A 70,444-nucleotide genomic window follows, 5' to 3' on the forward strand; every position below is an offset into this window, starting at 1 on the left:
CCAGAGAGAATCATTTCTGCTTTTTGCATTAGATTGTTTTCATCAGCAAGATTATCATCTTGATCTTTTAAGGTATATGACCTCAGTTACATCTGCAAAGCCCCTTTTGCCATGTTATATAACATATTAACTGGTTCCAGGGATTGGGGTATATGCATATTTTTAGGTATTCTCCCTATTGTAATTAGTGTGATGTGTGTAATTTTTTAAAAATATCTCAAGAGTCTTAATTTCCTCACTTGTAAAACGAGCGTACTAATACCTAACTCAAAAAGATGTTTTGAAAGTAAATCAGATAATTGCAAAGCACAGAATACCTCTCCTTCCTACTTCGTTTTTCCCTGGAGTGAATTTGAATTAATCTGACTTGTATATGTATTAGAGAGTGATGATGATGAAAGCATTTCTCCTGGAACTGAAATCAGGTGGTTCCTTCATATTGCTCACTATTTTCAGACAGTACAGAACCTAATGAAATGTGTAGTTAACACATGGGACAGAGCTAAATATCAAGTGACTCAGTTAAGCCTTTGGCAAGCAATGATTCAAAGTCAATCCAATATTGAATTTTATGACAAATGACTAAAGTATTGATATTTTGTTTTGCTGATTAAAGAGGGATCCAAATGTGCTAGAAACAAACCTGCAGAATAGTTTTTTTAAAAGTCAGTGATAAGATGGGCATTTGTTTATCTCCTACAGCATTACCCTAAAACTAAATTGATCCTCAGAACACAGCTGATAACGATCAAACATCACAGTTTCTTGCACTGTCAGAAAACGTGCTTTAGTAATAGGTCATTACAAAATTCTTACATATTCAAAATAAATATGCAGATTGAAAAAATTCCTAGAAGAATAAGAAACGGCATGAACTGGATTAAAAGAGAAAGCTACAATAAAATTTTTTTGAAAATACATATATTTCCAGGTTTTGTAAAATATTTCAACAATTATCATTGGAATAAATATAAATTATTTTTCAAAGTTTATGTATTGTCATGGAGGTTACATAATTTAAGTACATGCACATAATAAAAAAGTCACAGAAATAGCGTCCATATTCAGATAATCTTCCTTTTTATATAAAAATAGTTTATTTACTCAATTTATATGAAATATAGATGGATAATGTATTTCCATTTTGTAACAGTTAAAAATATTTGAAATTTTCACAAATTTTATGGTGTTTACAAGACAGCAAAAATGTTACACCGAAGTGTATGGGTTATAAAATTTGCAGTATGCTAAATTTGTGTAAACATTTAAATTACAAAGCAAGAATGGAAACTAGGAAACGTAATTTGGAATGCAAAAACTAGAAACCCCCTCATTGGATAAAGAATAGATCAGTGCACTCCTACCATTTAAAGCAAAGTTTTTAAAAGTAATTTTGAAAAGCAACTGCTATGGTTTGAATGTGTCCTCTCTAAAATTCATGTTTTGGAACTTAATCCCCAGTGCAATAGTGCTAAGAGCTGAGATTTTTTTGGAAGATGTTTAGCTCATGAGGGCTTTACCTTCATGAATAAATTAATCTCTTTATAATAACAGCCTTTGGAAGTCATCTTACTGTTTTTCATTCCCTTGCATGTAAGAACAACAACTTTTGTCCTATTTTTGCATTTCCACTGTCTGCCATGTGAGAATGCAGCAAGAAGGCCCTTTCAAAATACAAGGTCTTGATTTTCAACTTCCCAGACTCCAGCTCTATAAGAAAATAAATTTATGTTTTTTAAAATGACCTAGTCTTAGGTATTCTGTTATAGAAGCACAAAATGCACTAAGACAACGATTCAAAAGAAAAAATAAACTATAATTTTTTCTTCTGCAAAAGCATTAGTGCTAAAAGTTCAAGGAAGTGGAAAAGTAACTGTATCTAACGGCAGATGACAATTGTCAAGGGAGGAGATAAGGTAATACACTCAAACTCTTTGGATCTAAAGGATCTAGTTTCTTAAATTTTGGAAACAGGAACCTTATATTCTAATACCATTCTATAGAACATGAAAAGTGAACATTAATAATGTTTTTAATAAAAAGTTTATTAAAACATGATGAAGAGTGGAGATTTTTTTCTTATATTTAGTAATCAAGTCAAGAAGGACTATTTACTTATGCTTTATATATAAGAATATCATTATTGGTGAGAGAGTACATTTAAATTCATTGATCCTGAATCAGTGCTCTCTATAACCCAGTATGCAGTAGTTGCAAACAAAGATATCTATTGAACTGTAAGGAAGTATTTCAAAATACCTATTAAGTTAAATTCTGTAAACTAGATTATCCAAACCATGTACCCAGATGGGGCAATTAGGTAAGAATAGCGATATAAAATAATGCTCTTCTCTTTTTAAATGAATGGAGAATTACAGAACCTTAGCAAAATAGTGGCTGGATATGAAGGGCTGCTATGCAGATTCCATAATGCATAATTTCAGAATAATTAAAAAAATCTGGCAAGTACAAATGATTTTCATCAAAATTAGGAAACTTTGACAAAAGACTACTGGAAAAACTAAATTATTTAAACTATGTACAATTTTATTTGTAATGATGACAAACAGGGCTCAACAATCAAGTGGCACCGAAAGCTTGAAAATATCACTGTCCTATATGAGTTAAACCATGGGGCCTCAGAGAAGAAAAGGTACAGTTTCTGTTTGTTTTTTTTTTAAGGAAATAAAAGAGCATTACTATCAAAGCAGAAGCAAGAACTGAGAGAAAGCTGGTTGTTGGAAATAGTTCTTGGACATAGAGGTCCTGCAAAGAAAAATTAGCACTGAGACAAAGGATCTTTCAGCAATACAATTTTTACTTCCGTTACTTCTCACTAGCCATCTTGCTACAAGAATATAAAGAACAAAAGAACACACACAAATTTATTTCTTACCCCTTTGGGGTTGTCCTTACTGCTGTGTCTGGTCTCTGTTAGCTAGAGCCAGACCTCACAATTAAACTAAAATCCGATTGGCTAACAACTTAAAACTTTTTAAACAGGTAAAAGCAATAGAGGGCTAGGATATGCCTGTGAGCATGTCCTGCACAGATATCGTGGTTAAAGTACAAGGGCATATAGTGTACTATATGCCTAAAGCAAGGCATCTCTAACAGCTACCTAGGATAGTGCTTAACAATTATTATTATTTTTTTTTTTTGAGACAGAGTTTCGCTCTTGTTACCCAGGCTGGAGTGCAATGGGGCGATCTCGGCTCACCGCAACCTCCGCCTCCTGGGCTCAGGCAATTCTCCTGCCTCAGCCTCCTGAGTAGCTGGGATTACAGGCACGCATCACCATGCCCAGCTAATTTTTTTATTTTTTTTTTTGTAGTTTTTTTTAGTAGAGACGGGGTTTCACCGTGTTGACCAGGATGGTCTCGATCTCTTGACCTCGTGATCCACCCGCCTCGGCCTCCCAAAGTGCTGGGATTACAGGCGTGAGCCACCGCGCCCGGCCCCTTAACAATTATTAGCACACTTATGATTTAACAAGAAACTTTGAAAAGGAATTTTTCTACTTCCAATGCTGATTAATGATTAATGTTTGCCTTAGAATAAAACATTTTTCCAAAAGTTTTCTTTCATTATAACCTGAATTATGTTTTTAAATTCATATGTTATTTATTTTTACTTTTCTTTTCCTTCTTTTATTTATTTTACCCAAAAAGATATTGCTGAATCTTTGGGGTTACTAACAGTCTTAGTAATTTAGAATTGAAGAAATAAAATATTGGTTTAGCTAACGATAGACTTTATCAGTAACACAGAGATTCATTCAGTAACTGTAACATATGTAAAAGATAGATACACTGTGTGAATTCACTATACTCCAGAGAAAAAGACACCACAGAAAAAGAAAATAAAATATCTGATCCTCACATAGTAATTCCTCAGTAGTAGTTAATTATTTCAATTCTGGTTAATATATTCCTGCATTTTTCAACTCAAAGTGAATCTATTAACTGAATTCTAGTTAAATCTGGGAGCCAGGCAAGACTGAGTTTCTATACATGTTGGCTGAAGTCCTGAGCCTGGGCTATGGTAAATTCTCCAGACAACCAATATCTCCTGCAAACATTCTTTAGAAGAACTTTGTATGTTTCTTACAATAAAATTCCTACATTTTTAAAAATTTAATAAATAGAGCAAATGTCAAAAATCAATTTTCAAATACCAATCATCTTCGTGAACAAGGCAATTTATTCTTATGGGACAAGAAATTAAAAGAAAATCTATAGGCACTGGCAAAAACAGCAACAAAGAAAAAAACAAATCTGGAATTAATTTTTTTAAAAAAGATAGTATAAACACAAGAACACTAATTCTTAAAGTTAACCTGCAAGCATTGGAAATTCCACTAAACAGGCAAAACAGGTTTAAATGGTCATGGACATTACTTAAGAAGCTTCCAGGGGTCAAAAAAAATGAATTGAAGTAGAAAAAGAAAAACATAGGATGAGAACAGGCATTCTGCATGAGGAAAACAGTGGGAGCAAAGGAAAGACATGTCAGAGTCAAAAATAAATTCGTACTTGCTGGAGAACAATTTCAAATAACACATATTCTTTTAAGCCCTTATTTAAATATGATGAGAATAGTGGATGCAGTGAAAACAATATGCAAATATATTTTCTACTGAGATGAGGACTAATTAAAGGCATGTGTATGGAATCTCAAATGGAATACAGCTATGTGCTGTATAATTATGTTTCAGTCAAAGATGGACCACATATATAATGGTACACCCATAAAATTATAATGCAGCTGAAAAATTCCTATATTCTAGTGACATCATAGACATCCTAATGTTGGAGCACACTTCATTATTCACGTGTTTATGATGATGCTTGTGTAAACAAACCCACTGCACTGCCAGTCATATAAAAATAGAGCACATATACACTATAAAAAAGCCTCAGGCAAGTTCTTTAGAAGATATTTTAGAAGAAGGCATTGTTATCACAGGAGATGAAAGCTCTATACATGTTATTGCCCCTGAAAACCTTCCAGTGGGACAAGATGTTGAAGTAGGAAGACAGTGATGTTGATGACCCTGACCCTGTGTAGGCCTAGGCTTATGTGAATGTTTGTCTTAGTTTTAACAATAAAGTTTAATAAGTAAAAAATACATAAATAAAAATAAACAAAATGTTTATGGAATACAGATATAATGAAAGAAAATATTTTGTAGAGCTGTACAATAGAATGCCATGTGCTGTGTTTCAAGCTAAGCATTATTACAAAAGAGCCCAAAAGCTAGAAAATTAAAAAGTTTATATAGTAAAAAAATTACAGTAACCTAAGGTCAATTTATTATTGAAGAAAAAACTGTGTGCAAGTGTGTACAGTGTACGTTTTTTTTCTCAGACAGGGTCTTGCCTTCCCACCCAAGCTGGAGTGTAGTAGCATGACCACGGCTCACTGTCGCCTTGACCTCCTAGGTTCCAGTGATCCTCCCACTTAAGCTTCCTGAGTAGGTGGGAATACAGGTGTATGCATCCAGCTAATTTTTAAAAAATTTTCATAGAAACAAAGTCCCCCTATTTTGCCCAGCCTGGTCTCTAACTCCTGGGCTCAAGCCATCCTCTCACTTCTGTTTCCCAAATTGCTGGGATGACAGTTTTGCGCTGTCATGCCCTACCAGAAATATATTTTTTTATTTTTTATACAGTTATTATAGCCTAGGTTTACAGTGTTTATACAATCTATAGTAATGTACAGTAATGTACTAAGCCTGAATATTTACTCACCATTCACTCACTGACTTACTCAAAGTGACTTCTAATCCCACATATTTCATTTGTGGTAAGTGCCCTAAATAGGTGTACCATTTTTAAAAATCTTGTATACCACATTTTTACTGTATCTACAAAAACCATTGTGTTACAATTGCCTACAGTGTTGATACAGTAACATGCTGCACTGGTTTGTAGCCTAGAATCAAGCAGCTATATGATATAGCCAAGCTGTATAGTAGGTTTGCATAGGTATACTCTATGTTATTCAATACAATGGAGAAGTCACCAAACAACATATTTCTCAGAATGTATCCCCATCATTGAGTGATGCATGACTGTAAACAAATATTATTGGTAAATGTGTTTTATTCACCATAATTATTTCTTACTAAGTAAAATGTCCATAGAGAAAAGACTACCACCTAGCTTGAAAGGAGAGAAAATATTATTCCAAAATTGAGAATTACAGTGGGCTTTAACCAATTTTTTTCTCATTGTTTCCTGAGGAAAAAAAATGATTATGTATTTTTTAACATTATAGAGCTCTAAAATTTTTCTCTCATCTTTCATAAAAATATACAGATATTTTATGAAATTATGTATTTCAGAGTCACCTATCTCTGTGTGCCTCAAGTAATATTCATTCATAAATTATTTCCTGAGAATGAATATAGTTGTATGTGCCTTATTTTAAAATGTATTTAGTAGTAAATAAGGAAATTTCCTAGAGAGAATCATTCTCCCCAAAATTACATATATGCAAATGCTTAATAAATACTTTTTAAAAATACTCTTTAACAAAAAATTGTTTTAAATTTTTTAAAGAAAATAAGTGGTAAGCCCTTATTTTAAAAATGTCTGGAATGCACCACATGAGAAGAACATGATTAGAGAAATTTGAATATAGATGGTTATTTAAAGATTATTTCTTACTTAATGTAACAATTAAATAGCATAGTTGAAAGCTAGTCAGCCAACCTCTTTCTGAACATTCACAAAAATGGGAAGTTCACTGCTTTGCAAATAAGTTTCTGCATTCCATCAGTTTTACAGTTATTGTGTATTTATCTTTATAGTGTTTCTCTTGATTGCTTGCAATCCTTACAGTAATAAACAAATCATCTCCTTTTTAACAAATCTTCTCATCTAAAGATTGGCATTTGTTTTTCCTACCATTTCTCAAAGTAGTTGTTATACTATGTAAGCTTTTTAACTCTAGGCATAGTCTAATTTGTCAGCATTCTGTTTAAAAACATAGAACTGTCAGAAGGAAATGATTATAGCAATTCATTAAGAGAGGTTAAATTTCTTGTTCAGCTAATCTGCGTTAGGGAGCTCCTAAACACCAGATGACTCTCAAACTCAAGCATGGTCAGGGTTTTTATGGGATCAGAAATGTACCCATGTCCATGCATGTTTGGCTAAAAGTAACAATTTTTAATTTTAACTGAAATTCAAGGTTGGGTTTTGTTCCTGTTATCATGCCCCTTGCTTGAGGTCCCAACAACCATCAGATCAGTATTTTCTAAGAACTATTTTTGCGATGCTTGCAATTTTTCTGGCTAGTCAAAATGTATGGGACTGGAGAGGTAGATGGTAATTTTTTTTTTTTAAAAAGGAGCAAATATAGAAGTCAAAGAGGAATACAGGGACCCCTGTTATGTCTGTTTTAGTATTCTTATAGAAACAGTTGTTCCAGCTATGCTTTGATGAGTGAAAAATAAAGTGGACTTCACCCACATTTATTTTAGTCTTTTATTAGTGCCAAGGCTACATTTATTTTTTTGTATTACTTAAAATGTCATCTTATAGTTAGTTTGTAATAATCTGACATGTTTAAGTGTTATCTATAAAAATTGATAACACTTATGTTTCTGTATAGAAAATAGCTATATATTTTCTTTTGGGAAATATACAAAATTTTCCCAAATTGTTTATTGCCATACAAATATACCTATAGTCCTCATTCATTTTATGTTTCATTCACCCTAAGGGAAATAGCATTGACTGGCAGAGACTCCTGCTCAACACGAATTTCTTACCTAGACTACCGCCAACAACCAATTGATCTGTCCTTCAACCACATTCTTATGGCAAGATGAGCTTTTGATATTATATTTGCACTTTGATTTTTCTCCCTCCTACTTATCGTATTCTAGCAAGAAATTTATTTTAATGCATATTAACGATATTACATTTGCAGTTGTTAAAATCAATCTTGGAGTTTCTGCCTATTAACCTGGTCAAATAGAGGGTTTTGGTCATGATTCTTGAATGAATGTGTAGGCAGTCCAATCATCATATATTCTGGTGTTGCTGCTATCATTCTGATTTATGCTTGTTGGTTCAACCTAATTATGAATAGTGCCTCCTTTTATTTGCGAAAGAATCCCAATTTGAATAACAAGTTATATATTCACACATTGATAACTTGGAATAGGCAGTGACATTATCAAGTCAAATGCAGCAGGACAGAGCTGAGAGGTAGAGGAAGTTACATGAAAATCATTATGATAAATGTCAGATCTATATCTGGCCACTAAATCAGAAAAGACTGTTATACACCCTTTCAATTTGGTCCAAGTTTCTTAATATTAATTGCCATAGCTAATTCAATTATTCAACAAGCATCCCACATTATTAAAATCGCTCAGATGGCTGTGCTAAAATGTTTTACAGATCTGACCTAAGGCTTGTTCTAAGACAATTTGTTATGCCAGATAGAGAGCGGTGTTATTTCCCTTAGGTGTCTTTCCAGAAGTGAAAAAAGTCAGAATTATAAGAGATATATATAAGCAGATTTTAAAAAAGCAGCCATATAGTGGAAATGCTGCTCTCTGGAACATACACAGAGGCCAAATTTAATAAGAAATTCCTCTCAGAAGAAATCTAGAGCTCATGTAAGCTTCACTTCTGCTTCTTTTAGAATTACTGCTTTCAAGGTTACTGTTAACCTATTTTGCATCAACCAGCACAGAGGTGACCCAGTCTGTAAGGGATCTGAGGAACTTTATGCAGACGTTGCTAGAAAGTTCCTTACCTCATGCCTTACCTCGGTGTATGTTCAGAGCTTTCGCTCCCACTTCCAGGACTAACCTAAGACATTAAGGCACGAGAGGTTTGTGGGAACTTCTTTGGGTTCATATACGTAGAGCCTGGTACTCTAAGAAAACTAATTTCAGATATGAGAAGACTTCAAAGAGGTGCTTTAAGTTGGGAAGAAAAACAGAATATGTTACAGGGCTTTAGAAAGAGGAGGTTAAGCAAGATTCAGGAAGGGAGGAATTTTGCTTGTGGATGTACAGCTGTTTTTTGTTGTTGTTTTCTTTCTTTCTTTCTTTTATTTTTTGCAATTTGAGTTTTATCAAGTGGGGAAGAGAGAAGTAGCTAGAAATTAAAGTCATGTTCCAGAGGAGATGGGGAGAAAAGCTGTGGAGAACAAGGACATATGAGGGCCACAGTGAAAATTTGCAGCTTTTCAGTGTCTTATTCTTTAGTATCTCTTGCAATATGCTATTCTAAAAATAAAAAGTGAAGCAGATGAATAGCTCCAAGCTAGAAAGAAGGAGAGGCAGAGAGAACTTTTGAAAGATATAAAATCAGGGAGCCCTGGAACCAGCAAGGGCGAGGGGTGTGTTGAAAGTCAAAGAAGACGAGATTAAGTTGGCAGTGTGGCTGGAGACAGACTGGTGGGTGGCATGAAGACAGGAAATTGATTAAGGGTGTACTCTTATGGGTATTGGGGGAAAGTCACATTTCTCTATAAAACGTTAGGAAATCTTGACTTGTTCACTAATGTTTGTGAGGAAGGTTATGTGTGGAAAATAAATGAAATAGAGGTATTAAGTCCTTCAAGTTATGAGAACATGAAGAAGTTATGAAAGAGGAGGGATTTCCAAATAAGAAGATGGACACCTAGAAACAGGATGATTCTACATATTTATTTTTAATGAATTGGGCAGATTGTCATATTTGAGAGGACTCATGGAAAATAAGTTCAGTGGACAGTGTGCTTTCATATGTAAAATTGTATTAGATTTTTCTTGCTGCCATTAGAAATTAATACAAATTTATCAGCTTAAAGTGGCTCACACCTGTAATCCCAGCACTTTGGGAGTTCAAAGCAGGTGGATCACCTGAGGTCAGGAGTTCGAGGCCAGCCTGGCCAACATGGTGAAACCCTGCCTCTACTAAAAATACAAAAAATTAGCTGGGTGTGGTGGCATGCCTGTAGTCCCACCTACTCTGGAGGCTGGGGCATGAGAATTGCTTGAACTTGGGAGGCTGAGGCTTCAGTGAGCCAAGATCATGTCACTGCACTCCAGCCTGGAAGACAGAGGAAGATGCCGTCTTAAAAACAAACAAACAAACAAACAAAAACAGTATTCATTAATTATCACATAGTTCTTAAGGTCTGAAGTCCATTAAGCTTGTCTGGTACACTGCTCATGGTCTCAGCAAGCTAAAATCAATATATTGGCCTATTTAAACTCTTATCAGGAGGCTCTGAGGAAGAATCCACTTCCAGTCTTATACAAGTTGTTGACAGGGGCTAGCTCCATTTGCTTATATGGTCCAGTGCTTATTTCCTTGCTGAATATTGGATGGGTGTTGTTCTCTGCTTGTATAATAGATGCCAGCCTCAATTTTTGGCTCGTGGTCCTCTCTCTTCTTTTTCATAACCACAGTGTTGAATCGTGTCTTTGTCAAACATCTAATCTTTCTTACCATTTCTGCCTCGTTTCTTCTCATTTTTTTCTGTAGCACCTCCCCTTACTCCAACTGGAGAAATGCCTCTGCTTTTAAGAACTTGATTAGAGCAGGACCATCCAGATAATCCACGATAAATTTTTATTTTAGGTTTGTAATATTAATTACATCAGCAAAAATCTCTTTAGTAATGTATTGTAACATTTTCACAGGGTCCAATAATTAGAGTGTGAGCATCTTTGGAGGAGTCATTACTTATTCTACGGCAGTCTGCATATTTAATGTCCTTTATAACCCTTTATGCATTTATAAACACAATTCAAATATTCCCTCAAACAGAATCTGTAGAGAAAGCAAAATTTATTTTTGAAGAAACTCTACAGTGGAAAGGCTTATGTCAATTAGCATGTAGTAGCCCCAAAACATGGGAATTTTGTATTAGAAATTGAGCAAATTTGAGTAAAATATGTGATCTACATCTATGTGCTTGAACCACTGTGGTACTCAGAATTTCTTTCTAAATGTTTTTGAGTAGTCCGCTTCTCACTCTCCATGCTCACTCTTTTTAACCTTGGCCACTCTCTCATGTCCTTTACTATTTTTATTACTCTGGATTATTAGAAGGATGACTCTGCCCTCTAATTCGCAAGGAACAGAAATGTATGTGCTGTCCACAGAAAATCTAAACAATATGCATAAACATATTCATTGGTATTATAGTTTTGCAATTCTCCACCACAGGAAATGGCCAGACCTACTGAAGACATACTCAATAAGAAAAAGAACACAGGAACGAGTTGCCATAGCGTAGCACGAACTGCCTCGTGTGTTAGATCAGCACTACACAGCAGAACTTTCTGCAATAATGGAAATGTTCTATCTGTGCTATCCAAGCGGTAGCTACTATCCCCTCATAGCTACTGAGCATTTAAAATTCAGCTAGTGAAACTGAGGAACTGAATCTTTAATTGCATTTAATCTTAATCCAATTGAAATTAATTGGCCACATGTGGCTTGCAGCTAGAGGCTGCTGTACAGGAGACTGCGGTGTTAGGAGATGGAAGCTTCAGCCCATCCCATCCCCCTGCCTATTAGACTCTGAATTCCTCCAGCATGAAAGTTGTTTTACTCTGCTTGGATTTCATTGATAGCAAACTTCAGTGCTTTGCCGTAAAGAAGTTCTGAGAAGCTGTGCCAGCTCATGCCAGTTATTTTTTTAACTACATCCTTTGCTCTGTTTCCCAGTCTGCTAGTAAACTAGAAAGCAACCATAAGCAGAGTTGGAATCATCAATCTGCTTAGTTTTGGAATCAGAGCCACCATTTTTGGTCTGATCTGCTTTCTCAGACACAAATAAAATTGAAATATGGATTCATTACTATTTGGGAATATCTTTAGATTTAATTTATCTTAATTTGTTTAAATATTTACCATTTATAAAGCTTTCTAGATATAAAGTGTTCTTCTAAATTTCTTATAGAGCTGAGATATAAATTCCAGAAAAATACAGTTGATCACGGAAACATCAGCCAAGTCATAACTCTAGCCACCTAGCTATAAAGTTTGGCATACCACTTTTCTTCAAAAGGTTCCTTATTCTATGTGAAGTAATTCCATCTCTCTAAGAGATGTATGCATGATGCATCTCAGTGCATTATCTACCTCTAAGAATAAATCATAAAAATGTTATTCTCCACTTCTTTCTAGGACTGAGACACTTTTGATTATGATGCCATTCTATATGGGATCTGACAAACTTCAAATAATTTAATGAAGCAATAATCCCACTCTGGGAGTGTAGCACTCATAAGGAAAAAAAAATCAGTCATGCGTTAGTGTTATAGGCAATTTATATGAGCAAGCCTTACTAATATAAGTCATCTTAAATATGTATTATTTTACTTGGTTACTGTTATTCATACTCCAAAAATTATTATCCAGCTTTCATTTCTCTTCTCCTTTGAAAAAAAATTGAAATAACTGATCTGCCATGTGAGAAAACAAGAAGGTATGCTACAAATGTAGACAATGCTGGCGTGGTGCATGGCTTCAAATTTCCTGAGGGCACTACTTTCTTGATAAGATGAAAGGAACTTTTGTACTTCATCCCATGTTTGTTAGCTATCTGATTTCTCTCTCTCAATTATTTTATACCAAGTGTGTTAATGATCACAATGGGCATGATGGAAGCTCATCCTTGGGACTTCATGGTGAGAATATAAACCGTACAGGGTGCAGAGCTACTATAAGAAGAGAATGATTTTTTTTTAACCTAACCTGCCTAGCTTAAGAACATCCTATTGAATTGCCTCTGATCTAATTGGTACAAGGAAACAGAAGGCAAAAGGAATACAGAGAGAGGTATTGTTGAAGAGCAATAAGGAGAAGTGCATGGCAATAGATATATTCTGTTAATAATCTTTTATTTCATAATTTCTTTGTTACTTTTTTGTTAAAAAAAAAAAGAAAATGGCTATAGAAAACCCAAATGAAAGACATAGATTTCTGGTTTCAAGTTAATGGCACCAAATATTTTAGCATTTTGAACTTTATATCAAGAGAGTTTCTAATATTAAGGACCTTGGTAACATATTATTTGAAATCCAAAATAGAAGCAAAGATAAAAAGGTAGCCTAAATTGAAAGATGGGCTACCCATCTTAAGATTGTCAAAGAGATTTTCATTTGGTTAAATATGTGGTCAAACTTTTTTAGTCATGGGACTGAAACACCTAAGAAGCTCCATTGCTTACAGCACGGTGCAGACTTGCTAAAACCTTTACTTACTCACAAAAGAAGTGAACTAGAATTAGATGAGAGTTTATTTCCCTGAAGCTTTATGCTTTAATACTGACTTCAGTTGAATTAGTAGCAACATTGTAGTCCATCCGATATCCTGATATTATCAACTCTGAGTTTTAAAACTACAAAATGAAAATAAATGTATTAAGAGATCGAGACCATCCTGGTCAACATGGTGAAACCCCGCCTCTGCTAAAAATACACAAAATTAGCTGGGCATGGTGGCGCGTGCCTGTAGTCCCGGCTACTCGGGAGGCTGAGGCAAGAGAATTGCCTGAACCCAGGAGGCGGAGGTTGCGGTGAGCCGAGATCGCGCCATTGCACTCCAGCCTGGGCCACAAGAGCGAGACTCCGTCTCAATAAATAAATAAATAAATAAATAAATAAAAATTAATTTGAAGCATGGAACTGAGTTTGTAACTGTGATTTAGCTGCTACATGACAGACCACACTGTAAAACTGCTTCTTAAGAGATTTTAGATTTTAAACTAATTACCTTAAGTATCATTTCCTCAGAGAAGGACTTTGTTGACCACTGTTATTGGGTACCTCAATTTCTCATTCATTTTCTTTGTAAACCTATACTCATAATTATCTTATTATTGGTTTCTATCTTATAGATGGTTTCTATCTAACTCTGTATTTCAGTTTAAGTAACTCAAGAACCTGTCTGGCCTTTGAATCTTCAAATCTATTTAAACTAAACCTTAGCACCAAGTAGGCTCTAGATAAAGATGTGTTGGGAAGATGAATTATTACACATATATTAATTATTAATAAACATTAATTAATCATTATGTATAAATAATTAATTACATATAATAAATTAAGACGAACTACATTATATCTAAAATTCCTTTAAGTTCAAAATTATATGACTATAAAACAGTAACAAAAACTCTTACGGACTAATTTTAATGGTAACTAATTGTCAATTTTTGGGGTAGTTTTTCCTTATGTAAAATTTGTATTAACATGATAGTTGGATAGTAAAATACATATTCTTATTTTAAGTTAAATTTAATTATCAGTAAAGTTGAATCTTCTTTACATGTTTATAATCCAATTTTTATTTACATATATTATATGTTAAAATTCCTTCCCTATTAACTTTCACTTTCCTTGGTGTGCTCTAGTGATTTTATCCTTTAAATGATCCTAATATATTTTAACTATTACTCGTATGTCAGAGTTACATTTTTAGTTCTCTTTTTAATTATGTATTAAGCAATACATCAATATTTTTGTTTTTGTTTCAACCTTATACAAACCCACAATTTTTTATTTGATATTTTTAAAACCAAAATTCAGAATTTAGAATTTTCTCCAAATTAAGGAAAAAATAATTTTTAATCATACGTAATGAAACATCTACCTTCACCCAGCGTCATTTAACTAAACACATCAATTTCTGAAGTAAAAATTATGAGTGTTCATGCTAGGCTCTCCAAATGAGTTTTGGTGTCACATAAACAAATAACCACAGACTCCTGGTTTGCACACCTTTTGAAATTTGCAATTGTGGAAAAGCAGTTATGAACCTACATTACTTGTGAATTTCCAAATTGTAAATTTCTTAAGATAGTGCCATGTTACTGATGACTGTACAGTTTTAGGATTGATGATACAGAAAATATTTAGTTAGAACAATTTTTTGTGCAAAAGGTTTTAAAAAAGTGTATGCCCTCTACGTCCTTGTTCTTCTTAGCTTGCCCCATTATTTGTCTAATTCTTTATTTTCTTTATCTTAAATGTAAGATTTTTCCTGACCTATTGACTGGGATATAAAACAAAATCCTCTCTTCATTTAATTAATAACAATTTATCATTGTTTTGGCCAGGCACACTGACTTATGCCTGTAATCTCAGCAATTTGGGAGGCCAAAGCGAGTGGATTGCCTAAGCCCAGAAGTTTAAGATGAGCATGGACAACATGGCAAAATCCAGTCTCTAAAAAAATACAAAAATATTATCCAGTTGTGGTGGTGTGTGCCTGTAGTCCCAGCTACTTGGGAGGCAGAGGAGGGAGGATCTCCTGAGTCTAGGAAGGTGGACGCTGCAGTGAGCCATGACTGTGCCACTGTACTCCAGCATGGGTGACAGAGTGGGACCATGTCTCAAAATATATATATTTTTTAGTCAATGGCGATACAGATATAAACACAGCAGGGACATTTTCTACTTTGTAAGTCTAACATTGTAGAAAGGAGGAAGAAATAAATGTATAATATATAATGTCAAGTAGTGATCCGTACTCTGAGGAAACACAAATCAGAAAAAGGGAGAGAGAATGATGGAGGTGAATGCTGTTACAGAATCCACAGAGAAGGCCTCTGGGCAGATAAATTTAATCCTTGGAGGTATCAAGAAACAAGGTTGAAGTAAGCAAGAAAGAGTGGTAAAAAATGATTCCTCAGTTCCAGCCAAAGACCAGATCTTGCTAGGTATTATGACATATGTCTGTATCCTTTTATTTCATTCTTCTATATTTTTTAGTTGACCTCTGAAATCCTGCAAACCTGAATAAATAAAGCACATAAAAATATATGGTTCATATTTACACCTGTGTCAAGACATTGGTTGCTCAGTAAATGCTTTTTAATGAAATTGAATAAATACATTTCAAATAACAGCAAATAACAGAAAGGAATATTTTTTCTTTGCTATTACAGAAGTAAAAATAAGAATTGCCTTCAAAAAGAGACTACAAGTAGCAAGCCTGGTAGGTAAAACATGCACAATTGGATGGGGATGTTTAATAGAGAAAATATGGATTAATTCTATATAGTAAATTGAATAACTCCTATAGATTCTCAAAATAGATAGGAAAAAGAATAACATCAAACTAATAAAAAGGAGATGAGAACCAGAATAAGCTCTCACAATGAATGAAGTTATTTATTGAAATCAATTCAAGATTTGCCATTTAAACAAAACATCACAAACAGTGTTCTTTGAATTGAATGTAATAAAGAGCTGGAAATCCAGTTCTCTAAGTTTCAATTTTCAATGTGTCTATAAAAGCAATTGGAAACTTAGGTGAAATGAAACTAAATGAGGGATAATGAAGCTCTTTAATTCCAAGGGTAATTAATTAATAAGTTTATAATGATTTCTATTTTAGAATTATCTTGGCAATGAGTCCTATCTGCTGAAAGAATAACATCAAGGCAATAAATTGATAAATGAAATATTCCTTATGAATGGACTATGCATCATTCTACTATTAAGAATTGCAGGCAAAAGTGAATTTATCTTCTGTGTCCTATTCTTCAAAGTAAATTATTCATATTTCTATTGTTTTTTGAATGAGATGTTTGAATAACTTTAAATTCAGTATTTGAGGTTTCCAGAAGAATTACCTTAACAAACATCATAGCTATTAGGAAATCTGTCACATGAGAGTTTGTTCTATGTGTTTTTTGATGAGCTTCTAATACATTGTTTCTGCCTCTAGCCATTTCTAAATTTGAAACTACATATTGGGTGGACACTATTGAATTGTTTTGTAATTTAAGATAAATCACATAATCTCACCATATAAGACACATGTTGCATACTTTTTTAATTACATGGACTGGAAGAGACTATTTAAACCAGGGATTCCCAGTGTTTTTGGCACCAGGGTTTTGTGGAGGACTATTTTTCCATGGACCAGGGTTAGGGGGATGGGGTTTTGGAATGATTCAAGTATATCACATTTATTGTGCACTTTATTTATATTATTATTACATTGTAATATGTAATTAAAGTATTATACAACTCACCATGATGTAGAATCAATGGGATCTCTGAGCTTATTTTTCTGCAACTAGACAGCCCCAGCAGTGGGCGGGGGGTAATGGGAAACTGTGGCTGATAATTAGGCATTAGATTCTCATGAGGAGTGCACATCCTTGGTCCCTCACATGCACAGTTCACACTCCTATGAGAATCTAATGCTATGGCTGATCTGACAGGAGGTGAAGCTCAGGTGGTAAGGTGAGTGATGGGGAGCAGCTGTACATACAGCTGAAACTCCACTAGCTCACCTGCCACTCACCTGGTTCCTAACAGGCCACGGGCCAGTACTGGTCCTGGACTGGGGGTTGTGGACCTCTGACTTAAACTATACTTCCAATTCCAAGATTCCATTATTTTCTGAAATTTGAAGGAATCAACTATTTGAAAATCTGTTAATGTAAATCTTTCCTTTTTTTCCTGAGACGATGTTTCACTCCTGTTGTCCAGGCTGGAGTGCAATGATGAAATCTCAGCTCACTGCAACCTCTGCCTCCTGGGTTCAAGCAATTCTCCTGCCTCAGCCTCCCAAGTAGCTGGGATTTTAGGCATGCACCACCATGCTCAGCTGATTTTGTATTTTTAGTAGAGACAGGATTTCACCATGTTGGTCAGGCTGGTCTTGAACTCCTGCCTTCAGGTGAACTGCTCAACTTGGCCTCCCAAAGTGCTGGGATTACAGGTGTGAGCCACCACCCCAAGCCTCCAATTTTTAATGTATTAATGGTGCCAATCTTTTACTACATCTAAACACAAAAAGATAAATATTCTTCTCAATCTTATGTTAAAATGTTGCATAATTTTTATATAATGTAGTTGCACATATTTTCCAGTTTACCCAGTGTACACATTTTGAAACCAATAATTTAATCTTTTTTTTTTTAGATTTTTTTATAACAAAGAATTCTGAGTAATTGTCAGAGTTTGTAGTCTTTTATTTCAATCTTTTTGTAAACAAATCAAAGAAAAAGAATATGGAGAACATTTGGTTTATATAAACATGGCATATGTTCATATTTATATGTTAAAAAAGTCTACACTGAAGTCAGAGTTCTTTAATATCATGCCTTTAGCTGTTAAATTTAAATATTCTTCTGTAATTACATTCTTCAAAAATTAAACAAAGATTCTTTCTTATCTCCCTGGAATTATCCAATTCAAAGAATTCTAAAGTCTTATGGTCTTCTCAAAGTCTATCAAAGGACAAAACAAAAACCAACATAAAAAAAATCAACATTTCATGCTCACGAAAGCACTAGTAGAAAAAGGCTTACTAACACGCGTATTTCCAACCCTTCCCTTAAACCACATGAGATGAAAATTTAGGCAATCAATGTAAATTGGTTGTAGAGGAGGTGGAGATAACTAATCTTACATTTAAATAATGTTTTCCTTCTTCATTTTGTCTATGGTTTGGCTATGATTTATTTGTCCCCAGCAAAAGTCATGCTGAAATTTGATTTCTAGTGTGGTAGTGTTGAGAGGTGGGGCCTAGGGGGAGCAATTTGGGTTATGAAGCCATATTCCTCATAAATGGCTTGGTCCTGTTCTCACAATACTGAGTTCTCATTCTGTCAAGACTGGATTAGTTCTCAGAGGAAATGGATTCGTTTCTGCCTGAGTGAGTTTTTACAAAGCCAGGAAGCACCTTGGGGTTTGCCTGTCTTTGCACCTACATGACCATTTTCCCTTTGATCTCTTCTGCCATATTTTGACTTAACACGAGGCCCTCACAAGAAGCAGAGCAGAGGCACGTGTCGTGGGTCTCATACGTCTCTGCCTGCAGAACCATAAACTAAATAAACCTCTTTTCTTTATAATTTACCCTGTATAAGGTATTCTGTTATAGCAATATAAAACAGACTAATAGTCAATTATATGTTTAAATGAGGTTGTCATTGCTTCTACTATAATAATGTTAGATAAAATGTTTCTAAACTTCTCTATTTTACCTCATCATCCACTAATATTTAAGAATGGAACATTAATTTGAATAGCCAACTCTCATATTTTCCTTCTATTTTCTGACATTTCAAATTGTATTATCTCATTTATGTTCATCTACTATTTATAAACAATACAAAGTAAACTTTAAAAAAAAAAAAAAAAAACAAAGATTCATGGCCTGTTACTAATGAAATGAAAAATGTCCCTGAAAAACTAAGGTTAGTGGATAATTGTGCAAACTTTGTAATTTTTCTACATTTTCTGACAAACGCATTTTAGAATTTTAGAATTACACAGTGGTAAAACAAACACAATTACATGCTAAAAAGATACCTGTTACAACAAGCCAATAATCCCAGGAACCTTCAAAATTAAATGTACATAAATATTCATTTAAAGAAACTCTTGGGTGTTCTACATGTTTGTTTGGTGCTCTGAGCTTGTCTACCCTAGTTGGTAGCTACATATTCTTAGTATTCTTTAATGGCTGCCTTTAGATTACTATACTAACTCTCAATTTATCAGGTTCAAATATATTCTAGTTATCTATCACTACATAGAAAACTCTGCCAGACTTACTGGTTTAAAACACCAATGTTATTCTCAAAATGTTATCAATTTACTTATTGTTTCTGCTTGTCCCAGTGAAGCTCATTCATTCATGTAGTTCGCCTCAATCATCTGGTACATGGGCAGTGGTAGAAGGTTCAAGATGTCCCCACTTTCATATCTGAAGTCTTGGTGCTTGCTCTCTGCTTGGGTGTCTCTGTTTTACTCCATGTGACTTCTCATTCACCAGTAGGCTTGGAAGGATTTCTTTGCTTCATGGTTATCTCAAGACTTCCAAAGAGTGAGAAAGGAAGCAAAGCCTCTCAGCGATTGAGATCTGAAACTCGCTTAATGTAATTTCCATCACATTCTATTGACAAACGCAAATCCCAATTCCAGTTCAGATTAAAGAGGGTGGTAATAGACCCCATGTTTTAATGAGTGGAGCGTTTTAACATCACATTGCCAATGGGTGTGGACAAGCATAATTCATTGTGAGGAATTATAATTATCTATTCCAGTTAGTACTCAGCTCCCAATACAAAATATACTCACCTTCCTTTCAGGTCTGTAAAGTGTCAGTCAATGACAGCATCTGTTTTAGGCTCAGAGTTCTGGACCTCATTCTCTAAATCAGTTCCAGATGCAGATGAGGCCCACTGAATGTAGTTTCCAGGTGCAGCCCCTCAAATATACTTGTTAATTCAGTGACCTGTACACTAAACAGAAAAATTACCTGTTCTCACAACACAAAATAAAACGGTAAGACAAGAACAGCATAATTGCAATAGATACTACTATTCTTTGAAATGATCAGGGGAGTCGGGAAGATAACCCATAATAGTTACCAATCCATTGCCATCCTCAGACTCTTGGGACCAGGAAGAGTTCCTCAGTTAGAGCCTGATTCTACCCCATAGACGTAGTTCCTTAATCTGTGATTCTTTGGGGTTCTTGGATTTTCCCTCTGGGTTCGCTGAACTCTCAGTAATCCTTCCTGTTTCCTAAGAAATGGCTCATATTTGTGTGGTTTCAGGTTGCTTCTTTCTCATGGAAATTGGGGCCTAGAGTCCTATTATTACTTTGAGCTATCTCAATCCATTTTATTCTAAGAAGGTATAATTCTTTAAAAACTTTTCCAGTTTATAGTCTACCCTATTCCACAAGGCCTTGCGTAACTCTTTTAGAGGCAAATCCCTTTCCACTTTGATTACCATGTCATAGAGCTGGAGAGTTATTCCCTTAAAATTCTTAGAATCTTCTTTTGTATAACTCAAAAGTTCTATTATCCACTGCCTGAAATTACTCTGTAACATACCCTTGATTTGATCTTGACCCAAAGCTCATTTCTTACTTTTAGACTGCTTTCCTGGCTGATGAAATTATCCTGTGCTCACTTTATTTTCTCTAAATTCTGCTAAGAAAGAGAACATTTCCTTCTTTAATTGACCTCTCTTTTGCAATGTCTGATCATTTACATCTAAAATAAGCCAATTGGTACTTTAAATATTCTGCCTGAAAGTCTTATTAGCAAGATCCAATAGTTCACTGAGGCATTTTCTATCTGCCAAGTTACTGTAGGTGACAGATTTACTAATTTTTCTGTCATTATATGACACAGGCTCCCATTGCCCCCACTTCTACTAATGGTGCCTGAGTGAACCATTATTACTTTCTCCACCTTTACCTATTGATGGCCTCAAAGCAAATGCCAAATATTTTGTATTTTTATATCAGAAACTAATCCCATAATCAGTGCCTGTTTCACTTATTTATGGCTTCGTAACAAACTACCCCAAACTTAGTGGCTTTAAATAACAATAAGCTTTCTTTCATAAAACCATTTTTGAAATTAGGAAGATTTATCTAGACATGGCAATTATCAATAGATTATATTAATTCTTCTTGGCTCGTTTGAGTGAGCACAGCTGGGGCCTAAATATCCGTAAGAATGGAGCCCACTTGATCATGGTGTATAACATATTTTGATATGTTGGTGATTTGGGCAGATTTTTGTGTGTTTGCTTTTGGGGGATTTTATTTTGGGACTTTGTTTTGTTTTTATGTAGTCTTTGCCTCATTTTGTGTCAGTTTAGTGCTGGCCTCCTGGTATGAGTTGGGGATTGTGCCCTCCTTGTCTGTATTCTGAAGGTTAGGCAGAATCAATGTTAGTTCTTTGAGTTTATGGTAGAGTTGCCCATTGAGGCTATTTTGTCCTGGAGATAACTTTTTCAGGGGTTTTTAACTTATAACTTTGGTTTCTTCAATACTTTATAGCTATTTGGATTGTCTGATTCATCTCAGCTAAGTTTTGGCAATTTGCGTTTTCCAAGTAATTCGTCCACTTCTAGGTTGTTGAGTTAATGACTACAAAGTTGTTTATAGTATTATCTTATTATCTTTTTAATGACTATAATAATCTGTAGTGACTTTTTTAAATGAAGTAAATCTTATGAAAGTAAAATATATACATATATGTATAGGAATTTTGCAAATGAAGTTATAAATTGATATGCTTAGTTCAATTTCAAGCTCCATCCAAATGTTCTCTTGACAGTCATCTCATTAGTTTGAAATGTACAAAGCAGGATGATTCTACAATATCACAGTAGACCAGTCTCAAATATTCTGGCATTTAGGAAACTTACAAACTATTATTCACAAATGAATGGCCACTAGACTATTTGCTAGTTTGACCCATCCTTACTTATAGAAAACATATCTTACAAATCAAGAAACCACTCTTAATACTATCTCTCACACTTCCTTGCTGCTTTCTTATTCTGCAGATTTGTTTTCACTGAAGAATTTTAGTAAAAACTGGAATTTGAGAACAACAATTTAGTTGTCTCACAAAACATTTCCTATAAATAGTTGGCCAATTTTCTGATAACGGAGATACTAGGCCTCTGAGTAAAGTAACAGACATGTATAGAGTTATAAAGTATATTCTTTGGGTTTTTTTTAAAATGTATATATTTTATTGCACTTTAGGTTCTGGGGTACATGTGAAGAACATGCAGGATGGGCAATGTGGTTTGCTGCCTCCATCCCCACCACCTATATCTGGCATTTCTCCCTATGTTATCCTTCCCAAACTCCCTACCCCTCACTGTCACTCCCCTAGTACCCCCCAACAGACCTCAGGGTGTGATGTTCGCCTCCCTGTGTCCATGTGTTCTCATTGTTCAATACCCGCCTATGAGTGAGAACATGCGGTGTTTGATTTTCTGTTCTTGTGTCGGTTTGCTAAGAATGATGGTTTCCAGGTTCATCCATGTCCCCACAAAGGATGAACTCTTGGTTTTTTATGACTGCATAGTATTCCATGGTGTATATGTGTCTTATACTAGGTCTCTGAGTCAAGTAACAGACATGTATAGAGTTATGAAGTATATTCTTTGTTTTTATACTCTAGTTCTATTTTATAAATTTGCAGAAAAATTAAATGTGAGTGGATATTTTTCATGTGAGATGACATCACTAGAATTCCCTCTCAGGTCTTATATGCTCCTATATGTATTCTATTTGACAGAATTTATATAAGATGTACATTTATCTTCACATTTTCTTTATCAAATAAAGCACTGTTCTGTTCTACTCCATAGATGTAGTTCCTTTATCTGTTATTCTTTGAAGGTCTTGGATTTTCCCTCTGGGCTCACTGAACTCTCAGTAATCCTGTTTCTTAAGAAATGACTCATACTTGCGTGTTTCAGGCTGCTTCTTTCTTAGGGAAAATTGTGGGCCTAGAATCCTCATTACTTTTAACTATCCCAATTCCTTTTATTCTAAGATGGTGTAATTCCTTTAAAAACTTTTCCAGTTTATAGTCTACTCTATTACACAAGTGCCTCAGGTGCCACTCATTTTGAGGCAAAACCCATTCCACTTTGATTACCATTTCATGGAGCTGGAGAATAATTCCCTTGAAATTCTTAGAATCTCCTTTTGTATCATTTATAGGCTGTATTATTCACTGCCTTAAATTACTGAAAAGGGGCATGTTGTCTTCTTCCTTCCCCTCCCAAACCCTTACCTCTTCCCACCCTCCCACATCCATCATTTTTCACTTTTTGTTGTTACAACCTGGGGCTGCTACCACCATCTAGTGGGTAGAGGCTACAGATGTTGCTAAACATCTTAAAAAGCACAGGACAGCCCCCTAAAACAAAAGATCCACCCCCAGATGTCAATAGTGTCAAGGTTTAGAAACTGTACTAAAGCAATAAGTTGTCCAAAGTAAGTGACTAATAAATATTTCTTCAATCAATTGAAGTGTCAAAGATATAATATTAAGTAAACAAATGTTTCAGCAAATAATTCCACAAATGCCTCTCACAAAAAGTGTACAATATGAAATGTACTTTTAAAAACAGCCATAGTTGGCTAAGCACAGTAGCTCATGCCTGTAAACCCAGCACTTTGGGAGGCTCAGGCAGGCGGATCACCTGAGGTCAGGAGTTTGAAACCAGCCTGGCCAATATAGTGAAACCCTGTCTCTACTGAAAATACAAAAATTAGTTGGGCATGGTGGCAGATGCCTGTAATCCCAGCTACTCGGGAGGCTGAGGCAGGCCAATTGCTTGAACCTTGGGGCGTACGTTGCAGTGAGCAGAGATCTTGCCACTGCACTCCAGCCTGGGTGACAGCAAGACTCCATATTAAAAAAAAAAAGAAAAGAAAAATAATTATAGTCATAAAAGGCAATGAATAACATTTATTGTGTACTCATTCTATGTAACATACACACAATTAGATTTTATATATTCCGGTTTCTTACCCTTTTGTAGACAAGCAGTTTCACCAAACTTCTGGTTCTTTCCATGTGTTTTTTGGAGCATTTTGCACATTATTATTGCATTATATTCAATAAACTTTCATAATAAAATGTTTTCTTTGAAAGATATTCAGTTAGCACTGAGAAAAACCAATACTTATTTTTCTCATAAAGAATACAAAACTAAACCTTCATGAAATTTGCACTACCTAACTTGAACAATAAGCTGCACAATATGATGCCTCATGTTATACTTAACTCGTTTCTGCAACATCCCTTATCCAAAGCCATCAGCCAGATGCATCCCATGTGATTTTGTGTGCACACCTCAATTGAAAAAAAATTAATCATGGTAACTTTTGCAACCCTGAAAAAATATAAATGGTTTCAAAGTAGAACATTATATTAAATTCCTTTTACTTCATATTTTTGTGTACATTTATTCATTCATAATATATTTTTGTTTTTTAATGTCTTTGCAGTATATTCTTGTGCAGGAGTCCACAACCTTATGAGAGAGCAAGTGCGTTAAAAATGAGGAACTTTAAGAATGTATGCCAAACTAACTACACAGTGTAACTGATAGATACAGAATGTCATCACAGCAGCTTGGTGCAGCCAGGTAAAACTTTGTTTACTTAAAATAGTGCCTAATTACAGTAAGATCTCTATTAAAATTAATGAAAATTATAATCTGTGGTCTTTTATTCAAGCTCTTAAGAAAGACTACTTTACGGCTGTAAGTATAGATATTCCAGATTCAAAAACCTGAAAGAGGATAAGCAAAAAGAATTATAAATCAGTCCTGGTGCAGTGGCTCACGTCTGTAATCCCAGCACTTTGGGAGGCCAAGGTGGGTGGATCACCTGAGGCCAGGAGTTCCAGACCAGCCTGGCTAACATGGTAAAACCCTGTCTCTACTAAAAATACAAAAAATAGACTAGGCATGGTGGATCACACCGGTAATCTTAGCACTTTGCGAGACCAAGGCGGGCAGATTGCCTGAGCTCAGGCGTTCGAGACCAACCTGGGCAACACAGTAAAACTCTGCCTCTACTAAAATACAAAAAAGTTAGGCCAGCATGGTTGTGTGCGCCCCTAATCCCAGCTGCTTGGGAGGCTGAGACAGGAGAATCACTTGAACTTGGGAGGTAGAGGTTGCAATGAGCTGAGATTGTGCCACTGCACTCCAGCCTGAGCAACAGAGTGAGACTCCATCTCAAAAAAGAAAGAAAGAAAGAAAAAAAAAATTAGCCAGGGCAACTGGTGGGCAGCTATAATCCCAGCTACTTGGGAGAGTAAGGCTCGAGAGTTGCTTGAATCATGTAGGCAGAGATTGTGGTGAGCTGATATCATGCACTGCACTCCAGCTTGGGCAACAGAGTGAGATTCCATCTCAAAAAAATTAAAAAAAAAGAATTATAGGCCAGGCGCGGTGGCTCACGCCTGTAATCCCAGCACTTTGGAGGCCAAGGCGGGTGGATCACGAGGTCAAGAGACCGAGACCATCCTGGTCAACATGGTGAAACCCCGTCTCTACTAAAAATACAAAAAATCAGCTGGGCATGGTGGCCCGTGCCTGTAATCCCAGCTACTCAGGAGGCTGAGGCAGGAGAATTGCCTGAACCCAGGAGGCGGAGGTTGCGGTGAGCCGAGATCGCGCCATTGCACTCCAGCCTGGGTAACAAGAGTGAAACTCCGTCTCAAAAAAAAAAAAAAAAAAAGAATTATAAATCAAAAGCACAATTAAGAGGCTATACATTAATCATTATTGGTGAGCATTGTCTTAGATCATTTGTGCTACTATCATAAAGTACCTGAGACTGAGTAATTTACAAACAACAAAAACACAAATTTAATTAGTACACTTATTCAGGCTGGAAAGCCCAAGATCTAGGCACCAGCATTTAGTGTCTGGTGAGGACCTCTTGCTGTGTCCTTACATGTCAGAGGAGCAAAAGAGAACAAATTCATTCCCTCAAGCCCCTTTATAAGGACTCTAATCCCATCTTGAGAACTCCACCCTCATTACTTTACCACCTTTTAAAGTCTCACCTCTTAACACTACCACATTGGATGGTTCAGTTTCGACCTATGAATTTTGGAAAACATATTCAGATTGTTGCAGGCATTCAAGTCATATTATAAAAGGTTGGAAAGACAATTAGAAACAAAATTATAAAGCGTGTTAAATGTCACGAAGGCAATACATAACATGGCTGCTTTAGGAGTCAGACATCAGAGATTTTGAAGACTATTCTGTCAGTAGCGTTCAGGATGAATTGGCATTGGGGTAAATGTTAGAAAAATGGCATAGATATTTACTAACATCACCTAGTTTTGAGATGAGTCAAATCTAAGATAATAGTAATAAGTTAGTTATGAAAGTATAGACAGACCTATAGAATAAAAATTTATGTCCTCTTGCAAATAAATGAAATGCAGAAGCTGAGTAAAGAGAGGCAGAGCAGTTTCAAGGTAAGATGACTAGAATATTGTTGGTAAGCACAAAGTATAGGCAAAAGAAACATGGTTTTTTGGAGAAGAGTGAGAAGTTAAAACTTGAAGTTGTTAGCCGATAAATGACTAGGCAAAGCTTTATAGTTTTGCCCAAAGCTATTAGTAACAATCCATTAGTTAGGGCTACTGCATTGTTAACATGAGTGTTCTTTTTGTATTAAAACACTGTTTAAAACCATAAAATGACATTATCAATATAAATTATATGGAATGTACAAAAAAGTACAGTTAATTTTTTTCTTTTGTCAAAATAATTTATGTGTCCCATCCAATAATTTAAAGGTTACAATTTACAAGGAGAAGCAATATTCTTGTGCCCAACTCCTCCTCTCTCTAGCCTCCCATCTCCAAAAGCCACAAGTTTTAAACATTTCTGATTTTAGTTCTTATGGTAACAGATACATCTCTGAATAGTGTAGTGATATTGCTCTTTAACTGATTGAGATTGAATATCTGTAGGCATTCCTGCTATGCTGGGTGAGAGGTGAATTCATCTACATAAACCCTCATCACTCTTCCATCTTACAGTGTAGTTATAACAATACTCAAAGCTCCCCCACATATCAACACTGAACACTAAGTAGTATACTAAAACATTCACTTATTTTCCCACCAACAATTGTCTATGCCAGGTGCCTCTCTGTTCTTCAGATTGGGAACACTGTCAAACATTAGATTCCTGCCCTGGTCCTGAGAGTGAGAGACTCCTTGTGGTCACCACCATCCATTTTTCTACTTCTTTCTTGTGCATACATCTTGATCACATCTTCCAGGCTCCCTTTCAGTTAGATATTGCCATGTGACCACCCTACTTCTAGCCATGAAAAGTTACCACAAATAGGGGATACCATGTTCAGTCTGGTTTCTAAAATCCTTCTATATGTTTTTGTTCTTTTTCAATGCCACAAGCTGAAGAGAAAAGAATCCAAGTGCAGATTACGGGAAAAAGAGGGATTCTTTTTCTCAGAATAATTCAGTGAAGCCCCTTCTCTACCAAACTGTAATGGAAGAAGAAATTAACTTTCATTTTGTTTAAATATTGAAACTGGTGAATTATTGTTACAGCACTTAGCCTACCCTGACCAATATAAATATTGTAACTTAAAGTTCTATACTACCAAAAAAACATCTGATAGCAGTGGCAAAGAAAGTTGGCGTATTGGAGAGCCTCATTAGCCAAATGTTTGGTAACGCTATAGCCCACAACAACTTAGAAAATAGATCACATACTTACCAGTTCAATGGGAAGTGATTGGGAAGAGTCATAATCATAGTGTGTTGATTATAACTGGCCAACTTTAGTAATGTATCATCAAAAAGGAGTAAACTCAGGAAAAAGATTGGTGGGCTTACACGCAAATTTGAAAGAAAACAGAGAGTTGAAACATTTGGAGTTTAAAGGATTTGAAAAGCTGACTGCTTTTAAATCTAAAAAGAAAGAAATAACACTTAAAATTGCATTCAAATAACAAAATCTATTAAAATCAATTATTGCAGCAAAAACCAGTTGAGAAGATTGGCTTTTTCACCTAAGTCTGATGGTTTCATTGTGAACTTTAATAAGTTAAGAGAGATTCTTGTAGGTGAGAAAGCAAAGATATAAATCAGCATTGAGGATTAGGTGTAGAAGAGCAACTTAGGTATGGTTACTGACATACGGAATTAAACATGTAGAGCCTAGAACCACATTCTTTTAAAAGGAATTCGTATCCAAATACATTATAAACCTAAGTTTAAAATAAAAAGCATTTATTTAGTTATGCCTGTATGAGTTGAATTGTGTCTTCCCAAGACTCATATGTCCTAACCCCCAGTACCCTAGAATGTGATCTTATTTGGAAATAGGGTCATTGCAGAGATAATGAATAAAGATGAGGCCATACTGGAATACAATGGACCCCTAATTCAATATGATTTATTTTCCATAAAAAGAGAAAATTTGGACAGATAAACATTTATACAGGGAAACACCATGTGAAGATAGAAGCAGAAATCTACAAGCCAAAGAATGCCAAAGATTGCCAGTAAAGAGGCTAGCTGGGACAGGCATTGAACTCATTGTCCCTCACCACCCTAAGAAGGAACCAATCCTGCTAATACCTTGATTCAGACTTCCAGGCTCCAGACTGTGAGACAATGAATTTCTGTTGTTTAAGTCATCTAGTTTGGAGTAGTTTGTTACAGCAGCCTTAGGGAACTAATACAATGACTTAGAAAACAGCAAACAAACATAAAATACCAACATCCTGCTTCCTCTTTCATTAAAATTTAATCAAGGAGCTCCAGTTAGTTTTGTTGATAGGACGCCTCTATCACTTCTGCCCAAAGAAGTTACCACGTTATTATGGACAAGTAACTATTGTTTGTATCATTGTTCTCCCTACTGACAGTAAATTTCTAGTATTGTCATCCCATGACTGGAGATTTTTTTAATGGTGAAACAGATAATTTGTCTCTTTACTTCACAGGTTGCCATTGGACAATCTTATGACCTAATATTCATCCTCAAAAAGTCTTGCATAATTTGCTAGATTCAATAATTTGATGGGAGTTCAAATTTTTCTTCTGGAGGAAGAACAAATGTGTTTTATGTGGAGGAGAGTATAAACTCAATTTTTGTGAACAGAGGGATGGATTTTTCAGAGATTGCTTCTGGTTTTCAGCATTATTTTCTATTCTTCCTAGAAACCACAAGATGATGTTCTTCAGCTCTACTTGCAATTAGGTATAACCTTCTGACTGCATTCAGCACAATGAAATTTTAACAGAAGTGACACATGTAACTCCCAAGTTTGGTCCATGCAAGTCATCCTTGCATGAATGTACTTACCTTTCTCCACCCACAGATTGAACGAAGAGGATTCTGAGGCTGGCAAGATCAATTCCTCCCGTTTGCCTGGGCAAATCAAAATAGTTGACTGATGAGGATACTGAGGAGTGTAAGATGAAAGAGGGGAAATGTAGGTTCTCTGAATGACTATAGAAAACAAAGCTTTTTACCAACACACACTAGATTGTGATATGAGGAGAAATGAACTTCTGTTGTGTAAAGAACCGAAAGTCCTGGAGCTGATTTTAACAAATTATAATACATTAACATCTTCCATATCTTCTTTTTCTCATGCCCGTATTTTTCTACCTTTTAAAGTATCAGCTCTACTTTCACTTTTTTTTAATCATAACTAACACTAATATTCTGTCCTGTTACTTTAATTATCTTTATTCTTTGTAATTTAGTTTATTATAAAAGTTAAAAACTATACAGATTGATTCACTGAAGTTAAAATAGATATATTATATATATACTAAGCAGGAATAAATTTAATAGAAGTGATTTAAGAACTTACACATTGTTGAAAAGACTGAGAAGGATTGTGAATAGGTCCATTGTAATGACTTCCAGAAAAATTCATAATTGGTCCACTATGGGCATACTGACAGCCCTATCACACTCTAGTGTACCTATTTATGTCTATACCAGAAACTACCCTTCCACAAACTATCACATCTGAGGATGAAAAATGAGCACCCAAAGTAATGGCCCAAATTTTAGGGAATCAAACCAAGGGGCTGCTGCTACTGATACACTTTCACAAAATGTAGGGTGCATGGGAGAAAAAGGAAACTCACTGTTAAAAAAAAAACAAACAAACAAAAAAAAACATTGTCTTGTTAGCCTTACTTAGATACTGCTAACTACAAAAAGTAAACTTCTGTACCTCTAAGTATGACACAGTACAGATTAGTATATGTTTTCTTTCTTGTTCCTGTAAAGACTAGGTAGCTCTTCTTCAAAAGGTCATTTAGGGGCTGGGCGTGGTGGCTCACACTGTAATCCCAGCACTTTGGGAGGTTGAGGAGTGGGGATCAAGAGGTCAAGAGATCAAGACCATCCTGGCCAACATGGTGAAACCCCATCTCTACTAAAAATATAAAAAATAGCCTGGCTTGGTGGTGGGTGCCTTTAGTCTCAGCTACATAGGAGGCTGAGGCAGGAGAATTGCTTGAACCTGAGAGGTGAAGGTTGCAGTGAGATGAGATCTCACCACTATAGTCCAGCCTGGCGACAGGGCGAGAATCCATCTCAAACAAACAAAAAAAAAAAAAAAAAAAAAAAAAAAAGGAAGAAAGAAAGAAAATAAAAAAGACCATTTAGGGACCAAGTCTCCTTTCATCTTACATCTCCTCCATCTTAAACATGTTTTCTAGCGATCCTGAAAAAATATTTGATGCTAGTTTATATTGTTATTCTTTTGTAGGTGGCATGCTATTTTTATATGTGAATGAACATTTATAATATTTTCTTTAATGTTAGGGTTATAAATTACAAATTTATGTTTTAGGTCTAAATCTTTTTTTTTTTTCTTTTTTTTAGAACTCTCTGACTCCTGCTTTTTTCTAATTTCCTAAGAGCACATAAGAAATAGTCTCCTGATTATTTAAAAAGACAGAGAGATCAGGGGAGGAGTGTTGGATATTAATAATCTCTAAAGCAAAAATTTACACTAATTTCACTTAAGCCTCAAGCTGTTCATGTGAGGAAAGTCCCACATGTGTATGCTCTCTGACTTTTGAGTAACTCTGTCAGAATGCGGCTCCCACATGTATCTCCACCTGCCCTGTTCTCTGCTCCTCCCCTCATGTGAGTGGAGGTTTCTAAAACTAACACCATCACTTGTGCTCTGACTTCCACATCACCTTTTCCTTCCCAGGAACCTTAAGCTATTCAATACCTCTACTTTCTACTGTCTTTTCAATGTTCCTTTTACACATTGGGTCTATTTAATGAGTATGAATTGCTCAAATCTTTCCCATCTAAAACAACAAACCAAGCCTCCCTGCTATCTTCTTCCTCCCGGTGATTCTCCTCTTCATTATGCTCCCAGTTGCCATGTCTTCTCATATCAGTCTTCAGTTAGCTCTAGTCTAGTTTCAGACACCACCATTAGCTCCCATGTAGGATCTCCCAGTGACTTCTGTGTTGAAATGTAAACCTCATCTTGACTAAGTTCAGCAGCGCTTGATGCTCTTAACTTTGCCCTCTTTTCTTAAATACTTTCTCTTCTTGGTTTCCATCTTTTTTTTTTTTTCATTAGTTTTGTTAGAAATTTAGTTGAATTTTGATTTGGACATATAGATTCTTATTCAGCCTTGGAACTTATATCTAATTTATTTTTAATAAGTCCTTATAAGGTTACATGAAGCACAGCAAAATAAGTAGACAAAAACACTGACAGATGATTAAGGGCTAATTGAGACCATAGCAACTTCTCAGGGAGAGTGCATCCCTGGCTTCAGAGGAAATGCAGTTGAAGGTTCCAAAGATAAGGGCAATTCTGCAAAGATCCCACAAAAGCAAATGAGGAGAGAAAGGCAACTCTCTAGGACAAGACTGCTTAGCCTCACATAGAGGCATGAATCAAGTAGAAACTTTCAATCTCCTTTGCTCTCCTTTGAATGTGCTGACCCTTCCCAGAAAGGTCAGAAATTTTGGTAAGCAAGCTGAACTAGAAGAAATAAAAGTAACAGGATGGCGAAAATAAAAATCTAACTAATGAGTAACCTTTAACTCGTTAATAGATTCAAAGAGGGCAATGACATATTAATCACTAAAGAAGAACACTTAGAACTTGAGAGTGACTAGGAATTGGCCTAGTTTTATTTCTTTAGAGAAGCACAAACCCACTAACTAGGTTTGAAAAGCCTGGGAAACAAAAATTAAATCACTTTATAATAACATTCCTGAAGTCTTATTTTTCCTAAAAAGTGGTTTTAAAAATGCACAAATATAGTGTTATTGAAACATTATTCTCTGGCTATATTATCAAATGGATTTTTAAACACCAATTGTGAACAGATGTAAATAGAAAGAAACAAGCAGAGATTATAAAAACTATCATAGCTTCATTAAAAACAGGACATGAAAAACTATATAAGAACTCAATATATAATTGTACAAAGCCCTTTTAGAAATCTTACTATATCCTCTGGAAAAGATAAAAAATTTGACTGAACTAAACAATAATGTGGATATAATAATCTGCAGCCAATTTTATAGCCACACCTAAAATATGTTAAGCAATGAGTTAATATCAGTAGAATAAGATATTTTACTTCTATAATTTTGGATATTTCAGTATCTTGGATGACACACACAAGGCAGCAACATCAAATGGGCAAAATAGAACAGTTTGGAATAACATAGCTAGTATATTAGAGCCAAATACTCCCCAAGTCAAGCAGGGATAAACTTTGATAAAAAGGAGTGACGTGCAAACGAGTGTTTCTTTTGCTTGTTCTAATTCCCAACTTCTCTTTCTGAAAGCGCATATTAAAAGGGCATACCCAGCCCTGTCAGTTTTAATGTGGGCTTTCATTTTACCTCGAGCATTTTATAATTTATGATGAGACACTATATGGGATAAGCATGTAGCTTAATTTTGTTATCTCATTTTAGGTCCCAGAGAGATACAATGTAGATTACGAATGAAGAAATAACATATTCAGGTTTTTTTTTTTTGTGTGTGTGTGTGTGATCAAATACTTGTCATCTCTAAAATTTAGCATCCCGTACCTGATGTAGAATAGCTAACTCCAAATAAATTTTCTTGAAATTCAATAATTCAACTGTATCCTACAATCAGATTTATTAGGAGATTGCTATTTCCATTTCCAGAACTTTGTCATTATTGCTACATTGCATGATGTAATAATATCAAAAAGAGATGCTCATCTGACACCAGATCAAAGTGAGAGATTATGTTCTAGGAAAAAATATAACATAAGCAATTTCTACTATATAATAGAAAAAATATTTGGAAGCTTTAAAAAGATGTATAACCAAATGCAGTTTAAATTAAGCACTAGTTATGTAATATTTTAGAGAGCACTATAAAAATGAATAAATCATCATAAAGCATAAAAGCCACACAACCTTGAAAACTTATATTATTATAAGACATTACATTTTAATACGTAAGGTTTATCTGTTAAAACAATCGTTTTTTCCAAGTACACTTTTCACTTTTTCCAGTGTTAAAAATCGAAGCTAAATAGGAATACAGAGTGGTTAAGTTGCCAGCCCAGAAGAGAGTTTTGGTATCATTTGTTTGACTGTCACAACATTAAGCAAGGCATTTAAAGTCCCTGAGAAAAAGTTGTGTCATTTTTGAATAAGAGAATCAAATGTGTTAATGTCTAATCTCTTTTGGATCCAATTTTCTATTGTACAATTATTCTACTTCAGTATTAAAAATATATATTAGTATGGTAAGGAAGACCATATTCAGGACCATAGCAATAGGTACAGGGACCCCTGGAAAGGGGTCTTGCAGTGCAGGAGAGAGACTACACTCAGTTCCAAATATAGCCTGGGCAAGCAGAAGTTTACAGCCAAAGGACAGGGTGGGGTTCCATGGATGGAATATTGCTAAGAGTAAACTTCGGGGGTGAGAGGGAATTTTGGCGAACTAACCTAACAGGATTCTTGCTGAAGACAGAATAGAGTGATCAGACATCATCTCGGGGATGGTGGAGCATGAGGAACCTGTCATATATGGAAGGTAATGACACATGAAAAGTTTTTGCTCAACTGACTTAGCAGGTTCATTGCTAAAAGTAGATTTTACGATGAAGTGCACATATGGACACAGAAGTTTCAGGAGCCTAACTCAAGTTTGGCCAAGCAAATAAATGTTTCTATAAGAATGAACATTAATCACAATCAAAGTCTATTGTTTTTTTAAAAGCTGCTTCATAAAATATTTCACTTTTTAAATTTAAAACATTTGTTATACATTTCACATTAGATCTCTTTTTTTGAGATGGAGTCTCACTCTGTCATCCAAGCTGGAGTGCAATGGTGCAATCTCGGCTCATTGCAACTTCTGCCTCCTGGGTTCAAGGGATTCTTCTGCCTCAGCCTCCCGAGTAGCTGGGACTACAGGCGTGTGCCACCACACCCAGCTAATTTTTGTGTTTTTAGTCAAGACGGGTTTTCACCGTATTGCCCAGACTGGTCTCCAACTCCTGATCTCGTGATTCGCCCTCCTCAGCCTCCCAAAGTACTGGGAGTCTGAAACTGGAGGACCTGGGAAAACAGCCGCTGCTAGTGTGCTTATTACAAGAAAGCAGATGCCCAAGCAGAAGGCCTGCAGAAAGCCAGGCACTAGGTTAAATGTCAGACAGTAGGCAGGTGATAGTGTCTTGCATAAAAGGTGCTCTTTGAAATGTTAATGTATTTTAATAGCTTAATCACTCTCAATTTTAAGAGGAAGAAGCAATAAGAGCGAAGAAAGAGGAGCATCCCTCTCCTCAACAGTGTCTCCAAATGTTGGCAGCGTTTTCTTTTTTTTCTCTTGTGAGTTCAGGCGGAAATGGACGCTCTCTCCAGGAAAGGGGGAAAAAACCCACAAAACCGTGAAATTAGTAAGGAACATTGTATAGTTTCAAGGTGCAAGAAGAATGAGAGATGGACTTTGGATTTAAATACAATGCAAAACTAACATTAATTTATTTGAGAGGATTACAATGCCTTTCTACTTATGGCGCATTTCTACCAAGTGATTGGGAAGTAGGAAAACAGATAGTGTTCTGAGTTAGTATTTTCATTTAGGAAAGCCTAACATTGTTTTAGGTTAGTGTAGGGTGAGATCCAATGTGAGGCCAGGCACAGTGGCTCACGCCTGTAATCCCAGCACTTTGATCCCTGTGTGAGTTCCTAGATGTTTTCAAATGGAGTGTTTCAGTTGAGGAAATAAATTGTCATCTCATATCCACAAATTTGGAGGATTACTGGACCTTTATCTACAACCATTCTTAAAGATCATCCTTTCACTCACTGAGAATCCTACCTATTCATTTATTAGAACCAGGAAGGAAGGAAGGTAATTATATTGCTATCCCTAAAAAACTATAGTGTTATTATCCTGAAATATTTTAGGAAATTGGGTCCTTCTAGCACTCCAAAAGAAGAACACTTTTTATGTTTTGCAGGAAGTCTCCTATTTAATGGATTTGTATTGGATAATTTCTCTGCTCTGAGAAGTATCACTGCAGATACAAATGTACTTTGTTATGCATTAATGGACATTTTAAACATCATCCAACATTTCAAGAACTGGTAAATACAAAATATATTTTAGTTTAATTTTTCAAGCAAGATGATTTGAAACAGAGGAAGTGGGGCTTTTAAGAAAAGTATAATAAATTCTCCTCTAGTGAAATAACTCTCTCATTCAGTACAAGGACCATTACCATGAAGAGACTGAATTATGCAGTGAAACAAGGCCCAAAGAGTGAATTATTCTATCAAAGAGTGACCTCATTCCAAAAATCCATTTCTAAGATAAAAAAAATTATCTTTTGAAAAATGAATTGTGAAAGAGCACCAAAAACCTTTTAAAATATTTCACAATAAAAGAGATTCAAGCCCATCAAAACAGGAAGAGATGGTTCAATGGTCATTTTAAAAATAACAAATAGTTTTTTATATGTAAAGTCTTTAAAGTTACTTCTGTTTTTCACTGACAATCCATATTTTCAAAGTTTTTATAATAAACTTAGATAATGTTAAACACCATAAATATCAAAGACACAGTGGAAATAAGGACATCATTCTAAAATTAAGAAACCAAGATGCAAATAAAGATTCATATCACGTCTTTGTAATGTATGAATAATGGTCTCTAAGCTTCTTTATATAATACATTCAGCAAAAAAGATTTTCTAGCTATTTAGTATGGCAGGAACTTTTATTGCCTATTTAGGACAGCCCTCGACATTTTTATACTGCTAAAAGAAATACTGTATTTTCCCAAAAATTGTTTCATTTGCCACACTACTTAGGGATATATAACCTCAAATTTAATTTAAAAGACCCTGATCAGCCTAGGCTAGTCATAATAACCACATTATCTTTTGTCAGACATTGACAGGGGTTGATGTGTGGACACTCTTGGCCAATAAGACTTGAAAGGAAGTTGGTACTGAGGCTTCTGAAAAGCTATGCTTTGTGAAGATTGCTGTCAGGTGATGTTGGGATGTGCCACAATCCTTTATGCAAGCGTGAAGAGAATCAGCTGCTAAACGAAGTCAAAACAAAAAAACAAAAACAAAAAACTCCAAAGCAGAGACATGCACATAATATTCGTATCTAAATAGAATACACAGTATCATCAGCCTTCCTACCTCCCATGCCTCAGGACATTCGTATTTATAAAAAAAATATAATAAATATCATTGGTGTCTGTGACTTGTGTTTGAGGACATAATACCTGATAAGATGAGAATATAGCTAATTTCAATTCACAAAGGAAGCAATTTTAGATAAGGTAGGACTATGTAAGTCATGGATCATTTAAAAATAAAAGTTAAGCTAAAGAAATTCTAGAAATTCTAAAAAATGTGATATTATAATTGTTTATCAAGCAATATTAATAAGCAATTTTATTTTAATGTTCTTAATAGAAAAGTTAAAGAAGAAAAAAGTATAGTGGTCAGATTATTTCACCTTCAGTTTCAGAAAAAGTATAGAGACCATTGTAATCTTTGAACATTGCTTAGTCATGTTCATTTGACAGTGTCTCAGCTAAATAAAGGTTTAGTTGAAAATTAATTATCCAATCCATTAGAGATGCCCAGATAAATGATAGTTACAATTCAGGGTTTTAAAATTTAGACACAATTCTTGAAAAATTTCAGGAATGTTTAAATTAGGCATTATGTTTTATTCATTCATTAATTTATCCATTCTTCATCAATTTATCATTCATGCATTCAATTCATAAATATTCATTTCAGTAATACATATGTAAGACTCAGAATATGAGACACATTAGATATATTGGAGGATATGAAAAATGTTTTGCTTTCTTGGAGATTATAATCTAGAGGAGAAAAAGAAGTCATAATTAATCAAATAATTAACTATTTAACTGTGGGACCTACTAAGATAAAAGTTAGTGTTGAAAGGCAATAGATGATAAGACTATCTGATCTAATGTGGAAGCTGTCTATGAGCATTGGCTTACCAGAGGAGATGACTATCAGTAGGAATAGTCTGCCTCATGGGAGAAATATTCTATTAATGACATTCAGAATTGCCGGTGCATTATGATAATAAAAAGCAGATCAACTTTTAGTTGGTTTTATTATTGCTTTAAAATTTTCACATATTCCCAAGATAATAGGCATCTCTTATTCCCTGCAGCATGGATGGGCTACTATTGCTCCCCTGTTCTTGGTAAACATTGTCCATAAAGTAGTGACCCGTGTATAAAATGCCATCTTCACAAAATTCTTAACCATGTGACTCTGTAAAAAGCTAGTATACATGTCACTCATCTATCCCACACTAAAGAAACTCAGTTTAAGAGCTTTGAACAAATTTTAAATGTGGACATTGAGTCTATCCAATTTTCCATACTCTTATTTCTCCAAGTCATGTCTTTACTTCCCTACCCTGCTCCTTTGCAGACTGACGTAGTGTCATCTGAAATATAATACTGGATACCAAGAGGAAACACACACACACACACACACACACACACACACACACACACACACACTCTTTTGAAAAGATCCTTGAGATATTTCATCAGAGTGATTTTAATTCTTTTAATTCATTCTTCTCTAGAACCTTCTTGTATTAGATAAACTTTTGTTTCTTGGATTGGTTAGTTTGTAGAAAACATCATAGCTACAGAGATGAATAACTGGTGACTATATTTTTATTAAAATCTAGAAACAGGATTACATTCTGGAGAAGAGTTCTTAGTTGTGAGACATCTTGTCTTGCCATTCTTATGTTTTATTAAATTTTCTGTACTTAAACTGGTGATAATTTTCTTAAATTTTAATATAAAATTTTAGTTTAAAATATTATTGCCCCTTTTATATATATATAACTTTAGATCTGCATCATTTCTACATTTTTAAACTGTATCAAATTAGTTTTAAACATTCACAAAGTTGATAATATAAAAATACGTAATGGCCAGTTATGCTTTTAGTCAGAAACATGAATATAGGTGACAGAAAATGGGACATATATCCTTTTATGTGACATAAGTTTCTAATGTTAATGTAAATTAATACAAACAATTTTGAAAGTTCAAATATATATGTGCAATCAAAAGGAAAAGTAAATATTTTTAATTTAAACTAGAAAATCAATTTTGTTACATAAAAATCTGTATTTATGCAAAATGAATTTTTAGTTTTATTTTTAGCCTTTTGTAATTAGGAGACAATTTTATCAGCACAAATAATTAATACTATTAGTGTCAATCTCATTGTGTGTTTGGAAAAACTGACTTAATTATAAACATGTGCTAAATGGAATAAAAATATATAAGAATCCTGAAAATATTAAAATTCTTTAAATGTTAGGAACCTATTTTGACATACATGTTTTCAAAGATCACCTGTGGTTTTATTACTGGGAAAAGACGTTTGAACACCAAACCACCTTTAGATATATTTTATGTCTTAAATAAAAGTTTTAAATCTTTGAGTCTTAAATATTTGCTAATAATTTTATTTCTTATCTAGTAACTGAAAGCATCTTCTTTGAAATCAGTGTTTCCCAACCTTCACACTCCTAACATTCTGAGGGGAATGATTCTCAGAATGTTGTGGGAAGCTGTCCTCTGCATTATAAGATATTTAGCCACTTCCCTGGACTCTGTCTCCAGAAGCCAGTAGCACTGCCCCTCTCCAGAAAAAAAAAAAATCTTCAGACATTGCCAAGTGTACTCTGAGGAGAAGAACCCCACTTGCTTGAGTACGACTTCTCCAAACATTATGGGGAAAAACAAGAAGAGGGGACTCTAAAATACTTCCTGTAACAAGAAAATAACTCCAAGCCTCACGGATAAACAAGAGTCAGGAGTAACATTTCAGTAATTTAAAAAAAAAATTTTTTTTCAGGCGATGTGTGGGCTTCCATGATGGTTATCATAGAAGTAAACCAAGCCAAATATTTTAAAATGCTGAGATTAGAAGACTCCTAAAGAGTGTTCTCACTTAGCAACTGAGGGCAGGATAATTTACAGGATTCTGGAAGAAGTTTCAAAGTTCACCCCAATTTCAGATTGTCCAATAATTCACCTATTTCCCCAAGCAAATTCACCCTTGTTTGGAAAACAGGGGTATTATCTTGTAAGTACCCTTCATTGGACAATCTGAATTTTGTTCAGATGAATGGCAAGCCACAACTGGGGACTATATATCATGTGCAAAGTTGGAGGAGGGGATAGAAAGGAATAGCTGAAAGGAATAAAAGCATGAGAGGGCCTTGGTAAAGAGATCTCAATCTTTCAATGTACTGTCTTTCTGGGTCTCTCCCATATTTACTTAGTAATGTACAATAGTTTAATCCCCAGATGTCTCTCATGTATCTTCGTGGTAGTAGGTGCAGGTTTTGGTTCTCTATCCATCAGTTTGATAGTTTTTCTTTGAGCACTACAATCTCTGCTTATTTGATTCCCCCACATGTAATTGACCATATGCTAAATACAGAATAGAGCATGCTGCAAAGTAATTAGGCTTTTAATCTGTATTATAATGTTAATATGTAACTGAGATGTGCTGCAGACAAAGATAGAATTAATTTTTATTTAACTAAAATTTTATAATATCTATGACAAGAGAAGCCATGTTTTTATGGTTCACAGCATTTCACATCGCAAGCATGTTTTGTAAAGTAATGACCAAAATGAAAGAATATATCAGAGGACAGGTCTATTTGCCAGGTTTTCCTACTTTAGTCCACAGAATTGTGGCTCTCAATTCCAGACAAAGTAAAATGAGCCAAGTTGTGAGTATTAAGATATACAGACACACACACACACACGCACACAGTGTCTGAAAGTTTTTCAAACTTAAAATTTTATCAAGCTGACAAAAAAATGTTAAAAATAACTACAAGTCTCATTCTAGTCTCATTCTACAAGGACTCTATATTATTTACTATCCAAACCATAGTAAGTAGAGAGATTTGATGTTGATATTAATATATGTTTAGGCAATGTATCTAAGTACTTTGATAACAGACTCATGACTCAACCATTTCTTAGCTCTTTTTATTTCTTTATATTTCCATTTTTTAAATTAGAGATTCAATATTCTATCATAAGATGGTTTAAAAATCAAATAAAACCATGAAAGTAAAATACTTCACTGCTTGATGTAATGCTAATATTCATTCAAATATTAACAAATGTTTAATACATGTTGGATCTGTTAATACTTTACTGTCCACCCTGAGAACCTAAAAACCATGCTGCCAACACTTTATTATAATCAAAATTTCATTTTTCTTCTTTCAAATTCTTTGATGCTTCTACAAGCTCCATAATGCTCTTATTCTTTATGTCTGGACTTTGTTTTTATTCTCCCCATTTAGGGGCTCTTATTGCAATGTTCTTAATCTGTGAAACCTTAAATGCTAGATGGCTGGTTAGTTTAAAAACTAAGACTTTATATTTTGATTTTCATAGAAGGCTTTGCATTATCCAAATTGTGTGTTTAAACCCTTGTTGTCTTCCTAGATGGCCAATCTGTGAAACAGCTGAACAGTGCTACCTCAGTTGCTGTCTTTAATCTTGCCTTCAACTTCCCTGGCACCCAGCTAAGCATCTCCTGTACAATATCATCAATACCTGCACTGACAGCAGGTCAGGATGTTGTTCAGACATTTCATCCTTTCAGTTACATGGCTGTATGAAAGTCTCCCCCAAGACCTTCAATGTCAACCTAATTGTAGTAAAGAAAACTCATCACCTTTCCTACATTATCATTTTGCCCATGTCTCTGAATAAAGGCAAGAATGTAGAAGCAATCACATAACTCAGAATGACTCACAACAGTTCTTTGTATACAAATAGATTCATTTATAAACACGGCAGGACTCCGTGTTATCATGAAGAACACTACTGACCAGGTTCATGAAGACCTATCAATTTTCTACAGCCTATAGAGCTTGATTTGAAATGTTTTACGGAGAGCAAAAATTGACTATATTGTCAAAGATTTAAATCAAAAGTAGTAGAATCATAGAAATTGTTACACAAACACCACACACAAGCATCAAACCAATTTTAAAATGCCTCTTTGTATGTTATATTGATTTTTCATTATTATGACCTTATGCTTAAACTTACTTGGTTGTGATACTAATTTTCTACTCAATCTTTGTTTAGATCCCACTGGAATAGTGATATATTGTGATTATTCAGAAAGGCAGAGAAAGAGGAGATTAAGGCTCCCTGCTAGTGAGAACAAGGGAAGGAAAGAGAAATGTGCCAATCTAAGTGTTCTACTTGTAAATTGAGAGGCCAGAAAAGAGGAAATAAATAATGTTTCATCGCAAATCCCTTTTTGATGCAAAAAAGGGTCTAAAAATAAACATAAAGCAAAACACACAGATTAGATTGACTACAGGGAAGTAGCATAAATTTATTGTACTACATTTCAATAATACTACAAATGTAAAATTATCTCCAGATTATTACTCTATGTGACTATAAGCAGTATTGTTTTCTAAGTATTTGATTGCTTTTGTAAGAATCTAAATATGACACATTTCAGGTACATATGGACTAGATTCACTTTAAATATGCTATTTTATTCATATAGTATATATAACCACAAGTGGGAAGTTAATTATAACATGGAAATATTTGTATTTGTACATGAAAAAGTAAAATAATTACAGATAATCCATTAATAACCTATTCTTACAGAATGAGGCTTCTAACAAGTAATGAAAATAAACAATGATATCAGAATGTTACAGCTTCTGAAATATATATGTGCATATATATTTCCATGTCATCCACTTGATAATTTTTATAAATATTTATTTTTGTATAAAGTTTTAACTTTCCTTTATCCTCCTTGATTTTCCCTGAAGTATCTCTAATACAATGCAATGTAAATAGATGAATTTTAAAAATGAGTTTTACTCTAAGAAATATAGACGCTTTAAAATCTTGCAACTATTCAGATATAATCACAACACATATTTTTAAATGTTAATTATATTGGGTAGTTCTGCATTCCATTTGGTCCCTCATTTTGAAACGGAATCTGTGAATATTAATTAAATCCAAATGTTCAAATATACTACTCAATTTTCATTTTCTCTCAAACTTAAGTTTTCTTCTGTATTAATCTGATTTTTGAGAAAAATTAAAACTGTTTTAGCCACTCTTTGAATGTGTTACTAAGTTAATAGACATGAAGAGGATCTGAGTTGCACTGGACAAAAAGGACCAAAGAGTATACTCTGAGGATGTATTAACATTATATGTTTAAGTGGACCAAACAATGGCTGGAACCTTGTGCTTGTGAAGCAGTCTGGTGTAGTTGCTTAGATTGGGAACTATGAAATTCTATGGATTTAGGTTGGGTAGCACACTGCTGTTCCTAGATATATAAACTTGACCAAATTACTTAATTTCTCTAAGCCTTACATTCTTAATCTGTATTAGTGCTAAAAATGCCTCTTTGCTTTATCGGGAAGATGTTGGGTTGCTATAAGAAAATGAACACTTTCCACTTAATTGCTTTACACGCATTTATCGTGATGATATAACAGTATTATTAAGTTTGACTATCCTATTGTCCTCTTTTGGGAGGAAATAAAATGAAAGAGGGGCAAAGCTGACTGGTTGAAGTTGGAACCAATTAGAGTGAAATAGTTCAGAGGCAGAGGAGAAGTAAAATGAAGAAAATTCTGCTTCTCTGAAATTGGTATTTGTCAATGAAAATGGCATCCTATTTTGAACAGGATTTTGACACCATCTGGAAATGTTGTATGTGTTGGTAATTATGGCATCATGGACTTTTAGGACTGGTTAAATACTATGTGCATAACTTGCTTCATAATAATGTTCTCCTTAAAAAGTCTCTGACATTCTTTATATATTGTCTGTCACTTAGAGTACTGACATGCTTTCTAGTGTAAATTTCTGAATCACAGGCTGTCTATAAATTCATGTAGAAAACGGCAAATGTGTATTACCTTTGAAAAAGAAAACTACATTTTACAAAAATCAAAAACAGATTTTAGTTAGGACTGCTTATAACCCTTCAAATATATTTATTGAATCATTCAAGTGACATTTTCATTTAATTGGAAAATGGTGAAGGGATTTTTATATGTGATACATTTCAAACTGCAGTAAAACTTTGTTTATAAGATCTGTAAATACTCACACCCATTTTAGCATATTAGTATTTTTCTCATACTTGCTACAGATATTGTATTTTTGGTAAAGAAAGAAAATAATACAGACATGTTTAAACTTCTAATCTCATCCATTTCTAACTTCTTAGAAGTAATCATTATTCTAAAGCTGATGTCTATGGTTTTTGTTTATTTTTAAATATTTACTTAATTTCATATTTTATTATTTGGGGCATTTTGATCCTAAATAAAGGTTATCTTAATTTATATATCTATTATAACAATCTTATTTTACCCAACATTATTCTTTCCACATTTATCCATCTTGATAGACAATTGGACAAAGTTCTTCTACTTCAACTACTCTAAATTATTCCATTTTATAAAATAATCACAAATTTGTATCCATTCCTACATTGGTAGACATTTACTTTGCTTCTAATTTTTTACATTGTCACCAATTGTTTAATGAATATCCTTTCTTCGCGGTCAAATTTTTCTGTATGAAATAATATGTTTTATTACATATGTATATATAATATATATGATAAAAATACATATGTGTATATATTAAAACATATATACACACATATATGTTGAATACATGGGGGCAGAATTACTTGTTACCTATAATATTTTCAACTTAGCAGTAATTTTCAAATTTGTCTTCTAAGTGATTTTACAAATTCACATCCCGTGTGCATAAAAGTTTCTTTTTCTCCATAGTCCATTCACACTTGTTGCTTTTGACTATGTTGTTGTGCCTACAAAACTTTAGGCAGGTTCCTTAGTCACAGTTTTTCAGTTTTCTCATCAGTAAAATTAGTATATTCTTAGCTGTAGGGATTGCCTATAAGCAAAATAATAATCTAAATTCACATGTATTTAACTTTCTAATTTAATAATTGAGAGAAACATTAATTGAAAAATAAATATCTAAACTATATTTTGAATTACCTATATATCTATAAGGCACTTCTAAGATATATTGGCGTACTGGATACCAAACCAGCTAATTAACAATATTTAACGAGCTCCTCATTTTGGTTCCCAAATTTTGGTGTTGTATGTGAGTAAAGGAAATGTCAAAGTCCTTACTCTTCATGTGGTCTATCTAGTCTAGGACCTTAAATATAGCAGAGTTCTGATAATGTGTATGGAAAGTGAGTCTTGCCTACTAATAGTTTAGAATTTAACATGCTTAGAAAGAAAATAATTCTTTAACAATCTTAAAATTAATATTATAACTTTAATTTAATTTCCTAATTTTAGGAAATTAAATATTACGTGTGCATGTTTCTACTACATTCATAGACAAATTTTGTAACCTGTGTGTACTTAATTTTTTTATCTGTAAATTGGGGATGATTACAGTACCTTCCTGACATACTGTGGTAAAAACTAAATGAGTTAATACATGGAAAATGTTGATGATAGGATTTCATACATAGCACCACAAAATATTCGATGTTATTATAGCATTTGAATAAAATATGGACTGTCTTAAGGTATTACTCTACCATTTGTAAGTTTAATAGCTCTTTCACTTTTAGCTTCACTGTAGTCCATCTGTCCAACTGATCTTTTGAAAATGTAACTGTAATAACTACTGACCACCCACCCTGTCTACCCATGGAAGAATTGATTAGGACCTTTTATTTCTTACCATTATGCCCCGAAGAGAAATTCGAACTCCTTACTGTGACCTACAAAGTCCTCTACGGTCAGAGGTCTGCCAGTCTTCCCAAACTCACCTCTTCCTCAGTCTTTGGGTCACAGGTTTCAGCAGCTTTTTTGTGTTCTTAACCACTCCAGTGACTTTCAGGCCTCTAAGCCCATGCACTGGGTATTTTCTCTGCTTTTCCCTAGACTTACACTTGGTTTGCTTTCTTATTACGTTGACGCAAAAGTAATTGGGTAACCATTACAATCAACACGATTTTGACAACAAGAAATACGTTTTGTAGCATAAAAATCTATATGCCTCAGGATTTAACATACCCCTGGAAAGCATTTTCTGCATCCTGCTGGTTGTGAAAGCATTTTCCCTGCACAAGATTGTTGAGATGGTTGAACAAGAAGTAGTCGGTTGGCGAGAGGTGGGGTGAATATGGAGGATTTCATAGCCCAATTCATTCAACTTTTAAAGCTTGGATGTGCTACATGCCATCACTTGTTGTCATGGAGAAGAGTTGGGCCCTTTCTGTTGACCAGTGCTGGCTGCGTGCATTGCTGTTTTCAGTGCATTTTATTGACTTGCTGAGCATACTTCTCAGATGTAATGGTTTCACTGGGATTCAGAAAGCTATGGTGGATCAGACCAGCAGCAGACCACCAAACAGTGACCATGACCTTTTATTTGGTGCAAGTTTAGCATTGTTAAGTGCTTTGGAGCTTCTTCTTGGTCCAACCACTGATCTTCGCTGGTTATCATATAAAGTCCACTTCCGATAAAGAAATGGTTCACTTTTGTTGCCCAGAATAAGAGAATATGACACTTCAAAATAGGATTAAAAAAAAAAAATTCACTCAGCTCATGAGGCAACCACTTATCAAGCTTTTTCACCTTTCCAATTTGCTTCAAATGCTAAACGACTGTAGAATGGTTGACATTGAGTTCTTCAGCAACTTCTTGTGTAGTGGTAAGAGGATTGGGTTAAATGATTGCTTACACAATCGGTCATTGTCAGCTTCTGATGGCCCACCACTAATTCCTCATCTTCAACACTCTTGTCTCCTTTGCAAAACTTCTTGAACCATACTGCACTGTATATTCATTAGCACTTCCTGGGCCAAATGCATTGCTAATGTTGCAAGTTGTCTCCTCTCCTTTATGACTCATTTGAACTCAAATAAGCAAATCACTCAAGTTTGCTTTTTGTCTAACATCATTTCCATAGTCTAAAAAGAAATATAAAATAAACAGCAAGTAGTAATTAGCAAAAAAAGCAAGAAAGGCATATTAAAATAATGTATAGCATAACCATATTTTTAAAAGTAACTATTTCAATATCAAATGGCAAATTTCAACAATGCAAAAACTGCAATTATGTTTGCACCAACCTAATACAATCCTGGGGATGCAACTTAAGTGCTGCCTTTGTATAAAGTCTTCCACTGACCAACATATTTAGACTTCTCCTCTCCTGCATTTGGCAGGTACCATCAATGTATAGTTTGTTAATACAAGCATGTTTTGGTACACCATATATTAATCAATTATTTCATATAGATGTATATATATGCATTTAGTTACTTAAAAAAATTTAGACTGATAAAACTATAGCAGAAAATTACAATCAAAATTTTGATTTTCAAGTTTAAATGATAACTATAAAGCCTGAATTCTGCTTCAATAGGCCTAGGAGTAAATTAAGTCTGTATAAATTTTTTTAAAAACAGTACCTGCATACAGAATAACAGTACGTGGCACATACTATAGCATCTACTGAATAACTGCTTCAGCAATATTTAATATTTCATGCAATACACTCATAGAGAGTTGACTAATTAAAATAGAGAAAAAATGAAACATAAAATCTTTCCACTTTAGCAACATTTTTAGTTGCTTTATAAAATAATCTTGAACATATTGCCTGAATACTATTTAATGTCATTTATTGGAAAGTCAATGGATTTATTCTTAAATACAAGATTTAAAAAAAATTCTTGCAGATAAATGTGAATAATCACCTCTACTTATAAAATTAAATAAGGGAAGATTCATTTATTTTCTCACCATGTCCCGATTAGAAAATATGGTCACACGAGCCTGGGAGATTTGGTATTGTTATCACCCCATCACAAGTGTACATGAACCAATACCTCTTCCATTTACTTTAAATACATTCTGTTAGTTTAAAATTTTTATTTTGTAAATTAGATTGTAAGTTATGAAGAGATTGGAGCACATTGAGCATAACGTTTTGAAGGAAAAATACAGGGTTTCAAGGAAGTACCTAAAAATACAGAATTTCTAAGAAGTGCTGACTGGTATGGTCATGGAGAACTTCTTCTGAAGAGAAGATACTTGAAATAATTGAAAAAGAATATGTAGGATTTGAATGGGTAATGAGGAAGTGAGATCCTGTGTCACTTTCAGGGAATGAGTTGAAGTAGAAATAAGGCATGTTTGTGGAATAGTGTAGAGAACTATCTGTATTATAAAAAGTGTTGAGTTAAATAAAGTTGGTAGTCTACGTACAGGTCTACTTCCTCCTACATCTGTAGCTATGTTACTCTACCATTCACGATGACTCTCGAGCATCTTGAAATTCTCAGCAATCAAGGAAAGATTGAATAACGTTTAGTGAATTGCATTTTTAAAAGTATATCATTATACTTGGAATAGGTTTTTCATCATAGAAAGTTTTAAAGGAACTTTATTCAAAATGTATTTGAGGAAATTATACAATAATTAAATCTAATTTTTTGTTGTTGTTTGGAAGCATTTTATTTAAGTATGACATCATCTGCAAAAGAGTTAAAAAAATAAAAAAATACAAGTCCTAGATAATAAGTTAGCCATTCATTCATTCATTCATTTTTAAGAGAGTCTTGCTCTGCTACCCTGACTCAAGTGCCTGGCACAATCTTGGCTCACGGCAGCCTCTACCTCCTGGGTTCAAGCGATTCCCCTGCATCAGTATGCCGGGCTAATTTTGTTGTTGTTTTGTATTTTTAGTAGAGATGGGATTCCACCGTGTTGGTCAGGCTGGTCTCAAACTCCTGAGTTCAAGACCAGCCTGGCCAATACGGTGAAACCCCATCTCTACTAATAAGACAAAAATTAGCTGGGCGTAGTGGCGTGCAACTGTTGTCCCAGCTACTAAGGAGGCTGAGGGAGGAGAATGGCTTCATCCCAGGAGGCAGAGATTGCAGTGAGCAGAGATCGTGCCACTGCACTCCAGCCTAGGCGACAGAGCAAGATTCCACCTCAAAAAAAAAAAAAAGAAAAAAAGAAAAAAAAATGGTTTGACAACACTAATCAACAGAGAAATGCAAATTAGAATCATAATGAGATACCACGTTAGCCCAGTCAGAATGGGCGTTATTTTAAAAGTCAAAAAGATGTTGGCGAGGGTATGGAGAAAAGAAAGTGCTTACACACTGTGGGTGAGAATGTAAATTAGCACAACCTCTATGGAAAGCAGTATGGAGGTTTCTCAAAGAACAAAAATAAATCTACTATTTGATCCAACAAATCCATTACTGGGTAGCTACCCAAAAGAAAATGTATCAATATATCAAAAAGAGACCTTACGCATATGTTTATCACAGCACTAGTCACAATAGCCAAGATATGGAATTACCATAAGTGTTCATCAATGAGTAATTGGATACAGAAAATATGTACACACACATAGAGACACATGTATACAATGGAATACTAATCAGATATAAAATAATGTATTTTGCAGCCACATGGATGGAAATGGGGTCATTATCCTAAGAGAAATAACTCAAGCATAAAGTCAACCATTCATGTTTTCACATGTAAGTTGAAGCAAAATAATGTATATACATGGACATAGAGAAATAATAGACACTGGAAATTCAGAAGAGTGAGAGGGTAGGAAACCAAGGATGAAATGATGTACTCCCTAAATCTATAAAAATTTTTTAAAAATTAAAAATTGATAAAGCACCCACATATTTAAACAACTTCTATGTGAGCCTTTAATATAAACATATACAGGTTGCCTGGTATGTTCTAAAGTCTATTAGGTCAAAATCATAAAGACTACAAGATTTTCACTTGTTTTGTTTTTTTTTTTTGGTCTCACAGTTTCCAATAGCACAACAAATGAATAAAATATTCCTAAGCAAATTTTAGTTCGATTTGAGGCTTTTGACATTCCGGTAGATTTTTTTGTTTGTTTTTGTTTCTGTTTTTGTTTCTTTTTCCCAATTCAAGATATATTTCTTGGCCTGGAGCAGTGGCTAACTCCTGTAATCCTAGCGTTTTGGGAGGCTAAGGCAGGCCTTGAGGTCAGGAATTTGATACCAGCCTGGCCAATATGGTGAAAACACATTTCTACAAAATTACAAAAAAGAAAAACAAACAAACAAAAAAACCTGCATGGTGGTAGACACCTGTATTCCTAGCTACTTGGGAGGCTGAGACAGGTGAATTACTTGAACCCAGGAGGCGGAGGTTGCAGTGAGCCGAGATCACACCACTGGACTCCATCCTGGGTGACAAAGCAAGATTCACTCTCAAAAAGAGAAAAAAAAAGATATATTTGTTTTCTTCAAAAGTATTCTTCATACCTATATGTATATAAGAAATTAAGCATATTCGTATAAAAATCGTGATATGGTAACATAAGCTATATTTCTTTATATTATGTGAACCAGGTAGATATAATACACTATTTTATTATTCACTTACAATGACAATTTTACAATAAACCTCTAAATAACTGTAGATCCTTCTCAAAGAAACAAGGCCAAGATTATACATTATATGTGTACTGATAAATTTATAGTTCCAAGAGTGTCCATGATTTTATTCATACTTTATTATGACTATGATATGGAATGGTTCTAAAATTTCAAATGGGATGATTAGGAAATTGGAAACCATTTAGCTCAGACTTCATAATTTCTGAGCTATATTTTAAAGAAAATTAATACCCCAGTTCTTTGTGTTTATGGTATATTAAGTTTTAATTTACTTAAAAGTAAAGCAACAAGAAAGGGAAAAATTAATTTTAATTACAAAAGAGATAAATAGTATTTGTATTCATTTTTACCATTTTAAGGCTAAAAGAATCTTTCATGGGGAAAATATTCAAATTACCAGAGGCTTACATATTTTGTTTATAGCTGTAAATAAAATATCAACTACAAGCAAACTACATTTTAAACATTAATTAAAAATCTCTGACTTACAGAGGGTGGCAGGAAAAGCTTTATGTTAATTTTGCTGTTTTATTTCAATCTGACTGACTTAATTATACTTTATACTTGGTTGAAATAGAAATTTTTGTTCTTTTGATACATTTAAAATATACAAAACTTACTATTCTTTTCTGAAATAATGGCATAATCCACAGATTACTGACATAATATGTAAAAATGCAGAATGACGGTCTAATTTGTTTGCTAAATTCAAGCATATATTTGTTTCATTAGTATTTATGAACAATTTTCTCTGTGCCATAAATTAAGAACCATTTGTGGTCCAGAAAAGGTCTATACTAAGATACAATGAATAAAAAATAGCATTGTTTGCACACAATGATTTTTTTTTAATTTGGTCAAAATTTTGTTTATATTCATTCTTGTTTTACATGTTGGTCATGCTGAAAGGATCTACAGAGACAGATATTTTATCTTAATTTGGATCTTATATGGGTTTACCAAGCATTTAAAATTGTTTTTCCCCATCTTTGCTTACTTTTCCAAAACCAGAGTTTTATTATTTTGCTCACCAATGATACTCTTCTTTTTATAAACTTTTGTTTTACAAACAAAATACCCAGGATATTCTACACTGCTCCAAACTTGCACGTCAATTATGTACTGCATGAAAGAATTATTTGATCATGTTCACTACTACTGATAAGTTTTCTGGCTCAGAACATAAAGCAATGGGAAAATATTTTAAATTTGGTAGTGATAAGTTTCACTCCAAACTCTACGATAAGTGCCTCTCCAAACTTTCGAATTTAGAGAACCACATTGGAATCATTTCTACTTTTAAATGAGCACATCTCCATGACAATAGAAAGAGCAGTCAACACTTGTAATCAGGACTTGTAAGCAGTGAACTTTGGTCACCTCTATAACCATCTATTAGAATACCTAGAATCCCAGGGTCTTAAAGACGGATGAAAATACAGATGTCTTCTCATAGTAGATAACATAAAGATTCATAAATTTCGCCTTCGTGAATGTCTCCACGTTATGTAGTTTGTTAGTGGAAGACAATACTTAAAGCTTTGTTCAGCTGACACTGAGGCCAAGGATCTAAAGATAATATCAGCTATTTAAAAATAACATTCATATACGGGAAATTTTAATAACCATTAAATGCAGAGGTTGATTCCATCTTTCTTTCTATGAGTGTCTCTAATCAGATGACTTTAACGACATTCTCATTCCCCAACTCTGACAAAACCACAAATTATTTACTCATTAGATAAGCTCAGCTGTGAATCCAATGAGAAGTACCATAAAAGCAACATTAATTCATGCTACACATTTCTCTTCTTCATATCCATTGTCATTATCCTCCCACATCACTTAGACTAATTCTAATTGATGGATTCTATCAACAAATTAAAAAACAATACTCTCTAGACTTCAGTGATGAAAAATATACAGAGTGAAACAATATGTTCTTCCGAAATGCAGCACTTTGTTATCTTTATGGTGCAGAGTGAAAGACAAATTAAGGGAAGAGTGCTGTGCAAGCGGTTTTTATTGCTTTTATGATAATAAGGAGATAGTCCTTATTTGTTTGGATTGGGTGGTGCAAATCCATTGTCCTGCTACAATTTATTGATTTGGTTAAAAATCAGAGGATGCCTGGTTGAAAACTTACAGGTGTTTCCTTCTGATAGTTTACATTTGCAATTTAAATTGCATTTATAATCTTAAATGGCTCATCCGCAGCTACAAGATTCACTTTTCAATCCTTATAGAAGATGAAGAACCTACATTTTATGAAGGAGTTTTTTTATTAGTGTTCAGTTGTAATTCATAAAGTCATTTCTTTTGATAAAGAGATAACTGCTATTTATTACGGGCAAAGTTAAAATGAGATTGCAAAGTAATATTTATTACTTATTGAAAGTGAGGGGAAATTACAATAATATTTTTACTTGTTTTAAATTAGAATTAAACCTTTTTATTGTGCTACTCAGGGTACAATTAAAAGCACTCTCCATTTTTATGTAAGCTTCTTTTGGTGTTGCCTCTCTGCCTAAATTTCAGAAGTCAATGTATAATTTTATGACATTTAGATAAGAAGCCCAGATATAAAGATGATTCATTGCAAAATGCAATAAATATCTATTGTTGGCACAGTGATTTTTACGGAAATCATCCTTAATCTCTCTCTATAATCCTCTAACCCTGCTAAGAAGTACTTCTTGTTCTTGTTTCAAGTTCTGGTATTGGCTAGAGAAGAACATTGTAAGAATAAAATATATAGTTTAAAGCAACTCTGTATTGTTGCCTTGACTTTAGTATATATGGATTGTCTTCATTAAGTTTTGAAGTAGACTAATGATGCATAAATAATGCTAGAAAAATAATGCTACTTTAAAATTTTGTACTCTTTCATTTGAGGTGTTTCAACCAAGAATAGCAAAAATTTTCTTGCCTTGGGAATTCAAAATAGTCCTGACTCTTTTATTCTCTGATTATTTTTTGACTAGACAGTAACCTCATTTCAATTGAAGAACAAAACCCTGTCACCTCTTTCTGAAACTACTGTTTTTTTTTCCTCCTTGAAAAAAGAAGTTAAAGATGGCAACCAGCAATCATCAAATCCCCCCCATTTTTATGCCACGCATATAGATATATTTTAACATGAATGACCGGACTCTGTAGCTGTCTGTAGAATCTGTAAATGAGAATGGAGTGCACAAATCTGTTTTCTAAGTTTTTGTTTGTCTTCGCTTTTACAGAGAAGTTCAGTTATTATTATAGGCAGAATTAGAATTTGTTTTTGGTTGGAAATGATAATATTAATATTAATTCTCCTTTCAATCTCCTCTTTGATTTTCATCCCTCATATTCGTTATGGAGCATTGAGATTAGACGTATTCCTCCCTTCGTCAAGTATGTCTCACCATCGGACCTTACTTTACGATGCTTTACTTCTTGCGAAAAATTTCAAGTAAAAATCAACCTGAACACTGCAGCTCACTGACATTTTCAAAGTTCCAGATTAACAATGCCCTAAGTGGGGAGTTTCTAAACACATTTCAAGTTCAAATAGAAAGGAATGGCAAAGTAGAACAATGATATTTTACTGGATTATAGATCGTTAGAGAATATTCATAGGCACTGTCTTTCCTGAGAATCCTCACTTAGATCAATTCTGTCTAAAGTGAAATTTTGTCCTTATTCTTCTTAAGGGCCTGGTATATTTAAAAATCGCTGATTTATTAGCAGTGTGATCGCATAAGAAAAAAAAGATCCTAAAGGAATACAAATTCCTGGCAATTAAAATATGGAAATTTATAGTGTTACTTTCTAAGCCTACAAGTAATTATTTATAAACTAGATTCATGGTGTAAAGACATGTTATTTATTTAAATTAGTTTCCATAAATTGTCATGTCACATCAGAAGATAGTGAAATAAAACTTCAAGAGTTATTTGAAGAAAATCAAAGGACCAAAGCAAACAAGAGACAAAACAAAGAGTATATGCTTTTGTTCTTGATTTAGCACAGCATTACAAGTAATAGAGCAGTTTTTATCATTTTGTTTCTAAATGATTTCTTTCTAGTGATTACATATAGTCCAGAATAAGAAAGTAACTAGGTGACATTCCACACACAAGAAATTGTGAAACTGAAAGGGCACAGCTGTAACCATCAACTTCCATCAGTGAGCGACTCCAATCTACTCATAAAGAATTAAAACCCTAAGTTTTAATAGCTTGAAGGATGGACCTATGTATCCACAATATGTATTACACTCATTATGCAATATGTATTAAACTTCCTACCTTTAGTCTGTGTCCCATATTCTTTGTAATATAGGAAACTAATTTTTTTAAACCAAGGGGAATTAGAAAGCAAAGTATAGTTATTAACCACTGAAATCTGCACGACACCATTTACAGTTGTGAGAATTATCAGCAGCCATTTAAGAAACTCGAGAGAGTGCCAGTCAGTAGGTTACTAATTCAGAGACTTAACCATTACCTTTGGATAAAAAAAATCACAGGCTCACAGGGGTTTTATAAAGCTTCCAAGCCACCCTTTATGGAACCACAGGCATTAAAACCGCAGCTGGAGTGCATAAAAGGAGTGAAAAAGCGTAGCTCTGAAGCCCAGGAGGGAGAGAAGTTGGTAGTTTCAGGTCACAATAGAGGCAGAACTATGAATGTAAAGCTTTAGTTGCATAGTAATGTTTTACAAAAATTCTCTGGCACTGTGTGTGTGTGTGTGTGTGTGTGTGTGTGTGTGTATGTGTGTGTATGTGTGTGTCTCTACGATAGATTTCAACAAGTAGTGGCCTTTCTCTACCTCCTTCATGTTGGAATTCCATGACCATTCATGACAGTTGTCAGGGATCTCTCCCTCCCAACTTATCTGTGCTAGAGAGGCATACCAGGCCAAAAAGATACCAATGCAGCCTACCCCTATCTTCACGAGTCAACTAAAGGGAAGGTTCACTAAACAACATAATAAAGGTTATAGCATCATGCATTGCTAACTGTCTTCCACTAGAGCCATCTGCAACATAGCATTAAGGAATCATTTATGTTTATATAAAAAATTTTAAGAATAAGAAGAGAAGGACTATGAAGCACACATTAGCAATATTAACATCAATGCAGTACTGAAACATATCAAAGCCTAATGCAGAATATTCTCACAACATTCTTCTCAAGTAAATGAAAGTTTGAGAGACATTTGAGAACAATTTGTTTCCAACTGCAGATAAAGACAGTTTGACAAAATTGAGTAAATATGTACAGAATTGCTTGACACCTGCCTCATTCTACAGTTAAAAAAATTCAATAAATGAATCAATATATGAAGGACTGAATGAATAAAGTTTGAATCAGACAGATAGCTATTAATTTAGTGTCTCCCAGCTATATGACGGCATATACTGTATTCACTCATTTTTCATTTTGAAACAAATTATTAATATAATTGGAGGACTTTAAGCAGTTTGAAAAAATGGAATATTTAAGTTTGATGTTATACATATAGAATCAAAGGTTGAATTATTGCTTATGGTATTTTAGTTTATTACTGCATACACAAACAGTGATTAAAAAGTAAGTCAAGTTTTTCTGGATACCTCTTGAGTATAAGTGTTAATTCCTAAAGATTTGTTGAGAAGTTACTGTGTGCCTGATAAATTTAATGGAGATGTTGGCACACTCCAGGGTGCTAGTCTCGTCTCTCTCTAAAATATTTTTCTTTCTGTCCTTACATTTTCCCACTTGGCCCTCAGTCACCATGCTCCCACCCCTGCCTTTCATGTTTGTGTGGTGGGAACACTCTGCCACCAGATCCATGCTGGCTCCTTCCTGCCATTCATTTCTTGACTCAACCATTGTCTGTTCACGTGTGTGTGTGTGTGTTTGTGTGTGTGTGTGTTTGAGATGGAGTTTCTCTCTTGTTGCCCAGGCTGGAGTCCAGGCTCATCATAACCTCTGCCTCTCATGTTCAAGCAATTCTCCTGCCTCTGCCTCCCGAGTGGCTGGGATTACAGGCATGTGCCACCACACCTGGCTAATTTTCTATTTTTAGTAGGGATGGGTTGCATGTTGGTCAGGCTGATCTGGAACTCCTGACCTCAGGTGATCTGTCTGACTCAGCCTCCCAAAGTGCTGGGATTCATGCCACCTCACCCAGCCTACTCAACCTCTGTCTAATCAGTAAGATACTCACTTAATAACAAAACTATATTTTCAAATCTCTCTCTGTGTCATCTTTTTTTCTATAAAGCCATTGACATATTTGTAATTAATAAATATTTATTTTTTAACTTACTTAATATCCTGCCTCTTCACTCATGCCTTAGTTAGCAAAATGAAAAGAGAGACATCATATATATTGTCACCACTGTATTGACAGCAGTAAATAGAGTTTAATGCATAACGGTTGTCTGGTAATATTTTGTTGAAAAAATGAGCATGAATCACGTTGACAGAAACTGGTGATAAAAGAGCAAATAAAAGATATTTTCTGTACTTGAGAAGCATATTGTCTATATGGTTGAGTTTTAAATTAGAAGTCTCCAGATCATAAAACATATTTCAAAATTGTGTTATCTCAGAAAAAACAAAACACTACTACACAATAAAATAAAGAACATATCCTATTAATGAAAAATTATCTTTAACACATTTTATTTTATATTCTTATATTCCTGGGGTGTGGAGAGAGGGAGAGGAAGAGAGAGAAAAAGAATGAGATAGCATTTTCATTTCAATTAGAAAGGTCATACAGCCTAAATTTGTACTTCTACTATCTCTGAAAATGTAAAAATACTTTGGAATATGCTGTATTTCTGAAAACAGAACTAAAATTTGAGGGATCCTGGGTCAGATACTAAGCCATACTCCAGAAGGGATTATGAAGTTTATTCATTAGCTTATTAGTCAATCAGGGAAAATTGCACTTTTAACTTAAGCAGTTTCATACCTTGGCAAATAACAGAATCTACTATTAGAACATTCATTTCCACCTTATTTGTGTCCGTGTGTGTATGTGTATGTGTGTATGCTTATGCAGGAAAATATTTCTAGTTGCATAGAAAAAGGATACAAAATACGCATATCAATAAAATAACATATATATTCCATGGAAAAAAACATTGTATCTGTCTTATATAGCACTGACATCTGGTTCATACCAGTATCTTGTTCAAAAGAATGTTAATAAATAGTTGTTAAATATGTAAATAAGTGATAAATGCAAATTTATATATAACCTTGAGGGCATTTTATATTCCAAAATGAACTGCTTTTCCATTAGCTTCACATACAAAGCAGAGATGCATTAAAGAATCCATGTATAAAATCAATTAGAATTAGAAGTCTCATTTGTCCTATGTATGTAAGGAATGAAAAGTATTTACTATATATGTTAATGATAAGTTATGGATAGGAGTATAAATGGAGATGTGGATGTAGATAGGAATATTGATGTGAATAAAAATACATATGAATAAAGAATGACAAATGATAGATCAGTAGTTTAAATGTCACAGTCATTGATATGAACACAGAGAGACAGATTGAAAGATAGAGACTGAAAGAGAGACTGCTTTTAAGAATATTTTATTCGTGTGTATATAAATGTCTGATTTCATAATTTTCTTTAATCCTTTTTTTAAAATAAAAATATTAAGGCAGACTTCTACTTCTAGAAAGACCGAGTACATATATATATTTCTCCTGCTGAGTACAACTAAAAATCATGAACTTTACATATAAAACAAATATTAAAAAAAAAAATACTCTGAAATGTGGAGAGAAAAAAGTAGACCAGTACTAGGGACTTTGTGACCCATGACGTAAGGTGGTTCTAAACTTTCCAGATTTTTCTTTGCAGCAAATATTCCTGACTTGCAGCTCAATAAGTCAACAACTCAGAAACACCAACGGTCAGAGACAAAAAAGACCAACAAAAGCCTGTTCTTTCTGAACAAGTGACCCACAAAGGGGCAGCCTAGAAACACAGAAAAGTTTTGACAGAAAGTCTTCTATTCCAGCCAAACACACACACACACACACACACACACACACACACACACACACACACCTCTGTGGTCCCATGACCATAAACACCATCAAAGCCATCAAAGAAGAATGAAAAGCCTAAATTTTAATTCTCAAGAAGCTACAAAGAGGGTCTCCAGTACTCCCACCAGAATGGTATTAGGGAATGCCATGTGAGATGCTGGAACTTTCACAATTGTCTAATGATAATAAGGCCACATCACCATGGTATCACTGGAGACCTTGTAGGGAGATGGTGCTTACCTCTGCCCAGTTCAAATAAGAAGTTTCTATGTTCAGTTTTCAAAAAGCCAGTAGAAGCCAGGATTTGTACCCCCACCTGCCAATACAAAGCAGTACACACACTTGCCTAGCCTGAGCAGTGTCAGAGAAAACCAGATAAAATGAGTTATAAATCTAAAACAAAGTCTCAAAAATAATATTAAAGTGTCCAGGTTTCAATACAAAATCACTCATACCAAGAATCAAGATCTATTAGAATAAAATTTTATATATAGAAAATTCATAATGATAGCATCAAGATAACAGAAATGATATAATTATTTGATGACAATTAAAGCAGCCATCATAAATAGCTTTAAGAAAAAAGCATAAGAACAATTGAAGCAAACAAACAAACAAAAAAATATAGAAAGCCTCAACAAAAAATATAACAGCTCAGCCTTTTCTAGTTTTCAAATGCCAGCATAGAAGAAAGCTGACTTCACTTCTGCCAACAGAAAATATAAAAAACAAATACATAATATGGAGTTTATCACCAGCAGTATATCAGAATTCAAATATAAGAATAAGGCAGTTCTCAAAGTCACAGAGACAAGAAAAAAACTGAGCAGATGGTAAGTGAATCAGATTTCCATGTCCACAGTACCCCTTCCCCAAATCTTCCCAACAGTAAGTGAACTAAAAATCTCTCCCAAATCACTGTTTCTACTCTGGAGGAGGTGAAGTACTCCTCTGTTTTGAGTCCTCTGAAAAAAACACTTGTCCTTGCTTCTACCCATGGAAAGCATCACAAATACCTGGAGGGAGAACTATTCCTGAGGATACCCAGAGACAATGGGAGGAGGTGGGACTACCATTTCAGGCCTGGAAATTTTGGCCTGTAACTGGGCCAAAGGAGACATAAAATCAGAGTGGCTTTTCAGCAGCAGCAGGCTGTAAGAGGTATATTCCACAAGTCTCCTGGGCATGAAACTCTACTCAGCCTTCCCCCACCACTAGAATACATCCTTTGGGAACTCATCCACTAAGGGCAAACAGTGATCCAATTATTTACCAAAGAAGAGGCAAACCAGGGATTGAGGTGTGCTCTGGTGCTGAAAAGGAAGCCATGAACTAGGAGAAATATCCAATAAATAAATTTTTTAAAAAGCCCGACTGAGAAGACTCTACTAAATAACTCAATCTTTAATACGAAGACATCCACAATAAACAACAGTGAAAAGGGAACTATGACCTCCCCACATAGTCAAAGCAAGAAATCCATGAATGACCCTAATAAGATAGTGATATATGAGCTCTCTGAGAAAAAATTGAAGAGTAGTTTTAAGGAAACAGCAATTTCCAAGATAACAAAGGAAAGCAACTCAGAAATTTATCAGAGAAATTTAACTAAGAGATTGAAATGCTGATAGAAAACAAACAGTAATCTTGAAACTGATACTTTTACTAAACTTCAAAATTTACCAGATGCTCTCAACAGCACTATAGTATTAAGCAGAGGAAAAATACAGTGAACTTCAAGACAGGCTATTTTAAAATATGTAGTCAGAGCTGGAAAAAGAAAGAAAGAATGAAAGGAAATGAAGATTGCGTACAAGCTATAGAAAATTACATCAAAAGAACAACTCTAAGAATTATTGGCACTCGACAGGGAGTTGAACAACATCAAGGGGTAGAAAACTTATTTAAAAAAATAATATTTTAAAAACCTAAGAAAGATATAAATATCCAGGTACAGGAAGGTCAGAGAATATCAAACAGATTAGAGTTAAATAAGACTACCGTAAGGCAGATAATAATAAAACTCTTAGAGGTCAAAATCCTAAAATCAACAAGATTTTTTAAAAGCAAATAACATATAATGGAGATCCAATGCATCTGACAACAGACTTCTCAACTGAAACATACAGGCTAGAAGGGAGTGAAATGACATTTTCAAAATGCAAAAAGAAAATACACTACTTTCTGAAAATACTGTATCCAGAAAAGCAACTTTTCAAACATGAAAAAGAGAGTTTTTCCCAGAAAAATAAAAGTGAAAGAACTCTCCCCTCAAAGTAAAGACCAAGTCCGGATAGCTTCATTGTTAAATTTTACCAAACATTTAAAGAAGTGCCAAAACCAATTCTACTTAATCTACTCAAAAATAAAAATAAAAAAAAGAAATACTTCCAAGTTTGTTCCTTGAGGCCTGCATTATTCTGACACAAAAAACAGACAAGGATGCAACAAAAAATCAATAAAACTATAGGCTATTATCACTAATAAATATAGATGTAAAAATCCTAAACAAAATACTATCAAACTGGATTTTAACAACATATTTTAAAAGATCATTTATCATGATCTTCTAGGATTTATCCTATGAATTTAAGCATGGTTTTACATACACAAATCAACAAATATGATACATAACATTAACAAATCCAAGAACAAAAAACTCATAATCATTTTAATAGATGCTGGAAAGCATTTGATAAAATTCAACATCCCTTTATATGAAAATTCTCAACAAACTACATACAGAAAAAAACATACATCCAGGCTATATATAGTCCTCAAGGACCTCAGACAAACCCATGTTCAAAATTATACTAAGCAGGGAAAACAGAAAACTTTTTATCTAAGATCTGAAACAAGAAAAAGATGACTAGTTTCATCACCTTTATTCGACACAATACTTGAAGTTCTAGTTAAAGCAATTAAGCAAGAGAAAAAAATAAATGAAGAGCCTTCAAATTGTAAAGCTATAACTCAAATTAGCTTTGCTTGCAGATGACATATTTTACATTTAGAAGAACCTAAAGGATCCACGAAAAAACTGTCAAAACTAAAACATTAATTCAGTAAAGTTTCTGAAAACAAAATTAGCATACAAAATCAATAGCATTTATATACACCAACAGTGAACAATCTGAAAAGAAATAAAGAAAGCAATCCCATTTGTAATAGCTACAAAGAATATAAAATGCCTATGAATCAATTTATCCAAAGAAATGAAAGATCTGTACAAGAACAATTAGAAAACACTGGTGAATGGAATAGAAGAAGACAAATTTAAAAGATATTTCATTATTATGGATTAAAATAATTAATATTGTTAACATGACAATAGAGCCGAATATGATCTACAGATTCAATGCAACCTTTATTAAAATTACCAATGGCATTCTTCACAGAAGTAGAAAAATCAATTCTAAAATTTATATAAAACCACAAAAGACACCAAGTAGACAAAGAAATCCTGAGCAAAAAGAGCAAAGCTGGAGGCATCATGCTACCTGTATTAGTCCATTTTCACACTGCTATAAAAAACTGCTTGAGACTGAGTAACTGAAAAAGAAAGGAGGCTTACCTGAATCACAGTTCCAAATGGCTGGAGAGGTGCTGAAAAACTTACAATGATGGTAGAAGGCAAAGGGGAAGCAAGACACATCTTTTATGGCATCAGGAGAGAGAGAAAGCAAGAAGTGCCACACTTTTAAACCATCATATTCCATGAGAACTCCCTTACTATCACAAGAACATCATGGAGAAAATTGTCCCCTTGATCTAACCACCTCCCACCAGGATGCTCCCTCAACACTTGGGGGTTGCAATTCAAGATATCATTCTGCCCTGCCCATCCCCCCAAATCTCATGTCCATCTTATATTTAAAAGCCAATCATCTCTTCCCAACAGTCCCCCAAAGTCCCAAATTATTCCAGCATCAACTCAAAAGTCCAAGACCAAAATCTCATCTGCGATTAGGTAAGTCCCTTCCTCCTATTAGCCTATAAAATCAAAAACAAGTAAGTTACTTCGAAGATACAATGACAGTACAGGTTTTGGGTAAATGCTACCACCCCCAAAGGGAGAAATTGGCCAAAACAAAGGAGCTATATGTCCAATACACGTCAAAAATCCAGTGGGTCAGTCTTTAAATCTTTAGCTCTAAAATAATCTCCTTTGACTCCATGTCTCCTATTCAGGGCACACTGATACAAAGGGTGGGCTCCCAAGGGTTTGAACTGCTCTGCCTCTGGGGTTCTGCAGGGTAAAGTCCCTGTGGCTGCTTTTACAGGCTAGAATTGAGTGTCTGTGTCTTTAACAAGTATACAGTGTGAAGTGTAAATGGATCTACCATTCTGGGTTTACAGGACAGTGGTCCTCTTCTCACAGCTCCACTAGGTAGTGTCCCAGTGGTGACTCTGCATGAGGGTTCCAAATCCATATTTCTCCTCTGCATTGCCCTAATAGAGCTTCTTCACAAAAACTCCACCTCTGCGGTGGACCTCTGCCTAAACATCCAGGCATTTCCACACATCCTCTGAAATCTAGGTGGAGGCTGCAAAAGCTCAACTTTTGTCTTCTGCAGATCCACAGGCCTAACACCCACATGGAAGCCACCAAAGCTTTGAGCCTGCAGTTTCTGAAGAAGTGGCCAGAGCTGTACCATGACCCCACTTAGCCATGGCTAGGGCTGGAGTAGCTGGAACACAGGGCACCATGTCCCAAAGCTGCACAGAGAGGGGTGCCCTGGGCCCAGCCAACACAACCATTTTTCCCTCCTAGGCCTCTGGGCCTATGATGGGAGGGGCTGTCATGAAGATCTCTAAAATACCCTGGAGATGTTTTCCCAACCCTCTTGGCAATTAACATTCAGCTCTTCATTACTTATGCAAGATTCTGCAGCCAGCTTGAATTTCTCCCCTGAAAGTGATTTTTTTTTCTTTTCTGCCATATGATCAGGCTGCAATTTTTCCAACTTTTATGCCCTGCTTCCCTTTGAAACATAAGTTTCAATTTCAGACCATCTCTTTGTGAATGTATATGACTGTATGCTTCCAGAACAAGCCAGGTTACTTCTAGAACCCTTTGCTGCTTAGAAGTTTCTTCTGCCAGATACCCTAAATCATCTGTCTCAAGTTCCAGCTTCCATAGATCTTTATGGCAGGGAAAAAATGTTACTAGTCTCTTTGCTAAAGTATAGTAAGAGCAATCTTTACTTTAGTTCCTAGTAAGCTTCTCATCTCCATATGAGACCACCTTCTAGGCCTAGACTTCACTGTCCATATCACTATGAGCATTTCAGTCAAAAGCATTCAACAATAATCTAGGGAATTCCAACCTTTCTTACATCTTTCTGTATTCTTCTGAGCATTTTTTTTTTTTTTTTTGAGACAGAGTCTCATTCCAGGCTGGACCTCAGTGGGGTGATCTCAGCTCACTGGAACCTTGGACTCCCTGGTTCAAGAAATTCTCCTGCCTCAGCTTCCTGAGTAGCTGGGATTAAAGACGCATGCCACCACACCCAGCTATTTTTGTATTTTTAGTAGAGATGGAGTATCATTCACCCTGTTGGCCAGGATGGTCTTGATCATTTCACCTAGTGATTCACCCACCTTGACCTTCCAAAGTGCTGGAATTACAGGTGTGAGCCACCACACCTGGCCTTTTCTGAGCTTTTCAAACTGTTCCAACACCTGCCCATTATCCAGTTCCAAAGTAGCTTCCACATTTACAGCTATCTTCACAACAATGTTCCAAAGTCCCAGTGCCAATTTTCTGTATTAGTTTGTTTGCATACTGCTATAAAGAAGAACCTGAGACTAGGTAATTTATAAAGAAAAGAGGTTTAATTGACTCAGTTCCACATGGCTGGGGAGGCCTAAGGAAATATAATCATAGTAGAAGGTGAAGAGGAGAAGCTGGAACCTTCTTCAGAAGGCAGCAGGAGAGAGAGAGAGTGAAGGGAAATGCTACACTTTTAAATAATCAGATCACATGAGTACTCCCTCATTATCAAGAGAACCACATGGGAGAAACTGCCCCTAAGATCCAGTGACCTCCCACCAGCTCCCTCCCTCAACTCATGGAGATTACAATTCAAGATGTGATTTGGGTGGGGACACAGAGCCAAACCACATCACTACATGACTTCAAAATGTACCACAAAACTATAGTAAGCAAGTCAGCATGAAACTGGCATTAAAAAAGACAAATAGATCAATGGAACAGGATAGACAACCCAAATATAAATCCATGCCTTTGCAGTCAACTCATTTTTACCAAAGTTTCCAAGATATACGATGAGAAAAGGACAGTCTCTGCTTTATACAGCACTGAGAAAACTAGGTAATTGTATGCAGAAGAATGAAATTAGACACATCTCTCACTATATATAAAAATCAAATCAAATTAGATTAAAGAAAAAGCTAAAGCTTGAAAGTATGATATTAGTTGAAGAAAACATTGGGAAAAATGCATCAGAACATTGGTCTGAGCAAAGAGTTTTTGAGTAAGTACTCAAAAGCACAGGTAACCAAAGCAAAAATAGGCAAATGGAATGATATTAAACCAAAAAGATATCAAGAAAGGAAACAGTCAATGGAGTGAAGAAAAAAACTCACAGAATGGGAGAAAATATTTTCAAACTATCCATCTAACAATGGATTAATAACCAGAATGTATAAGGAGCTCAATTAAATAACATAATAATAATAATAAATAACCTGTTTTAAAATGGGAGAAAGATTCGAATGGACATATCTCTAAAGAAGGCATTCACATGACCAACAGATACATGAAAAAAATGCTCAATATGGCCAATCATCAGGGACATGAAAATCAAAATCATAATAATGTGTAATTTCACTCCAGTTAAAATGGCTTTTATCAAAAAACATTTGATAACAGATGCTGGTGAGGATGTCACGAAAGGAGAGCCCTCTTACACTGTTGGTGGGAATATAAGATACTACAGCTGTTATGGACAATATGTGGAGGTTCCTCAAACAGCAAAAACATAGAAATACCATAAAATCCAGAAGTCTCACTGCTGAATATATATCCAAAAGAAGAAAAGTTGACAGGTATGGTGGCTTATGCCTGTAATCCCAACACTGTGGGAGGCTGAAGCAGATGAATCATGAAGTCAGGAGTTTGAGACCAGCCTGGTCAACGTAGTGAAACCTAGGTTCTACTAAAAATACAAAAAAATAGCTGGTGTGATGGTGGGCACCTGCAATCCTAGGTACTCAGGAGGTTGAGGGAGAATAATCACTTGAACCTGGAAGGTGGAGATTGCAGCGAGCTGAGATCATGCCACTGCACAGCAGCCCGGATTACAGTGCAAGACTTCGTCTCAAAACAAAACAAAAAAACACACAAAAGTCAATATATTGAAGAGGCATATGCACCCCCATATTTATTACAGCACTATCCACAACAGGAAAAGTATCAAATCAATCTATGTGCTCATCAATGGATGAACAAAGAAAACATGCTATCTATACACAATGGACTATTATTAAGCCATAAAAAAGAATGAAGTTCTGTCATTTGCAGTAACGTGGAAGGAGGGTAGATCATTACATTAAGTGAAATAAGTCAGACACAGAAATACAAATATCACGTTTTCATGGGCTTGTAAGAGCTGAAAAAGTAGATTTAATGAAGATAGACAGTAGATTGTTGGTTACCAGAGTCTAGGTAAGGAGAGGAGGAATAAAGAGAATTTGATTAATGGGTGCAAATGTATATTTAGATAGAAGAAATAAAAGCAGTTTTTTGATAGATCTACAGGGTGACTGCACTAGACAATCTATTGTGCATTTCAAAACAGCTAGAAGAGAATAAGTTCAATATTCCTAGCATGAAGAGAAGATACTTTTTTATGGTGATAGATATCCCAAGCACACTGATCAAATCTTTATACATTACATGAATATATTAAATTATCACATGTATTCTGAAAATATGTACATCTATTAAGTATCAATAAAAAATACAACTGCAGGCAAAAGTTAGAATATATAAAAATAACCAAATGAAAATTTTTCATTTGAAAAACATAAAGAAAAAAATAATTCTAAGTTGAATTGATTTCTCTTGAGAATTCTACCAAACTTTAAAAGAAGCACAAATTATGTACAGCCTCTTCCCACAAACTGAGCAAAATACTCTTCAATTTATTTGTGAAGCTAATAGTACCCTGATACAAAAGCAGAAGATGACAATACAAAGTAGGAAAAGATTGCTGTTCAAAATTTCTCCTGAATTAATAGGAAATGTTTCTAACAAAATATTAGCAACCAGTTTTCAACAATATATTAAAAATATTATATACCATGGCTAAGAAGGATTCACTCTAGAGTTGCAAATGTGTTTTAATATTTTAAACTCATTATGTATAATCTACCACATGAACAGACTGAAGAAAAAAAAATCACAGGATCAAAACAATTGATGGCAAAAAGCATTGGACAGAATTCAACACCTGTTTATGATAATTATTTTTAGAAATCTCTGAAAAATGGAAATATTTAGTAAGTTCTTGAACTTGAGAAGGAGCACCTACAAAAAACTATTGCTAATGCATACTTAGTATGACATACTTAATACCTTAAGTATATGCATAAAAACAAAGCATATGTCCATTCTCCCTACATTTATTCAACATAGTTCAGAAATTTTTAGCTAACAGAAAAAGCAATAAAAGGACATATAATGCACCCAGTTTGGAGTGAGAGAAATAAAATTGTCCCTAATTGCAGGTGGCAAAATTGTCTTCATAGAAAATCCCAAAGAATCTGAAAAAAAGAAAAAGTCTTAGAACTAATAATTGATTATAGATTTAAAACTTATACTCATTTCTAATGGATGAATTTAATACTATAAATTTATCTTCAGCAAAGTGGCAGGATATAAAATAAACATGCAGAAATTAATTTTATGTCTGCATTCTAGCAGTATAAATTTGGACACTATTTAAAAATGCAATGCCATCTGTAATTGCTAGAAAAAAATAATACTTTGGTGTAAATCTGCCTAAACATGTATAAGATATGAATGCTGAAAACTATACAACATTAATAGCACTGATGAATGAAATTAAAGTAGATCTAAATAAAGAGAAAGACACATTATGTTCCTGAATTGGAAGACTGACAATACTCAGAAATGTCAATTCTTCCAAACTGATATATAGTTTGAATATAATTCCTATAAAAATTTAGGCACAGAATTGTTTAGTTTTAGGCAAGATTATTCTGAAATGTATATAGAAAGATAAATGATCAAAATAGCTAAAACAGTACAAAAATGAATAAAATGCAAGAAATTCATCCAATCAAATTTGAGACTTATTATCCAGCTATAGTAATTTCAACTGTATTATGTTGGGGAAAGATAGATATATTTTATAGACACACATCAATGAAAAAATAAAATAGAACCCAGATATAAAACCTTACAAATGTGCCCAACTGAATTTTGATAAAGTTGCAAAAGCAATTCATTGGACGAAATTTAGTCTGTTCCATAAATAGTGCTGAAACAATTGGATATCCACAGTTTTTTTTCTAAAAAAAAAGATTTTACTGTTTACATAAAACTATTTTTAAAAATAAAGTTTATTTAAAAAATGACTCCCAACTTAAATCACACTTTATTTAAATATTTGTTTCAAAATGAATAAGGGATTTAAGTGTAAAATACACAACTAAATATTTAACAAACATTCATAGAAAAAAAATCTTTAGGACCTGAGTTTACATAGAACGTTTTTATATTTGACATAAAAAAAGTACAATCCATGAAAGTAAAGCTACATAATAGAATTAGATACTTAGAAACCACATATCCAACACAGGACTAGTATCCAGAATATAAAAGAAACTTTGAAAACTCAATTTAGAGCATGGACAAAAGACATTTCACCAATAAAGGCATGCAGGTAGCAAATAGGCTCAGATAAAGATGCCATACATCATTAGCAATAAGGAAATTCATATAAAACCACAATGAGCTATTAAGGCAGACTTATCAGAGTTGCAAGAATAAAAATGATTACAATATGAAATGTTAATGAGGATGTGGAGAAACTATCACTCATACACATTGTTAGGGGGAATGTAAAATCAGTTTGGTGGTTTTTTTTAAAAAAAAGAAAAAAAAAAACAGCTGGATGCGGTGGCTCACTCCTTTAATCTCAGCACTTTGGGAAGCCGAGGTGGACGGATCACAAGGTCAAGAGATTGAGACCATTCTGGACAACAGAGCGAAACCCCTTCTCTACTAAAATACAAAAATTAGCTGGGTGTGGTGGTGCACACCTGTAGTCCCAGTTCCTCGGGGGGCTGAGACAGAAGAATTTCTTGAACCCAGGAGGTGGAGGTTGCAGTGAGCCGAGATTGTGTCACTGCACTTCAGCCTGGCCCCTGGTGACCGAGCAAGACTGTGTAAAAAACAAAACAAAACAAAACAAAACAAAACAAAAAAAAAAAACAAAAAAAAAAAACTAAAAACTAAACATCCAACAACCACAGATCCGGTAATTGCACTCCTGTATATTTATCACAAAGAAATGAAAACTAGGCCAGGCACGGTGGCTCACCCCTGTAATACCAGTACTTTGGGAGGCTGAGGCAGGTGAATCATGAGGTCAGGGGTTCAAGGCCAGACTGGCCAACACAGTAAAACACCTTTGCTACTAAAAATTCAAAAAATTAGCCGGGAATAGTGGCGCATGCCTGTAATTCCAGCTACTCGGGAGACTGAGGCAGGAGAATGGCTTGAACGGGAGGCAGAGGTTGCAGTGGGCAGGGATCACGCCACTGCACTCTAACCCAGGTGACAAAGTGAGACTCCGTGTCAAAAAAAAGGAAAAGAAGGAAAGAAAAGAAAAGAGAAAAGAAAACTTAGGTTCACACAAAAACCTGGACACAAATATCAAATATTTATAACAAATTTTGCTGTAGTAGTCAAAGTTCAGAACAACCCTTATGTCTTTCTATGGGTGAATAAACAAATCTGTTCCAAAGAATACTGTTTTACTAAAAACAATAAAAGAAGAAACAGAAATTTTGATACCTAGGATAACTTACTTTAATTTTCAGAGAATTATGCTAAGTGAAAAAGCTTATTGCAAAACTTTACATGCTGTGTGATTCAATTTATTCAGCATTCTTAAAATGACAAAATGTAAGAAATGGGAAACCTATAAGTGATTGCCAGCAGTTAGGTGTATATTGGAGGAGTGAGAATTGTTTGTGGTTTACAATATTATATAAAACTAGGTATTACTATTTTGGTGGAAATGTTATTTGTCTTTGCTGTTTCAGTGTCAATATTCTGGTTGTGATTGTGTACTACAGTTTTGTAAGATGTTACCATTGGGAGAAACTGAGTAAAGGCCAGTTTCTCTGAATGAAATTTGTACTTCTCTATATTACTTATAATTTCATGTAAATTTACAATAACCTCAAAGTGAAAAGTTTAATCAAAAATAATTTTTTAAATTGTGATGGCAATTTTTTTGTGTCAATATGACTGGGCCACAGGGTGGTGAGACAAGTGACCAAATATTAGTCTGGGTGTGTCTGTGAGATTGTTCCTGGATTAGATTAGCATTTGAATCCTTACACTGAGTAAAGCAGATTGCTTTATCTAATTTGGTTGGGCTTCATCTAATGGAATGAAGACCTGAGTAGAACAAAAATTCCTATTAAGAGGGAACTCCTGCCTAACTGCCTGAGCTGGAACTCTGATCTTTTTCCACATTCAGACTTATACTAAAGCATTAGCTCTTTTTGATTCATGAGCCTGCCAGCTTTCATACTGGAACTATACCATTAACTCTCCTAGTTTTCAAGCTTCAGATTCAGATTGGAACTACACATTGGCTCTTTTAGATTATCAGCTTGCCAACTATAGGTCTTGGGACTTCCCAGCTTCCATAATCAAGTGAGCAATTCATAAC

The 70,444-nt window shown here is 34.5% G+C and overlaps 1 long non-coding RNA gene across 1 annotated transcript; it reads left to right on the forward strand.

Moving 5' to 3' along the window:
* Positions 1-25,556: 25,556 nt before the first annotated feature.
* Positions 25,557-46,934, forward strand: LOC116560771. The gene is made up of 3 exons (XR_004273129.1): positions 25,557-25,691; positions 37,721-37,731; positions 46,923-46,934. It is a non-coding gene; the product is annotated as an uncharacterized LOC116560771 (long non-coding RNA).
* Positions 46,935-70,444: the final 23,510 nt, after the last annotated feature.

Source organism: Sapajus apella, unplaced genomic scaffold, assembly GCF_009761245.1.
Source record: "Sapajus apella isolate SASKATOON/1434 unplaced genomic scaffold, GSC_monkey_1.0 scaffold27, whole genome shotgun sequence".
Taxonomy (NCBI): domain Eukaryota; kingdom Metazoa; phylum Chordata; class Mammalia; order Primates; family Cebidae; genus Sapajus; species Sapajus apella.